At 39.4% G+C, this 72,089-nt stretch overlaps 1 protein-coding gene across 1 annotated transcript; it reads left to right on the top strand.

The window, feature by feature from the left end:
- Window positions 1-14,505: 14,505 nt before the first annotated feature.
- On the top strand, window positions 14,506-60,844 carry SCIN (scinderin). The gene is made up of 16 exons (XM_036429307.2): window positions 14,506-14,819; window positions 19,050-19,204; window positions 22,577-22,738; window positions 33,375-33,524; window positions 39,124-39,216; window positions 41,708-41,840; window positions 42,498-42,586; window positions 44,220-44,435; window positions 45,614-45,735; window positions 46,447-46,537; window positions 49,387-49,557; window positions 53,942-54,119; window positions 54,401-54,522; window positions 58,672-58,749; window positions 59,611-59,671; window positions 60,084-60,844. The coding sequence occupies exons 1-16, from the start codon at window positions 14,621-14,623 to the stop codon at window positions 60,209-60,211; spliced, it is 2,148 nt and encodes a 715-aa protein (XP_036285200.1). The 5' UTR covers window positions 14,506-14,620; the 3' UTR covers window positions 60,212-60,844.
- Window positions 60,845-72,089: the final 11,245 nt, after the last annotated feature.

Genomic DNA, 72,089 nt, shown 5'->3' with positions numbered 1-72,089 from the left:
ACTAAAACCATTCCCTCTAAGAAGAGGAACAAGACAGGGATGCCCACTCTCACCACTTCTTGTTTGACATAGTACTGGAAGTACTAGCTATTACAATTGGACAAGAAGAGGAAATAAAAGGCATCCAAATTGGAAAAGAAGAAGTAAAGTTATCCTTATTTGCAGATGACATGATATTGTACATAAAAAAACGCACAAAAGACTCCATCAAAAAACTAATTGACTTAATAAATGAATTTGGCAATGTAGCAGGATACAAAATTAATGCCAAGAAATCTATGATATTTCTATACACCAATAGTGAACTTACAGGAACAGAGATTAAAAAAGCAATCCCATTTACCATTGCACCAAAAAAATTAAGATACCTAGGAATAAACTTAACTAAGGAGGTAAAAGACCTATACGCAGAAAACTACATGACACAAAAAAGAGATAGAGGAAGATGTAAACAGATGGAAGAACATACCATGTTCATGGATTGGTAGAATCAACATCATCAAAATGTCCATCCTTCTCAAAGCAATTTACTCCCCATTAAAATACCAACGGCATATTTCACTGATCCAGAAAGAACTCTCCAAAAATTCATTTGGATCAATAAAAGACCTGGGATAGCCACAGCAATCCTGAGAAAGAAGAGTAAAATAGGAGGGATCTCAATACCAGATTTCAAGCTGTATTACAAAGCCACTGTTCTCAAAACTGCTTGGTACTGGCACAAGAACAGACATATAGATCAATGGAATAGAATAGAGAATCCAGATATCAACCCAAATCACTATGCTCAATTAATATTTGGCAAAGGAGGCATGAATATACAATGGAGTCAAGACAGTCTCTTCAATAAATGGTGTTGGGAAAATTGGACAGATACATGCAAAAGAATGAAACTAGATCACCAACTTACACCATACACAAAAATAAACTCAAAATGGATACAGGACTTAAACATAAGATGGGAAACCATAAAAATACTAGAAGCATCCACAGGCAGCAAAATCTCAGACATATGCCAAAAGAACTTCTTCACTGATACTGCCCTTAGGGCAATGGAAGCTAAAGAGAAAATAAACAAATGGGACTACATCAAAATTAAAAGCTTTTTTACAGCAAAAGAAACAATCAACAAAACAACAAGAAAGCCCACTGTATGGGAGAACATATTTGTAAATAATACCACTGATAAAGGTTTAATCTCCAACATCTACAGCTTATACAACTTAATAAAAGGAAGATAAATGAGCCAATTAAAAAATGGGCAATGGACCTAAATAGAATCTTCTCACAAGAAAGAAGGCCAAGACGCACATGAAAACATGCTCAAAGTCACTAATTATCCAAGAGATGCAAATCAAAACAACAATGCGGTACCATCTCACACCTGTCAGAAGGGCCAACATCAACAAATCAACAAACGACAAGTGTTGGTGAGGTTGGGGAGAAAAAGGAACCCTCGTGCACTGCTGGTGGGAATGCAGACTGGTCAACCATTGTGGAGAACAGTATGGAGTTTCCTCAAAAAACTGAAAATGGAACTCCCACTTGACCCAGTAATCCCACTCCTAGGAATATAACCCAAGAAACTAGAAATACCAATCAGAAAGGATATATGCACCCCTATGTTCATAGCAGCACAATTTACAATAGCTAAGATTTGGAAACAGCCTAGGTGCCCGTCAACAGATGATTGGATCCAAAAACTATGGTACATCTACACAATGGAATACTATGCTGCCATAAAAAAGAAGGAATTCTCATCATTTGCAGCAACCTGGATGGAACTGGAGAACATCATGCTGAGTGAAATAAGCCAGTCAATGAAAGAGAAACACCACATGACCTCACTCATTTATGGATAATAAAGAACATTATAAACTGATGAACCAAAAGATATAGAGACAGTAAAGCAACAAGCAGACTGTCAAATTACAGCAGGGAGGGTAGGGAGATCTGGGAGAGATAAGAGATCAACCGAAGGACTTGTATACATGCATATAAGTATAACCAATGGACACAAAACTCTGGGGAGGGAGGGCATGTATGAGAAGTGGGGGGGCAATGGTAAGAAATATACACAGATAATAATTTAATAAAAAAATAAAAAATAAAGGAATACTAGTTAGCAATAAAAAAAATGTCATAATTCAGGAAATAGCACAGAGGTGATAAAGACTGGAACTCCATGAAAAATTATGAGAATTAGAGAGAATAAGGTTTTATAAATTCAGTTTTCTATGTTATGATTTTTAACTTTTAAATTTAGGTTTGCATTTTTGGAGACACTAAGTTGTTGGGCTATGTTATACTAATTAATTTTAAAATAGCTAAGTCTATAGTTATATCCTTTTCAAAACAGTTTGCTTCCCCATTATGGTCTATTATAGGTTTTTCAATACCTAGTTTCACAAATGTGTAATGAAATGGCCATTTAAAATCATTAATGGATTTTGTTTTTGCTTTAAAAAAAAATATATATATATATATATATATATATATATATATATATGTATATATATATATATATCAAGTTTTCTAAGAAATTCCTGTGGTTCTGCCAGTATTCCTGAGTCTGTAACTTATGCAGTATGTATGAAACTTCTGTAATGATTTTAGTCATAAAAATACATAAAGAGCCGAAACCAGTTTGGCTCAGTGAATAGAGCATCAGCCTGTGGACTGAAAGGTCCCAGGTTCGATTCTGGTCAAGGGCATGTATTATACCTTGGTTGCGGGCACATCCCCAATGGGGGGTGTGCAGAGGCAGCTGATCGATGATTCTCTCTCATCGTTGTTTCTAACTCTCTATCCCTCTCTCTTCCTCTCTGTAAAAAAATCAATAAAATATATTTTTAAAAACACATAAAGGAAAGAATCAATAATGTGTTACCAGGTAAAACAACCTTCTCTCAACAAGTTTTAAAAAGTACCACCTCATTTTCTGCTGCCTCTTCTCTCATTGAAATGTAACTCTTGTGGTTTTATGGGCCTGAATTCATGTAAATAACTATGTTGGATTGTTTTGTTTTCATTTATCTCAAGCTTCAAATCATTCCTATTCATTTGGTTATTTTCACTTTGGCAATTGTTCCCTTTCATAAAAGAGATAAAATAGAAGTTAAAGTGTTTAGCTACATTATGGCATCTGCTAATATTACTCCTTCTGCCTAAGTAAAGAAACATCCTTATCCTTATTCTGGCATAACTTAGAACCAATTTTACTTCATGATTAATTTATAGAGTATTTCAAACTGCAGTTACCAGTTATATGATGAAATTATTACTACAATGAATTTTAAGTTAACTTGTTTGTATAAACATATGTTATTCAAGTAACTTTTTAAAGTATGAATATTCTTAAGTACCTGGAAACATAAAAGTCAGAGGGTTGAGGTTTTTATTTCCCACATCATGTTATCTTCCCAAATTTGTGGATACCGAGTGGCACAACTCTGCACATTCCCTAGATATTCATGTGCAATAAATTTTATTATGCACTCAAAATTATCTACCAGAGAGTAGAATTTGGATGGTTCTATATATAACTTGAACCACTTAACCATGAAATAGTATATTTCTATTATAAAATTCTGGAAAGACATTCATGAGAGCATTAAAGAGAATTCCGGTCTTTTTTATGCTGTTCACCCATTCAAATCATCTTTTTATTAAGAACACTGCTATTCTCAAGGATCAGAATTGAATTTAATTGCCCTGAGAATCTGCAGCAATCTTCTCTAACTTCAGGGATCTTTAATTTCCCATGGAAGTAACTGTTAGGACTGATCTTGGCATTTAGCACCATATTCTTATAGGCCGATATATTTCCTAGCCACGTATTTATTATTTTATGAAAATCCAGGGCTATATTATATGTATTTTGGCATCCAAAACAAGTAATATTAGTGAACTCAACATAAATGGATGCTTGAACATGAGGTTTTTAGAAAGAATCATGTATATCTTTTTGGAGAGAAAAAAGAGAAAGAGGGGGGTGGTATCAGGTAGGTTAATTTTATTTCCAAAATTGTAAGAAATTGAGTAAGCTAAACTCTACTGTCATTTCCATCAGGAAAAAAAAAAAACACGATAAAATTGAGCACTAGGGACACCAGTACCGACAAAATTCTTTGTGTCTGTTTATAAACTGGGATAAAAATCCCAAGTAATGCACTGCCACCCAGTGGCAAACCTTCGCTTTAAATGAAATAATAAAGTAGTCAAAAGACTACAGCCAATCCTAGCCAGTTTGGCTCAGTGGAGAGAGCTTCAGCCTGAAGACTGAAAGGTCCTGGGCTCAGTTCCGGTTAAGGGCACATGCTCAGGTTATAGGCTCAATCCCCTAGTAGGGGGCATGTAGGAGGCAGCCAATCAATGATTCTCATCATTCATGTTTCTATCTCTCCCTCTCCCTTTCTGAAATCAATAAAAATATATTTTAAAAAAACCAAAACACTATAGCCATTAGGAATCTTGCTTTAGGAACTGTTATATCCTATGAGGGGGAATAAAAGAAGTTACTACTTAGGTCTTAGGAAAGTTTGGACCAAAAGAAAAGAAATAGCCCAAATCAAACAAACAAACAAACAAACAAACAGTTAAGCAAAACAAAAATTATTTATGACTTTAGAAGATAACTAAAAACTTGAATTTTGCTTGGGTATTCAATATCAATGAATTAATATTCATTTTTTTATATGTCATAGTGGAGCTATGCTTATGCTTAAAAAATAAAAGCATTTTTATCTTTTAGGGGAAACCTCCTAAAAGATAATTACTGATAAAATTATGTGCTATATCAAAATATGAGGAATGGAAAGAGATATGTTGGAGGTGTATTTGAAGAATTTGGGCTAGAAATTGATCACTTTTATGCTAGGTGATGGTTACATGGGGATTCATAACATGATTCTGAAAGAAAAAATCCTATACTTAGATTCAACACATAAATATAACTCAATAAGAAAAAAAAAGCAATATTACTGATAACACACACACACACACACCCCTAGAAAAAATAAATTTATTTCAGTGGGAAAATATAGGAAAGCAGCTAAGAGTGTGGCCTCTGGAATCAGATTACCTCTGTTCTCTTACTCTCTAGTAATTTTGGACAAGTTATTAAGCCTCTTTCCTTCTTTACAACATGGGATAGAAATACTACATAAGTTATATGGTTGTTTTAAGTAATGAAAGAGACAATTACATTCAAAGTGCTTACAACAGAGTCTGGAATATCAAGGTGTTCAATGAATGTTAACCCATATGAACTATTAGGATAAAAATTACAAAATCCAGAAAGCCTCATTCATAACCCTGTTATTCAGGGAATTTAATCACTTTTACTCAAAATAAAGGAAAGTTTTACCTTTTGAAGGTGTGTTTAGTTAAATATTTCACTTGTTACAGTTAGAATTACAGACTCAGTTGAAATTAATTTTCTTGGAGGCAACATAATATAAACTATACAACCACCAGGGGTCAGTATTGTTACAAATGGAACTTCAACTGAAGAATTTTTTTTTTTTTAACATATATATTTTATTGATTTCAGACGGGAAGGGAGAGGGAAAGAGAGATAGGAACATCAATGATGATAGAGAATCATTGATAGGCTGCCTCCTGCACACCCCCGCCCCCCGGGGGGATCGAGCTCACAACCTGAGCATGTGTCCTTGACTGGAATTGAACCCGGGACCCTTATGTTCTCAGGCCAAGGCTCTACCCACTGAGCAAACCCAGTTAGGGCTGAAGAATTTTTTGAAACATAATTGACCTCACGCTTTAAAAAAGTTGATTCCAGAAATTCTGATCTCACACCTCTTTGCTCTTTTAGATAGCTGAGGGCTTCCAGAAATCTCTCTTGAATGTTTATCTTCCGTGCATTTCCTTATGAAAACATAGGTGGATTTGGGCATTGTCCTGGATTCTAGGGAAATATGCACTGTCCCAGAAGGAACAGAAAAGTTCCAAAACAACAAGTCACTTTTCAAACTAAAGTTGCCTACATTGAAATTCCCTTGCAGTAACAGTGATGAGAATACTGTCATCACGGCTTTTAGTTTGTGAAAGTTAGATCTCTCAACCATGCCTGGAAATGCTGAAAAAAAACACAAAACTTGTCCTTTCTGTTAACACCCAGAGTCAAAGTGATGTTCTAGCCTCAGGTTAAGCTAAGAAGCAGATAAGCGAGAATAATGCTTACTCATTACCAAGCTTTCCTAAAGCAGGCATTGCAAATTCTGTTGGTTTGCATCCTTCACTTAACAAGAAGAATTCCTTATACATAGCCACATATTCTCTTAGAGGATGAATATCATACTATTAGGGGAGGATATAAATGGTAAAAGATAAAAATATAGAGAACAATGTATATAACAACCCAAGTTGAAATATACAAGTAGGGCACTTTTCCAGGGGGATTTTCCAATGACAAAAAAAAAAGAGAGAGAGAGAGAAAAGTTTACTTTGTGGTACAGCACCATTTCTTAAGGTTTAAATTTTCCCCAGAAGTAGATTTCTTTTCAGAAATCTTAGAGTAGTAACTATTTCTCAAAAGAATTCAAGAGTTATACATATGAACTTTATGTTCATATGTATAAGGTGACATAAACTAAGACAATCAACATTTATTTTGTAGGTTTATGGCACATTAAATCACAGCCTGAATCTTTTTCTTTTTCCCCCCAATATATATTTTGAAGTTTTTGTTTTGTTTTGTTTTGTTTTGTTTTTCAAACATTCAAATATATTAAAAGAGAGATCTCTGAGACAAAAACTGTCCTTGGTCCTAACCAGTCTGGCTCAGTGGATAGTGTTGGCCTGAAGACTGTATGGGCCCCAGATTTGATTATGGTCAAGGGAAAGTACCTTATATCTCCATTGCAGGCTGATCACAGAGCCCCCAAGGGCCCCATGCAGGAGGCAACCAATCCATATGTCTCTCTCACATGGATGTTTCTCTCTCTCTCCCTCTCTCCTCCTCTCTCTCTCTCTCTTTCTCTCCACCCCCTCCCTTCCACTTTCTCTATTAATTTATGATTCCAGAGGGGGAAAAGTCTTTCCTTTAACATGTTAATTAAAATTATTTTCTAAAATTTTGTTTTATTTTAAAATCTTGAGGGAAAATAAAAAAATGACTTAAAATTTCTTTGTTTTTGATAAATATTTGCTAATTGTCATTTAAGTGAAGAAAAAAAGAGTAGATACTCATACCACTGACATTTTTATCATGTGAATATCCTATTTTTTTTTTCAATTTAACTATGAAAACTAAATGGAATAAAATCAAATCAGGATTTAATAGCTCTGTTTGCATAAGCAACATTAAGTGGAAAGATGAGGCAATGAGTGATATCATTTCCCAAAGGATGTTCTGCATAATAAAAATTCCTTGGAATTTTAACAGCTGAGCCAAGAACAAGAAATGCATTCTTTAGAAAAATAAATGTAGCAAATACTGGATTAAATACATTATACAAGTGAGTTTATTATTGTCCTTTTTACTTCACATTATACTATAACCCAACTACTTTTTATCACTTGTATTAATAGTAAATACACTGGTGCGAATCCCCTTCATCTCTCTCCTGCATTATTGCATAGCCTCCTATCTGGAGGTCCCCCCACCTCAGTCTATGCTCAACAAACAGCAGTGTTTGGCTTTTCTAAAAGGCAGTCCTCGCCCAGCAAGTGTGGCTCAGTGTTGAGCATGGACCTCTGAACTAGGAGATTCCTGGTCTGGACACATGCCTGGGCTGCAGGCTTTATCTCCAGTGTGGGACACACAGAGGCAGCCAGTCAATGATTCTTTCTCATCATTGATGTTTCTGTCTCTTTCTTCCTCTCCCTACCTCTCTGAAATTATAATATATATTTAAAATTAAAAATAAAAGTCAGTTCCCATCATGCCATTCCTCTGCTCAAAACTCCAATGTCTTTACATCTTAAGTCAAAATTTTTTCAATAGCCTACATGGTCCACTTTATTAGAGATACAGCTTGTAAAGAGGATCTGGAAATAATATCCAGGCTTCTTAACTGCAAAACCTGGCCCATGTGCAAAACCCTTCAATGCACAGCCAGACACTCTATTCACTGAGCCAAAACATTTTTAATATTTTAAAACAAATAAATAAAAGTATTTTCTAAAAAAAAAAAAAAAAAAAAAAAAAAAAAAAGTACTATAGTGCCAAACCATAGAAAACACTCAAATACTGTTTATGTAGTTCTTCCAATTAATAGTGAGGCTTAAATCAATGAGCACTCTCTATATATTTTAGTGGCCAGATTACTCCATATGTTCACATTACTTTTCCATAAAGTTCCTTGACTTTATTTTGGCTGCATCCTTTTTGTTTTTTATATTCCTAATATTCTTAGTTATTTACAGAAAGTGAAAATATTTTCACAGTCTACCACCCATCATTTAATTTTGTCTTTTTTGTCCTGTTTTGAGGCCACATCTTTAGTTGAATGTAATCAAAGTGATAAAATTTTTCTTTATATTTATATTTCATGATATTTTGGGTATTGTTTAAGAAATCATTTTTTTTTTTTACTCAGAAATCAAATACACATACAATTTTTAGTATTTAATTTTTTTAAATTTATATCTCACTTTATAACACATTCTAACCATTTAATAATTTTGTTTGACTTTCTTATTCTATTAGTTTGTTAGGAGATTTCTTAGCTTTTTATTCTCAGACTAGAAGCCCAGTGTACTGGGGACAGGGGTCCCTCAGCCCAGCCTGCACCCTTTCCAATCTGGGACCCCTCAGGGGATGTCCTAGGGATCAGTCCTAAACCAGCAGTCAGACATCCCTCTCACAATCCAGAACTGCTGGTTCCCAACCACTTGCTTGCCTGCCTGCCTGATTGCCCCTAACTGCTTTTGCCTGCCAGCCTGATCACCCCCTAACCACTCTCCTGCCAGCCTGATCAATGCCTAACTGCTCCCCTCCTGGCCTGATACCCCCAACTGCCCTTCCCTGCCAGCCATCTTGTGGGGGCCATCTTGTGACCAGATGGGCGCAGCCATCTTGTTTGAGGGCGTGACAATTTATTTTCATATTACCTATTTATTACATAAGATTACTATCTGCAATTAATAAGTTTTTATTTTTTTTCCTAGTAATTACTAATATCCTTTATTATTTTTTCTGATCTTATTGTATTGTTCAAGACTGTCAGTACCCTGTTGGACAGTAATGAGATATTGGGGCTCCTGTTATTTTTTTCCTGTATTTTTCCAATCAGATAAAATCTTTCTAAATTAAGCATGTCAAACTCAAAGGCTAACATGGGCCAAATAAACAAGGCATGTGGCTCATGGGTCGCAAGTTTGACATGCTTTTTCTAAGTGTTTTCCATTTGATATGTTATTGCTATAATTTATTATTGTGCCATTAGATAAAGAAGTGTTCTCTTTTTCTTAGTTTTGTCAGATGCAGAATATAGAGTTCTCTGAAATATATAAAGTAAAATATTTTCAACAATCCTTTCGATAAATTTGAATAGTCCATAGAAACCTATTATTTCAGGGAAGTCTCAAAATATCAAGGTAAGGGGAAGCTGAGAGTGAAAGGAATGCCAGTCAAGTTGCTTAATTTAAACTCACATTAAGAGATGTTGAATCAAGAAGAGAATTAGCTGAAGGAAGTGATTTCTGGTCAGTGGGAAGGAAATCTTGACTTTCTTAAACAATCTGCTATTTTTGGTTTATGTGAACTAATGAACTTTATTTTTGTAAGTACCTGCACAACAAAATGAAGATCTGATCATGTCTATGCTAAGTAATTGTTGAAATATTTCTTGAAACTATGAAGTTATTTCTCACAAGCTGGTAAATTTAGGGCTACAAACAAAACTGAATAACATGTTAATTGTAATTATTAATAAATAGACACATTTATAAAAACCAGAGCAACGAAAGTTGTTATAATCTCAAGCAGCTTTAGCTCAATTTTATATTTTAAAACCATAATTATTTTCAGATCTCTACTCACATAAATATAAGCTTAAAGCAAAAATTATCACTTTAAAACCATAAATCTCCACAAGACCTTGGATTCTCAACTTTTTTTTTAGGCATAAGCATTCTCTAATATATAATCTCCTAAACTGATGATGATGTCCTCTCTCAATAATCTTACAGGAGTAGGCTATTTCCTATATAATAATATAACAATAATAATAACATGATTTTATTTATAATAAAAATATAAGATGAAAGTGCTGATTTTACCTACTATAGTAAGCAGGCTTACAAAATATAGATTACTAATCAAAATGGAAGACATTGAAGGCTAATAAAACTTTCACCTTAGTGACTTACTGAGGCATTACTGTGCAATTTTTAAATAACTCATTAGTGAAAGGGAAAGTCCTAGATCCTGATTAATGCTTTCTTTTTCTTTAGAAGAAAGGTGAATTTTAAAATAAGTTTTAATTTGTCTATTATGAAGAGGGATGAAATACCCTTCCTTAGAGTATATTTTCACTTTAATCATAACATCTCTTTGATAAGTACTAGGGCTGAGATCCCTGCTGATTATTTATTAACCTCATGTATATTGACTGTGTTCCCAGGGCTTTGCCATACATGATCTCTTTTAATCCTCAAAGCACTCAAGTTTTTAACTGCAGTTTCTATGTTTAAACCCTCAAATAATTTGGTAAATCAAACATAAGTTACTAACAGCAGAATGTGTGAGCTAAAAAATAATAATGCTTTTCCTTGTACTTTCAAAGTTCTTTAGCTTGGCTAATAATCAAACTAATAGAGTCAGACTAAAAGGAGGAAATCAAATTTGTAATATGTATGCATGGAATATTCATATAAGCATGAAAATTCCAAATACAGGCAAAATTGGGTATATATGACATTTTGGATGTAGGAGAGAAGGGAGGGATATAGTCTTAGATTTTAGAAGTGAAAATGAGCAATTTGCAGGTAATTGAGGGAGAGCCTGTAAGTAAACTTTTGCTAGAAAAGCCCAAAACAATGAGATGTGTGTTGGGGGTGGGTAAGGTGGGGGGAACTTAGTAAACATACCCCTGGCTAGATGTCCCCCCACCCACCATACTCAATTCAAATTAGATTTATTTGCCAGTTTTTCTAACAAGTCTCTTGGGCAGAAAAGGAGGGGATGGTCAAACATTTTTTCTGAGACTTAACGTTCTTAATAACCAGCTTAAAATCAATATCCCAAAAAGCACAGATTTGGGGATGGCAAAACTTTGGTTCCCTTTAAGGACTGCCAGTAAAATAAATTTATTATCAGTTACATTATTTTGTTATTTGTAATGAAAGGAAAGCGAAGAAGTAGCACTCTGGAAGCATTTTTTTTTTTCCCCTTGGACAAAAGTCCACTTCCTGTCTTTGGCATATATTTAATTTTAACAACTCTGTGATCGCAGTGCAGTGATGAAAATAAAATAAGAGCTTTTCAACTTTAAGAGTCTGCAACTTGGGGAATGAATATTATTTGAAGCCAACTAGTTTGTGTGTGTGTGTGTGTGTGTGTGTGTGTGTGTTTAACAACTCAATGAATTGCATGCACAATGAATCAATTATACTATTTAAGTTAGTTATTTATTTCCAGGGTTAAGCTATGCAACATTTCTCCTTAGTCATTAACATTCTAGAAGATCACCTACCATGAATTCAACCACAAGCTGACACCTCAAACCTCCTGGCTCTTAGTAAAAAACTTACTCACCTTACCTGTTTCTAACTAGATTGAGAGAAGATTGATAACTTGATTTTTTAATGTAATTTAATCCAAAATCAACTATTCAATGACATCTTTTCAGCAGGTGTTACTGTTATTGTCGTAACTAGCGAGGTTATTAATATTAGTAATAGGAAGAGAGTAAAGGGGAGGCTAGACATTATAAGCATGGTCATCTGGGCAGTTTCACTTGGAGGCTACCACCTCACTCCCCAGGGACCCACACAGGTCCATCCTCTGCAGATCACTGAGGGATTGAATGAAGTGGGAGGTGGGCACTCTGGCAGTGAAGATGGGAATCAGAAGATGGAAGTCAGAGAGTGGGCAGCTGGGAAAAATTCTGGACACCTAGCTGATGAGCGTGGAGATAAAATGAGGGTGCCGAGTCAAAATGAAATCATGTTATTAATGAAATTAGGAATAATAGAAGAAGCATGTTTGGATGGAATGATGAGACTGAGCATGCTGAACTTGACCTTCACAAGGTCAATTAAGTAGCTGTTCAAGTTTGAATCCAGAGATTGCCTAGCCAGGTCAGAGTTAGTGTGATGGGAGTGAGCACTTAACTCAGGCACAAAATTTAAGGGAGATGGGGGAGGGGATCAGTAATTAAGGTCAATAATATTTTAATGCAATATGTTCTAAAATATCAAAATTAATGCCAAAATTATAAAATTAATGCCAAAATGATAAACCAAATACCGAAAGTTCAAGTAAAGGAAGATCAGTATTTCCCTTAAGGCCTCAGCTTTCAAAATGGTCCTGTGAAGCAGTGTTAGCAGTACTGCCTTTACTTAAAGTTTGGTATTTTTATTATGATTTTTGACATTAACTTAAAAATTTTTAAATACTACCTCAAAATAGTATTGATCTTGATTACTAAACTTTTTTTTGGTACATTCTAGGCATTTGCCTCAGACCTGGTCTAAGTGAAAGGGAATTTCACTTACCTATACCAAAGTTTTCTTTTTATTTCTTCATTAAAAGGAAAGGAATTATCATTAAAACTGAAATTGAACTAAACTAATAACTCTGTCTTAAATCCAGAGCTTCAGTTCTCATAAAATTTTTTTCCCTAGAGAAAGCAAGAAAAAAAAAATGATTCCCACTTTACAGATAAGGAAATCAAGTCATACGATGAATGACTCAGAACAAAATTTAAACTTCTTGGTGTTGCATTAGACACTCTAGATCAGAAGCCTCTCCAGGAACAAGCTGGAAGAAAGTAAAAATATCACGTATACTTACGTGAACAAACCTTGGCCAAATAATTTGGATCGAAAGAGTAAGTTTTTGCAAGCAGCATGTGCTTTTGCATTAGACACTGCTTGTCTTCCTCTTTGGCCACTCACCAGCTGAGTGACCTCTGACAAGTTCCAAAGCCTCAGTTTCCTCATCTGTAAAATGAGCCTGACACACCTACCTTTCATTGTCTGGATTAGGAGGGAAAATAATGTAGCTAGTGATATTTATCATCCGGGATCTCAACCTATAATAGATAGCACACACAACACAGGAAATTTTCAGATTTTTTTTTAAAGTGGCAGGGGAAATAGAGGTAAACATTATTATACATCTTGCACTTTTGATTTTTTTTTTTTTACTGTGGTCATATAATATCTATTAAAAACCACTAAGGAAATAAGTGAAGTATACATTGCTAGTGACTTTCAGAGTCTTGCAATTTGGGAAATAATGACAGGAAATGTACACGCATAAAAATCATCCTTCTTATTCTTTTACATGGCCAGCAATTTGCTTTTTTAATAACAGTAAGTGAACTCCTTTGCCATTTCAGTTAGATGATTGCAAAATACATAGTAAAGTTCCATCTGTATTTTGCGGTGCTTCGCCTGTGCTGAAGAAGCAAAAATCGGGGGAAAAGGAGAACATTTTTGAAGCCAGGTAACAGGTAACGGGCAAGTCAGACCAAGCACAATGCCACAGCCGCACACAGCCCGCCTGAGAGCACCCCAGGAGCGCAGTACCTCTTCTTTTCAGCAACTGTCTTGACCAAAGGAGGCAGAGAGCTTAACCGCAGCTCCTGAATCCCAGGGGGATTTACAGAGTCTGTCCCTGGGATAAGACCCCCAGCCTTCCAGGTTTTCATCCAGCCCAAAGCTGGTTTTCAAGGCACCTTCCAACTGGAAAGATCAGGACAGAGCAACTTCAGCCATCAAGAATGGAGCAAGTGGCCAAAACCTGTTTGGCTCAATGGATAGAGTGTAGGCCTGTCCCAGGTTCGATTCCGGGCAAGGGCATGTACCTTGGTTGTGGGCAGATCCCCAATAGGGGGTGTGCAAGAGGCAGCTAATCAATGATTCTCTCTCATCTTTGTTTCTAACTCTCTATCCCTCTCTCTTCATCTCTGTAAAAAAATAAATTAAAAAAATCGATAAAAATATATTAAAAAAAAAAAAAGAAGAAGAATGGAGCAAGTGGACAAGGAAAAGAGGGCGTCGATTATTAGGAGGATTGTTACCTGGACAGGCACTCTTTCCAAAACGATGCGCCATCTAGTTTTTATCGTTAATCTTCTCCATCTGTTGCCTGGCTCAGAGGAGGCATTTCTATAACTTCCCTTTGGATTTCAAAATTCCTGAGACTCCCCTTTCCCTCCTGCCTGAGACTTCCCTTTCCCTCCTGCCCTGGGAAGTCCTTGGAGCTGGAGAAGGCGCTGCGCTCCTCCTGGAGGAGATCCTCTCCTGGGGAGCCACCGCCGCCCGGACACTTGGCCCCTCCCGCTTCGGGCCCCGCCTCCCCGCAGGGCGAACCCTATAAAGTCGGGCTGACCTGGGTCCCTCCAGCCTCTCTGGGTTCAGCCCAACTTCAAGGTCAACAGGTCCCCCGGGGACACCCTCTCCGGAGAGCAGCGCGCCAGCCATGGCCCAGGAGCTGTACCACCCCGAGTTCGCCCGGGCGGGTAAGAAGGCGGGGCTGCAGGTCTGGAGGATCGAGAAGCTGGAGCTGGTGCCGGTGCCCCGGAGCGCCTACGGCGACTTCTACGTGGGGGACGCGTACCTGGTGCTGCACACGAGCAAGGCGTGCCGCGGCTTCACCTACCGCCTGCACTTCTGGCTGGGTAAGGGTCTCCGGCTCGGGAGGGGGCGAGGCGGCGCGGAGCTGAGGTTCCCCGCTGCGGGGAGGGAGGGTGCAAACGGCACGACCTGGGCACCTGGCTTCAGTGGCGTCCCCCGCGGGGCCGCGCCTTTGGGCTCAGCTGCAGACCCCGGGCTCAGCCAAGTGGGGAGCACCCTTATCCCACTGACTTTGACCTTTGCCGGGTCCATCTCCCGGGTCCGAGGCTGGTTGCTCTGGTTCCCGCCCTCTTCCACCTTCCAGCTAAGCCAGGGAGCCGCTGCTCGGCACACCCACCTGGGCGCTGGCCAAGCCCGCTCACCTGCGGACAAGTTCAGTCCTGGTTTCCCTCCTGGGAGGAGACTAAGTCAGACAACTCTGTGGGCATCCCCCGCAGCTGGAGAGGTCTTACGTTGTTTGTTTATTTGTTAATCCCCCCCCCCCCCCTCGTCCCCTTGCGTATTTCTCTACTAATTGCGGTGATTCATTCAAGTCTGGCTGCTTCAAGTCAGGATCCTCACCTCCACCGCGCGGCTGGCAGAGTGCTGCTGACATTCCTGTGTATGGTGCTGGCCAACTTGGATAGCAGCAGGAAACAAATAATGCAACAAGTAAAGCAGATATTGCCCTGCACATAAATCGCTATTTATGTATTTACAGGAGCTTCTTTATTATGATTATTTTAAAATGTATCATTTATCCACGTGAGCAAGGACGCTCTGGCACAAATCGGCTCCTTCGGCCGTAATTATTTTGGGCTGCACTCGGCCAGACGCTCAGGACACTGGGCCTTGTGTGTTCTACTTTTCCACCTTCTACTTTTACTCGTAAACATCCTGAATGTCCTGCCTCTCCCCGTGAGCCGCTTCGCCAGTGGGCACACCCATCTGCTAGTAACAACGTGCCGATTATCTGAGCCTCACTGGCTCCATTCAAAACTAGCTTGCCCCCCAGGGACTTGTGTTTCTTATTTTTAGTTTTATTCCTGAGCTTCTGGGAAAACCACACACACGTACACGTTCTGAAACTCTGAGAGCCATTATTTTTGCTTCTAACATTTGAAAGTTTTAAGAAAGACAATGGTAGAAAGCATTGAGAAGTGATGTTCCCAATGTTAGTCACCATGTGGAGCGGATACACAAATGTCTATGGGAGAAAGGACTGCTTCAATGATAGCAACTGATAGTAAAATGCAGTGCTTGCTTGAGGATGCTGACACTGGGTCCCAAACTCATTTTGATTCCCCATTGTAATGTTACTATTCCTCATAGCCAGTCGTCTATTTTATGTTTTGTACAAAAACAAACAAACAAACAAACAAAAAAACAGCAGCACTGAAACCCTAATATATAAATAACCATGTTCATGAGTGAATAATGCTGACAGAATAATAATGTCCTCACCTTGGTCTTTCTATCCAGAAGTTGTATTTGGAATGAATAAAAGTGAAATGTTACATTTGCCACATTGGTGAACTGAAATGTGAAAGAACTTCATTTCTTGCTATAAATAACAGTTAACTTTAACTTTGTTAGAAGGTTGCAAGAGCTCTTTGAATAGTTTTTTTTTTTATTCTATAGGTTCCTTCTTATCCATATAATGTTTTCAAGTACTGTATCTTCTAAGGTTTACACAGAATCACTATTAATTATTAACCATTAATTATCCACTTAGTGTTCACTAGAAACATTTTTATGATCTTAAATATCTGCTGAAACTGAAGTTAATAGTGTGTTAATTAATCAGTTAATTTTTTCAGTAATTATTTATTTATGGTGCCCAGCATTACATAAGACATTTTTGCATATGAATTATTTTTGAAACTTCCCTGAAAATTTATCATCTCAAAGGTGCAATAAGACAAAACATGATATAAGACAGGTAACATGTGGTAGGCACTATGAAAGACACACTCAGTGTCTGTGGTGAGGGGGAAGCAGAAAAGCCTTTGCAGAAAATGAGGGTAACTGGGAGGGATCTTGTGTCAAGAGAAGATCATGGGGAACATGGAAAAGTTTAGAGTAAAAGAGCCGTCAGGCCTTTAAATGGATTTGTTCATCAGCTCTTCCTGCTTCAGTTCTCTAAAGCAGGCTGGATTTCATCCGGAATATTTCCCTCTAAAACCTAAATTGGGATGAATTCAGAGGATTAATAAAACAGATTGAGAGTAAGTTCGGAAAGGAAGCACTGAAAGCTCAAGGAGAAAGCAAATTTGACTAAAGGAAATCAGTTGGAAGGCAGGTGAGAGTGAGATTAAAATCAGAATGGAGGGGGAAAAGGTGCACAGGGTAGAAATGAAGGAACAAGCCAGGTAAGAGGGAAACGGGGAGAAGGGAGAAGTGGGACATCCAATAGGAGAATGGAGTCATCTTGCCTGGTCTCTCCCACAGTGTCTTTCTGTAACACCCTTGCCTGTCTCAATTATTTCATTTTTTATTTTTGCTTAGAAAGTGTAAGAATCTGTGTGTGTGACTGAAAGTGTTGCATTGGTCCTTCCTACGCATTTCAGCGTTGTACCTAGTGGCTTAAATGCACCACCTTCTGCTTCTGGTCACTTACAGCATCATGTCCATGAATAGGGCTAGATGATCAAGCTCCTATCTGTCACATCCAGATCTATGCTACCAACACCCACCCTCACCATTTCTCCTTGCCAGTTTTAAACTTTACATACATATAGTTGGGAGCAATAAACATTTGTGGTATACTTAGTCTGTGCTAGGCTCTATGCCAAGCATGTCAAACTCAAAGGCTAACAGGGGCCAAATAAACAAGGTTTAAGTTTATGTGGGCCACCAAAAAACAAAAGCTTCAATTTTCATAGAAACATAGGTTTATTTCCATAGAGACATGCTGAATGCAAAAAGCTTAAATAATCGAGTAAATGTTAACATAAAATAATAGAACATGTTAATAGAAATTAATATTTTTTCTTGAACATTAACTTACCAGACACTGAATCACTGCACAAATTAATAAGCGTAATGCAAATAAACCTATTTTCCTTGTTCTTCAAAAGCGAAATATTTCCTGTATCACACACCAAACAAAGTCAGTACGAGACTAATGACATGGCATTCGGCTGCTAAAATATTCACTGCTGGTACTAATGGAGAGAAATTGTGTGTCTGCACATAAGCGAAATGAATGCAACACGATTATAGTAATCAGTCATTAGCGAATGTTGTAGTTCATTATTAATAATTATATATAACAGGATATTGTAAAAATTTAAGTAACAAAATTTTTATTAAAATGTTTCTTGCATACAGTTATATTGGCTGGGCCACAAAAATATTGGTTGTGGGCTGTGAGTTTGACATGCTTGCTCTATGCAAAACACTGAGGATCCAAAGAAGTGGATTGCAATATACAACTACAATACAAGTAACTTACTTATATAAGGGCCAGCAAGGATGTGAAATACTGGATTTTTGTCTATTGCTTGGGGGAAGGTAATAAGTGAGAGATACCATGCAACTACCATATGACCCAGCATTTGCTACATGAATATAACTTAAGTTTATATTCATGTAGAAACCTATATATGAATGTCCATAGCAACTTTATTTAACTAGTCAAAAAACTTGAATCAGCTCCAATATACTTCAACAGGTGCCTGGATAAAAAAAATTGTGGCACATCAATAATTAGAAATATTCCTCAGTGATAAAAAGGAACAAACTTTTGATTCACATAGCAACTCCGATAAAGCTCAGGCAATTATTCCTAGTAAGAGAAAAAAAGCCAAAATGTTACATACTAATATTGTATAATTTTATTTATATACCACTTCCTTTTCTGACACTGTTTAGCTCTGGCCTATGATGTGCATAATCCTTATAAATATTAACATATTGACATGTTAGATGCCTAAAGATGAATGCTAATAAAGGCTAAAATAATTGCAAAATATTTTAGGAGCCTGATTTTTTTTATCAAATGAATCTGAATCCTACTAGAATATATGGATATGTCTTCCTGAGCATATTCAGACTGTAGTGTTTTGTTTTTTAATTTAAAAAAGAATTGGAAAGCAGAAACAAAACATTCTTTTATTTATTAACAACATAATATTTTTAAAATATTGTTCTGTTGAAGATGATTTGTTGTATTGATATTTAATTCAAAGAAAATTTCCAAGTTGTTGTTTTTTGTTTTTTTTTTCATCAGAAACTCTGCCATAATCCTTTCCCTTGCTTGGTAAGTGAGGCGCTATCATTTCCCATTTCAGGAAGAGAGTGTTCTCAGGATGAAAGCACAGCAGCTGCCATCTTTACTGTGCAGATGGATGACTATTTGGGTGGCAAACCAGTGCAGAATAGAGAACTTCAAGGCTACGAGTCTACTGACTTTGTTGGCTATTTCAAAGGCGGTCTGAAATATAAGGTAAGCTGCTCTTCAAACAGTTTTTGTAAATGACGCCCTTTCTCTTCCTATTCATGCACACCTCTTGCCTTCATAGAATGAAAGTACACTGAAGGCAGACTTTTATGTTTTATTTTTGTTTTAATCTATTTTGTTCACTGATAGATCACCAGTACCTGATGAATACATAGTAAGTGCTCAATAAATGTTTTTGGGATGTATTGGGCAGTATGTTCACTACTCTGATTTGATTTTACTTAGTAGATTGATTTTTCATAAAGTTAAGAGTTTTCAGTTATATTATCACAAGGAATTATTGAAATGAAAATTACTTCAATACATAAGTATTGGTAAATTGGGTATTAACAGTTTTTGTTTTTGATATTCTGAAGCATCTTTGAATTTGCTGCAAATAACCTAGTGATCTGGGAATTTCAGTTGCTAGAATATCTTATAGTATAACAATTATAACTTAATACAAAAAAGTATACACACATTTCCTATATAGTGTGGTTTGACCTTGGAAATGAAATAAATGAAACCATTGAGTTGAACATGTATGGTTTCAATCCACAAATTCAAATGCATACACTGACACATACACACATGCACAGTTTATGCGTGTGGGCCTGAAAGTCATCAAATGGCTCTATTTTTTTTAAACAAACAATAAGACCTGTTAAGTTTGTCTGTCTCTATAAGGCCATTTTCAGTAAAAGATAGCTTTTGGGGGGAAATCTCCCAGTGACCTTTCTTTGTAGACTGGCCATCCTTCACCATCCCCCCAGCCCTAGGATTGTTCAAACAAAGTATGAGGTACCGTCCCTAGACAAACATTCTAGAAACAGCCCTTTTCAAAATCAAGCATGCTCCAACAGGGGTTCTGCAGATCCCTCAACTCCTCTCAAGCATATTAACTTCATGAAGACCTAGACCTCAGAGATAAACTAGGATCCTGAATATATACTAAACATACCGACTGCGATGCCAGGGTTTCTTTCTGCTCTTATCTAATCAGAGACTTTGTTAAATATTTTGTGATGTCAGTTAGATCAGGACAGACACAAGTTCCCATATCTCTCTTAAAATCATTTTTCTACCCTAGGGTATCAGCCACCCTAAACATGGAACTATTACCTCTTATTTTATTTAATTCGCATGAATTCCTAGCTTATGTCAAATGATCCTGAAACCCTTCCTTATGTGAGTGAACCCAACATTTTGAAAAAGCTGTTTCTTATATTTACTAAAAGCATGCTGTGCCATTAAACTGGTCATGAGCACATTTCTGCCATATATTACTGGTCTGTCTCAGGGCAAGTATGTAAGCTTTCTGGGCTCAGTTTTCTCATATGTGCAATGGGTATAACAACAGCTTTCACTGTAAGTGTTGTGAGGATTAAGGATTTAATTCATAATACAATACCTATATGGTATAATACATACACAATCAATAGGAACTTACCTTATTAGTAATTTTTTTCTGGCTATTTGTAGGACTTCTAAAATCAAACTTCTGGATACATATTTAAAAGTGGACATGATAAAAGTAACTTTACAGTTATTGGATACTTATATTCTAATTGCCAGCATTAACATCACTACAAATCAGCATTTTATTAGAAAGAGGGTATTTGCAAATGGAGGTCAAATGTATCAGCAAAAAGAAATTAGTTTACTGTCTTATCAGAAGTGACACTGAGCAGATGATGTGTTGCAGTTGTAACAATATCTGATAGGAAATGTAGAAGCAGAGATAATGTACTACACAGAATAGCAAAGACTGTTATGCTATACTTAATTTTCATGAATATTATCTCATTTAATTTAAATAACAGCCCTGTGGTACAGTTCTATCATTATCACACTATTACAATATGTAAATGGAAGCTTAGAGAGACTATGTACTTGCCAAGGTCTAATAGCTAGTATGTGAGTGGGTGACCATTTGACTCCATTGCCCAAGCTGGTAATCATACTGGGATGCTCTCAACATTCAGCTAGAAAATATGAAGACCATCTTCTCTTGTTATTTCATTGACTTGAGGTTATTCCTCTGTGAGGCGTTTTATGGGGTTGGAAGGGGTTATCAAAGACTATTACCACCACTCCCTCCTATTAAATCTTCCATAAATCACGCCTTTCCTAAGAAGACCCAGCCCTTAGCCATAATTGTGAATAGCAACCATCTGACATCTGTCAGCCAGGAAAAGTGTATTTATGGCACCACAGATATAGAGGACTTTGTTGAATGAAAACGTCCACTTTGTTTTCATTCTGTAGAATTGGTAGAAGGAGGCAGGGAGTTTATAGGGTTGATTTAAACAATATTCACAGAACTACTTGCTATTTGATACAGACATATGTAAAACTTAGTTTTTCTCTTGTGCATTTTTTAAATATATTTTATTGATTTTTTTACAGAGAGGAAGGGAGAGAGATAGAGAGCTAGAAATGTCGATGAGAGAGAAACATCGACCAGCTGCCTCTTGCACACCCCTCACCGGGGATGTGCCCGCAACCAATGTATTCCAATACATGCCCTTGACCAGAATCGAACCTGGGACCTTTCAGTCCGCAGACCGACGCTCTACCACTGAGCCAAACCGGCTTCGGCTCTTGTGCATTTTTGACATTAAATAATAGAGCTAAAAAGTTATTTTTAAAATACTGTTAAATGTTCATAGGCTATATATCATTCTGATGATTCATCATATGACATTAGCCTAAATGTTGTTATATGTATCCTCAGTCTAATCTATATATTTTTATGTTTATCTTTATTGTTGAAAATATTATAGATGTCTCCTTTCCCGCCCCCCTCCCCAGTACTCCCCCCCCCCATCCATCTGTACTTGTGACCTCTGACTCTCCTCCAACCTCCTGTTGCTTTTTTTCCTTGAAATCCTTATCTACCTTCTTCTTCTCCTTCTCCTTCTCCTTCTCCTTCTCCTTCTCCTTCTCCTTCTCCTTCTCCTTCTCCTTCTCCTTCTCCTTCTCCTCCTCCTCCTCCTCCTCCTCCTCCTCCTTCTCCTCCTCCTCCTCCTCCTCCTCCTCCTCCTCCTCCTCCTCCTCCTCCTCCTCCTTCTCCTTCTCCTTCTCCTTCTCCTTCTCCTTCCTGTAGCAGGTTTTATACTTTGAAATTTCTCATAAAATATTTGCAATGTTGATATAGGAAGGACAGAGCCTAACTTAAAAAAGAAAAAATTGTTGATTTGCTAAGGAATTCTCTTCTTCCTATTTAATTTTTCACATGCTCCGAGGTGGCTGTTTTCTCTTGGCGTGGTAGGCTGTTTTGGCACAAGCACCTGTGGTTTCACACATGACTGTGTCTAGTTCAAAGCCTCATCTGTTTTGTTTTGGTTTTTTTTTCTGCCCCCTCCCACTAATCAGGCTGGCGGTGTGGCATCTGGACTAAATCACGTTCTCACCAACGACCTGACCGCCCAGAGGCTCCTGCACGTGAAGGGTCGGAGAGTGGTCAGGGCCACGGAAGTTCCCCTGAGCTGGCACAGTTTCAACCAGGGTGACTGCTTCATCATTGACCTTGGCACTGTAAGTTTTATATTCACCTGTTGACATCAAAAGTAAAGTAAATTGCCTTCAGATCATAGCCGATGTACATGTCATGAAACATAATCACTTTTTCTGCATCCTGAAAAGAGGTCATGTTTCTGTGAGATGCAAGGGTATCGTGTGAGTAACTGGCTAGTATTTACATGACACAAAGTGGGACTTCAGAGTTTTTATTTTCTTTGATAGGTTTAGAATGACATAGTGATTTAGTTCTTCCTACCATAGAACAGAAATGAGTAATTTTTAAATATATTTTCCCTTCTCTCTGAACAGAACTTCCTCTGATTATTTTTGTCCTTAATTGTTTATAGGAAAACATTGCTTGAGGGGAAAAGTGATTCCCCCAGAGAGCAAAGGTAAAGTTTTAAATAGGCACAGCATGAGTCTAAGCAGTGTGCCTGAAGAGTTTTGGGCAGAGTCCCTTAAATACACACACATGCACCATACTACTTCACACTTAAAAAAAAAAAAAAATATATATATATATATATATATATATATATATATATATATATATATATATTTCAGAGAGAAAGGGAGAGGGATGAGAGAGAATCATTGATTGACTGCCTCCTGCATGCCCCACACTGGGGAATTTAGCCCAGGGCTTGTGCTCTCACTGGGAATCCAACCATGACCTCCTGGTTTATAGGTCAACCCTCAACTATTAAACCACACTGGCCAGGCTACTTCACACTTTTTAATTATCTTAGGATTATTAGAAGAACAGACATAGGTACAAATATCAAGTGTCATCTTATTTACTCTTTGACCTTGAGCAAGTCATTAATCTATCTGAGCCTTAACTTCCTTATTTATATTTTCATCTTGACTCCGATTTTCAATGTCATTTTTAACCTTAGTTGGCTATGATTCAGTCTCATCTGACACACAGTCACATCTGGAAATGGCAGTTATTATCCCAGTTTCACAAGAAGAAAATCAGCCTTGGAAGGTGTGACAAAGTCACTTGGAATGATATAGGATTGAGTGGTGACCTGGAATAGTATCTGTTTTTTTGTTTGTTTATTTTATTCCTAGTGCACATCCTTTTCACTACACCAAGTGAACTTGGTAGTATATAAAATGGTATGGCTCTATAAAGTAGTATCTTGTGCCTTGGCGGGTTTGAATCAGTGAATAGAGCATTGGTCCATGAACCAAAGAGTCCCAAATTTGATTTTGGACAAGGGCATATACCTCAGTGCAGGCCTGATCCCCAGGGTGCATGTGGGAGGCAACCAATTGGTGTGTCTCTCCCACATCAATGTTTCTCTCTCTCTCTCAGTCTCCTTCTGCCTTTCCTTCTCTTAAAAAAAAATCTTTTAACAGTTTCAGAATCTACTGAATTCAGAATTGAATATGTCTATTCTGGCTTAGAATTAACTGAAAATAGTACTATTGGTGAAATCATTCATTTTTTTAAACATGTATGAATTGACTTTCCACAATGGGCTAATAGATGGGTTTGGTTGTAGATTGGCATTCTGATAACATATACTCTCTTCCCCCAAGTCAGGCCTGCCCCTAGGAGTCTGACCCACAAATCCAGGCTCATAAAAAAGGGACAAAGTCTCTAGTATAAAGTTCAAGCCACTTCATCTGTTTAATAGTAAACCATCTTTATTTTATATAGTTAATTATCCTTAATAACTTTGGAGTTGCCACTTATCCTCATTCCTGGAATTAATTTGTTGCAGAGATACTTGAGTTTGATTATCCCTTCTGTATGGAAGAGATATTTATACTCTACCACACCCTAAAGGGATACCCCAGTAGGAATTGAGCTCTGGATCCCTAAGTACATTGGAAAAAATACCTACAAGATCTATGTTTATGTTAACTAACTTTCAATCAGTTGGTATGTGGCCAAAAATTACTAAATGGTAATAAGATCTTGGAGTTGCCTTAGTGACTTTATTTTTGGGTGTGTCAGAGTAAACAAAAAAAGTAGGGAGTCACATCTTTCTCTACCATAATGTTATAACTTGAGTTAATTATTTTGTGACCTCTTTCTGCATTGACAACATAAAAAGAAGCCAGTGTAGTTTCTTCACATTTGTTTGGTTACCCAGGTGTGAAAAGGTAGGCAAGACATCTAAGTCTGTCTTCCAACAAAAGTCAACTGGCCAACACTAAGGTTATGATATAACCTAAATCCTCTATCTTGACTCAGTTTGAGGGAATTCATTTTTTTAATAAATAATCACTATTATTAATATGATATGCCATATACCTTAAAGACATTTACTACGTTAGGATTTCAGACTATAGTAAATACCCTCTAGACATGACAATATAACCTATTCAACCTAAAGCATGATATTTAAAAATTATCCATTTAATCACTTTGAAAATTAATGTCGTGGCCGGTTTGGTTCAATGGATAGAGTGTTGGCCTGCAGACTGAAGGGTGCCAGGTTTGATTCTGGTCGAGGGCACATTACCTGGGTTGCGGGCTTGATCCCCAATAGGGGGAGTGCAGGAGGCAGCCAATTAATTCTCTCCATCCCCCTTTCTATTTCTCTCCCTCTCCCTTTCTCTATGAAATCAATAAAAATATATTAAAATGCATTATTTTTTTAAAAGGGAAATGTCAATATTTTAGAGGATGATTTTGATAAGTTGTTTTACATTTAGTGTGTTTTCAGAAAATAGTATGGGACATGGTTAGATCTCAGCAATTTGTAATTTACTGAATCTTCGGAAAATGCTTTTGAACCATATATTTTTATGTTGGTGAATGTGTATATCATTATTTTCTCACTATTGTTAAAGATATGGGGTATTGGTAGACATTAAATAATAAAATCATATGTAAGTATATTGCGACAAAACACCCATAACTATAGCATATAAGTGAATAATAATGAAAAAGCCCATATTCTCAAAGTTTGCCATCTGGAGTGAACTCCTAGCCATGAATGGAGAATTAGATTCCACAGAGCGATGAGTTCCGTTTCCTTGTTCACTTGTTTGGTCAGGTGTGTAACTTTGCCCTACTCCCCATGCTATTTATACTCTATCACCCCCTCATTGTTTTGTCATGCTGCTCTGGAAAAGCAGGCTATACTTCCTTATTCACCAGTAGGTCTTCAACCCACGTTTCCGGACTTTCCCTCCCACTCTTTCTTTGAAACTGTTCTTCCTCAGGGGTAATGCCTTCTGATAAATCCCGTGGGCATTTTGATCATTATCCACTTGCAGGAACTAACACACTTCATTACTCCCTTCTGCACCAACCTCACTCTTCCCACCTTCCCCTCCCTTTAAGCCACTCTTTTCTCATTCTTCTGGATGTGGTCTGCCTACCCCCTCAAGTTGTTTTGCTCTGGCTTAATCTCTATGTCAGTATTTCTAACTGCCTCCCCAATGTGTTAGCTTGTGTGCATTATGAGAACCTCAAACATGACTCATCTAACCATGGAACTCATCAACTTCACTCTCATTCCCAAACCACTTCTCCTTGTTGTCCTTGTCTTGTGAATAGTGCCACCTCTCGTTCACACCCTCAACCCCCAAATTCAGGAGTTATCCTGACAACTTCTCCCAAATGCTGCATGTGCAGTCAACCACTATGCCTGGTCCGTGCCGCCTCCTCACCGTTTCCTCTGTCCTTCTTGTCCACTTTCTCACCACGATACCTGCGCATGGCACTCTCCCTCGCATTGGCATGCTTTTGCTTTTGTGCACATTGTTCCTTTGCCTAGAATACTCTCCTCGTCAGCATCACCTTTCTCCAGCAAGCATTAAATATCCTCTCATCCTTAACTTTCCAATTCAGATATTGCCTTCTATATGTGTTCCCTGACCTCTGCCTCTTCTCCTTCCACTGTCCCTTGTCACACCCCCATAGAGTTCTTCGGCACACCTTATCTGAACTTTCCTATCCCTCAGGGCCTTGCCTGTAGTAGTTTCCACATTGCCTGTCCATTCACTTATTAACCTCATTTACTCACTTTGTTTCTAGTATTTGGCCTAGAACTTAAAACCACTCAACAAGTGTTTCAACAGATGGATAGCTGTCCGACATAAAGCATACAATTTCATGCAGTCCTCTGTACAAGGGTGTAATTGTTTTCATCTATAACTCAACCTGACTATATTGCCAAGCTTCAAATTCCAAGGGTAAAACAATCTTTTCTTATTAAGGTGAAGTTTGTTTACTATTAAAGCAATGCAGACTTATCCCACCCATCTCCTTTCTACCCCTAAGGCTGGAATGCACGTGCAGTAGGATGATTTGGGCATGGGGGTTGGGTTGAGAATGGAAGTGTGAGTCTGGTTTGTAGTCTTCAGACCTCACTCCTCTCTGGACTTTCACTGTGGCCTCCCCATCTCATTCATTCTCGAGCTCTGGGCTTTGGCCGCTGTCCCAAGACATTTGTTGGAAAATATCCGTGGCCTCACTTTGGTCTTCTCATCTGCCCACATATCTACCACAAGATCCCTTCTGATTCTGTCAGCAACCTCCCTCCTGCCTCCCACTCCAGCCCAGAAACCCTCCCTTGCTTTTCCCCTGCCACACTGGACTTGGGGGGACACTTGTACCACACTGCTTTCCCCACACCACACAGGAACTGTGGGGACACTGTAGCCACGTGGCCTTTCCCATGCCACACTGGGCTTTTGTGGGGACACTTGTAGCCACATTGCTCCAACTGCCTAGACACTGCCCACTGTCATTTCTGTGTGTGTGTGTGTGTGTGTGTGTGTGTGTGTGTGTGTTTAATATATTTTATTGATTTTACACAGAGAGGAATTGAGAGGGATAGAGAGTTAGAAACGTTGATGAGAGAGATACATCGACCTGCTGCCTCTTGCACACCCCCTACTGGGGATGTGCCCGCAACCAAGGTACGTGCCCTTGACCGGAATCGAACCCGGGACCTTTCAGTCTGCAGACAGACGCTCTATCCACTGAGCCAAACCAGTTTCGGAGTCATTTCTGTTTTTATGCTCAGGATCATGGATGACTATTTGATTAATATGCTGACGGGAAAGTATACCAAGCTCTTTTCAAAGATTCACTGCACCTGATCAGATTCTCCAATTATCTTTTAATCTCCTACTGTTCTATTCTTGGGCCTGACAAACTAGTTTTACAGCATTTCACAGTCACTTATTCCATGGTTTCTACAATACACTCTAGGCCCTAAGGCTAAGACTAGTTCTTGATTTACAAAACTAGCTATCTAGACTGAAAACTCACTCTTCCCCAAAAATCTTTAACAAAATCAAGGTTCTTTTCAATTAAAACAATGTTGGCTTTCAGGCTTTAGTCTCTGCTATGACTTAAAAATGCTAATTTTAAAACTAAAAAACATGAAGCAAAATCTTCTTTGTTCTGGATAAATTCATCCTTACCTCAAAGTAATGCATTCCACTAGATTTGTGAGGGGCGAGTCTTGAGGCAACAAGAAAAGATAAACCAAATATTAAATCTGTAAAATTTATGGTCAGTGAGAGTAGGGAACAATGGCATTTGCTGTGTGCTTAGTATATGCTGGGTGTGAGGATAAGGTTGAAGGCCCAGGTAGCCTTTGAGAGCCATAGGTGCTGTCAAATGGTGAGAGGTCACAGACACATACACAAGTTAGAGTATTAACATCATTTGGAAGAGGTTTTTTTAAAAAAAAATCTATCCCTATCATTTGATCTTTAGGATTCTGATTTTAAAGTTTTGGGGTGAGACTTTGGTATAAGTACTTATTAAGCCCCACTTCGATATGGGAAATATCTGAAGTTGCTGCAACATTAAGAGATTATATGATTGGCGAACCAATGAGTCAATTAAACATAGTTATGTCAACTTACGTGGCTGGCAGAATTGTTTTTTGATAAGCTGATGATAAACTTCTTTGGTGTGTTAAATACTTGGATTTGTAGAGAGAACATGATTTCATCTATTCTCACTGTCACTATAAAAAGAACCCTCCAAAGTTGTCCCTGGTCCCACTAGGTGCCATTGTTACAGAGAACCGGAATAATCAAACAATGCCAGAGAGTTTGGAGTCACAGTTTATTGCACGTGGGTCCAGATGAAAATGTCTCTCAAACTCTAGGCCCCAACATGGAGGAATTTTCCCTATTTATATGTTTTTACCTTCCTTGTCTCCCAAATATGGGGTGTTTCCGGCCCCCTTCGTAAGTTCTTAAAGAGCCCCTGTGTGCTGGGGCCTTGAGACCTCAACCAAAGGTTTGGCCTGGTGCCAACACTGATAATTTCATCTGGGGAAGGTTTAATGGCCTTTCTGAAGTGGGAGTAGTCTTATTTTCCTTATTATTTAAGCAAGCAAGCATTTACCAAAACCAAATAGCAGGGTTACATTTTCATACAGCAGTTTTTATATAAGATGGATGCTTCACCATCACTACCAGCAACTAAACTGGAGTTGTCCAAATCATTTCCCCCTTTCCCTGGCCTCCAGTACATGTCCAAACCGTCTGGTTGACCAGTTCTGCAAGGTTTAGCCTACTAAATATCCCTGGATTCTTCTCTTCTCTCCATCACCACTACTCTGCCCTGATTCACGTACAGTTCATTCCCTTCTAAGTCTTTTGGATCTTAGAAGGTAAGTAGTTGCCTCTGAAACCATGCTTGCATTACATTTTCTCAGGTCTAGTATGCTTAAATAAGGTTTATGAAAGAGGTATTTCTTCTAAATCCCAGCCAAGTCCTATAAATAAAACAATTGAGGTTATAATAAAAGCATTTTTGTAATAATACAGATCCACCTATCTCATCAATTTAGACAGTTTTTAGCTCTATGCAGATTTTTTTTTCTTTTTGCAGCCCACTCCTGGAATTATAAAAAGAAAATTCTTCAAGCACGGTGCCAGTTGAGTACAAAGCTTCCTTGTGCACAGTGGTGAAGTAGTCTTAACCAACCACCTCTAAATAGAGTAGTGTTGAGCAGTAGGGTTTATTAATAGTACTACACATGTGTTTCAGCACAGTGGAGCTCTGTTAAAATGAAATGTAATAAACACATTATCCACACATAGTGAAATATAAATTTCTGAGTTGCTAAAATTCTGTTTAAGATTTTAAAGCACATTTATAGGTGTAGCTGCCATGATCGAATGAACTATATTTGCATAAAAATTAATTAGCATTGTATGAAAAGGGTATTTTCATTAATATGACTGTTTAAACAGTTACAGCTTTTAGCAGTATATAATTAGAATCCATTGAAAATTAAGTCTAGTAAATAAGATGTCACAGCCGAGACCGGTTTGGCTCAATGGATAGAGCGTCGGTTTGGGGACTAAAGGGTCCCGGGTTCGATTCCGGTCAAGGGCATGTATTGTACCTTGGTTGCGGGCGCATCCCCGGTGGGGGGTGTGCAAGAGGCAGCTGATCAATGACTCTCTTTCGTCGATGTTTCTAACTCTCTATCTCTCTCCCTTCCTCTCTGTACAAAATCAATAAAAATATGTTAAAAAAAATAAGACGTCACATTTATAAAAATAGAAGCATAGAGTAAGGTGTGAGCATAATAGAAAACATTCATTTTTGTGCTCAATAGGAAATGTTCTATAACACTTTTTAAAATGAATCAGTCATCTTTGAGCTAAAGAGAAAACTTCACTTTTAAAGTTTTATTATTTTTAATGGGTATTTCATAGGTTTGTTTTTACTTTTTTAAAGGTCAAAACTGTAGTCTTGCCCTAACTGGTTTGGCTCAGTGGATAGAGCATCAGCCTGTGGACTAAAGGGTCCCAGGTTCCATTCAAGTTCGATTCCGGTCAAGGGCATGTACCTTGGTTGTTGGCACATCCCCAGTAGGGGGTGTACAGGAGGCAGCTGATTTATGTTTTTCTCTCATCGATGTTTCTAACTCTCTATTGCTCTCCCTTCTTCTCCATAAAAAATCAATAAAATATGTATTTTTAAAAACCACCAAAAAAAACTACCTGTAGTCTTAAGAAATGACTATTTACAATTCACTTTTAAACACATTTACCAAGCTTCCATAATGCTTTGCAATTGCTCATAAAATTTTGTATGATTTTATATAATCTCTTTGAAGTAGGGGAGTGGTCATTATATGACTAAGGTAGGGAGCACAGACATCTGTTAAATAATTGTATAAACACAAAGGAACTCAATAATGAAAGTTGCTAGTAAGTTTGAGAAATTAAAAAGCTAACTTCTGACCTACCTGCTGAACTACATTGTAGTGTGAGTATTAGAAGTTTGCTTCCTCAGGCCTACTGAGAAGAGAATCATTTGCAGAATCACACAGAATGAGGCAGTAAAAGAATCAGAGCTAAAAGCCTGTACTCAGGAGAGGAGCTGGCATGGCCATATTAGACAATTAGATGTTACAGGTTCCCTGTAATTTGTGCTCAGTGCAAGGTGCTCAGGACAACCAGCAGGAGCTCTCAGCCCTGGATGAATGCTGGAATCACTTGGGGAGGGCTCGATAAACACACTTGAGATTACCTAAGGGTAGGGTTCAGATATCTGTATTTTCAAAAATCATCTTCCTTCCTAGCCACAGCAATCAGACCAATAAATAAATAAAAGGCAGAAATAGCAAAGGAATACTCAAAACTGGCCTTATTTGCAAATGAAATAATACTATATAGAGAGAATTCCAAAGAGAATTTCTTGATGGGTCAAGAAAACTATTATAACTGATAAATGAATTCAGTAAATTAGCAGGATACAAAATAAACATTCAGGAATTGGACCCACTTTTATACACCCAGTTTTTATATATAATAAAAAACTAACAGAGGCTGTTGCAGTCTGGTGGCTCGATTGGAGCATCATGCTATACATCAAAAGGTTGCAGGTTTAATTCCTAGTCAGGGCACAGACCTTGGTGGAGGGTTCAATCCTCTCGTTGGGGGTACAGAGTTTCTCTCTCTGTCTCTCTCTCTTTCATTTCAGGCAAGCAGTAAACTTTTTTGAATAAAGAAATGACTCTGGACTAGAAATATCTTCTAGCCAGAGAAAAGAGCCAATGCCTTTGAATCTTGGGCACTCTGTTATTTTGCTGTTATTAATTTGTAGAGGCCCAGTGCACACAATTTCATGCTTAAGTAACTTTCTGTGCAGCAAGCCCCAGGAGCCCTGCAGTGCCACTGAGCTGTGAGTCACATCATGCCACGTGAGCCACAAGTGGCTCCCAAGCCGGGGGAGGGTCTGAGAGGTGCTCCCTGCACCTCCTGGTGACCAGTCATTTAGTCATTATGGCCACTGGGCTTATATATATATATATATATATATATATATATATATATATATATATATATATATATATGGATTTTCTCTTTTAAAAATTGCAAACATAAAGTCACATAGTCAATAAGTGGCCACTAAGGTCTGTCTCCTTCACACTTATGGCTATGCTAACCCCCTCTCCAAGACTGACTAGATGAAATATGTGTGGAAACTTTTGAAAATCAAATGTAGTGCAAATATATTATTAGCACTAATTGTCTACATGTCAATTTCTCCTGCTCATTTTCCTGCATTGATCTCTCTATCCCCAAAGTCTAGCTCATATTAGGCACCTATAAATGTGACAATTTTTTAAAAAGGAAAAAACACTGACTTTAGCTACTGTAAAAATTAAGGGCTTTCTTTCTGCATATATATGATTCTCCCTTTGTGTTAGAACTGTGTCTTTTATTTAAAAATCTTTTTTCTGTAAACACAGGAACAGAGATGATGTTTTTGTTTCTACTTGATTGGAACTATATTATTCTAGGGCTTATTTTTATCCTTGATGATATACCTTGAATAATTTTCTATGTCAGTACTGAAACATTTTCCTCAATGTTTGGTCACTGAAGTCTAGTCTCCAGCATCCATGTAACACATTTATATAGCTATCTTTTCAGGGATGGGAGATTTTGTTTTGTGTGTTTCTTTGTTTTTGAACCCCATGTTTGACTACTATAGAATAGATTCTTAGGAGTGAAATTTTCTGATCTAAAAGCAATTATTTTTTTATATGATGCCAAACTGCTCTCAAAAAAAGCCTGTGTCAGTTAATATCACCCACATAGTATGTGATAATGCCCATTCCCACAACCTGCCAGGATGAGAGATACTATTAAACTTCTCTTTCGTATTTTTCTTAAAACATATTCAATGTCAAGGGCACATGCCTAGGTTGTGGGCTCAATCCCCAGTGGGAGGCATGCAAGATGCAGCCAATAAGTGATTCCCTCTCATCATTTATGTTTCTATCTCTCTCTTTTCCTTTCTCTCTGAAATCAATAAATATATTAAAAAATAAAATAAATAAAAATGCTTAATTTATAATTCTGAGAGCAACAGAATACAGGATAAGATATAAATTAAATATATGAAATAATGTATACCTCAACAACAGATCATTTAAAAATATTTTTATTATTAAATTACTGAAATAACATTGGTTAATAACATTATATAAATTTCAGGTGCACAACTTTATAATAAAACACCTGTATATGCTCATTACCTGAGGTCTAGTCTCCTTCTGTGACCTAATATTTTTTAATTTTATTTTTTTTATACCTTTTGGTAGTTAATCACTATGTGTATTACAATATGTCTAAATGTTCTCCACATATTATTGAGGTGAAAAGATCTACCTCTTTCTTTTAGAAAATTTACCAGTGGTGTGGTTCCTCGTGCAACAAATATGAGCGCCTGAAGGCCAGCCAGGTGGCCATTGGCATTCGGGACAATGAAAGGAACGGAAGATCTCAACTAATTGTGGTGGATGAAGGGAATGAGCCACCGGAGCTGATAAAGGTATTGTGACTTAGGTTGTGTTTGCAAGGTTACTACTTTTAGGTCAAGCATACAGGGCAAGGTTGTGTGTGTATGTGTGTTAGTTTCAACAAATTTCTACTATTTAGGCTCAGATTAGGTAAAAGGAGATAGAGTTTGTCACGGTCATGGTAGTAGGAAAGCAGAGCATCAAGACTTTGCTCTCACCATTGATATGACTATCAAAGGAAGCCTTGACCCTATGTCAGTGGTTCTCAACCTTTCTAATGCTGCGACCCTTTAATACAGTTCCTCATGTTGTGGTGACCCCCAACCATAAAACTATTTTTGTTGCTAATTCATAACTGTAATTGAATCATAATGTAAATATCTGTGTTTTCCCATAGTCTTAGGCTCTACATCAGCAGTTCTATTAGCAGGGTCGCCTAAGACCATGGGAGAACACAGATATTTATATTACGATTCATAACAGTAGCAAAATTAATTTTATGTTTTTAATGTAAATATCTGTCTTTTCTGATGGTCTTAGGCAACCCTGCTAGAGGTTATGAAGTAGCAACGAAAATAATTTTATGGTTGGGAGTCACCACAACATGAGGAACTGCATTAAAGGGTCGAGGCATTAGAAAGGTTGAGAACCACTGCAGTCTAGCTGTTTCTGTCTACCATTTATTGATAGCTTACTATGTGCCAGGCACGGTTCAAGGCAGCATTCATTTGTTGTTTATTTTAATGAATCTTTTGTTTGGATTTCTAGTATTTATTCAGATACCCATTTCATTCCTCATCAATTCATCCAGTGAGGGAAGTTGAAATATTATGAAGAACCCTAAGAAATATATTAACTGTGTAATTAACCATATGCTGTAATAAAATGATAATATTTGAAATAGTCTTTCACTTTGTCACACCAAAGTTCAACATGAAGACTGTGACCTTACTGATAAGATGTCACTTTTATATTATCAGTCCAAATTGACACCCCTTAGCAATCATTTCTGAATGAGGTACATTTTTCCTTGGTTTGCAGGTGGAGTGAGATAATAGTGATAGGACCTATAAATAGAATAATCCATTTATAAGACAGATGGACTATATGGAAGGGTGGATCTTTGCCCCCACACAGTCTATATCTGACTTGATAAACTAACATAAATATTAAACCAGAATGCAGGTTTCTAATCTTTCTTAAACTAACATAAATATTAAACCAGAACCGGTTTGGCTCAGTAGATAGGGCATTGGCCTGCGGACTGAGAGGTCCCGGGTTCGATTCCAGACAAGGGCATGTGCCTTGGTTGCGGGCGCGTCCCCGGTAGGGGGTGTGCAAGCGGCAGCTGATCAATGATTCTCTCTCATTGATGTTTCTAACTCTCTATCCCTCTCTCTTCCACTCTGTAATCAATAAAAATAAATCAATAAAAAAAAGTCAACAACTCATAATCCCTTAGTGTTGGTTTTGTAATTAATATTTTTTTACTATCAGGAGGAAATGTATTCACATGTTGTAAAGAACTCTCTAAATCAAGGTCATCTGGATGGTGCTTCTAAGTCCTGTTTTGTGGTGTGTTTTGGGTGTTTTTTTGTGTGTGTCTTGTTTTTTTGTGTGTTTTTTTTCAGAGCAAAGAACCACACTGTTGCAGAACGGGGCTATATTGATAGTACTTGGGCAAATGAAAAAGTGGTATTATGTTTATAAGGGTATCGGGTACATCACAATTTTACAATTACATTGTTTTGAGATTTTGATATAGATAGGTATATAGATAATTGTGAGTGAAATTCATTGTTATACCATTTTAAATGTGGGAACAAGGTCAGAGAGTCTCTTAGTGGTGGGTCCACCCAGCTCAGATTGCCTGAGGCTACCAAAGGAAGGGATTGTCAGAAAGAGGAGGGGGGATGCTCATTGTAAAGCACAGAAATTAGGAATCCCAAAGGCACACGGTGGAAGTGTCCATTCCAACACTGAGCAGGTAGAAATGTTCAAATGGGTCTGAGGTCTTACAGAAAAAGGTCTAATGAGCCCAGAAAAGGCAAATGGCCTACAGTCATTACCTGACCACCCAAGCCCATGGAAATCGTCCAGGTGAGACATTCCTCGAGAAGCTACGTGGATGTCAGAAATGCTTGGCAGACCTGTCCTGGTGGTTAAGATGAGCCAGGTTAAAACAAAGCTGATACCACCAAACACCTGAATTTATCACTGAACCAGGGCCAGAGGGCTTTTTAAAAACACAATGCTGAGTTTCTGTCTGAATCTCGGGCTCAGCTCCAGACTTTTGTAGTCTTTACTTCCCAGATGGGCGCCAGAGAGAACAATTCTAGCTAAATTTGTTGGCATTCTGGCTTATGTGTTTTAATAAGTTGTGAGCTAGCTATCAATGTTATAATAACTTGTAAGTTATATTTCCATGTGAGAGTAACTTGTGAATTAGCTTCCCATATAATAATAATTCATGAATTAACTTTCTTGTGAATTGTACCCTCTAAATCTAATCTCAAATATGTTGATGTTACTCTACCACTTAGCTGGCTAATGAGGTACAGCTTTCCTAAGCATCACCTGTGCTTTTATTTCCCTGTTAGTTTAGCAAACATGTTATCTTCCCTATTAGCAAATATTTACTTGTCTTAAAGCAAGTAAAAACACCATAACAACAAGACTATTATTCTCTTTTACAATTTATTTCTATTTACCATATGCTTGCAAAATCCTGATTTTTTTTTTTCATTTAGGGAAAGAAAATAAGACATAAGAATTACTGAGTAATTAAAATGTTAGTTCACAGAACCTGAGAACTGACTTTGTTTTTAGTGAAAAACAGAAGCACAAGGCACACTGAAATGATGAAGATAAGAAGAAGGTGATGTCTCATTTTCCATAGAGAGCAGTGGAGGCTGGGGGCTCTTAGGGGATGAAATGACATGTGACTGAAGCTCTTGCTACAATGTGTGACTCAGTACACATTCAGTAAGTGGTAACCATGACTGTGCAGCTTGTAATTAGCTGAACCAACCAAGGAATTTATTGCTCAGTCATGCTTCAGCCACACCCAGTCAGCCCAGGCAGAAGTTACACAGTGTTAGGTAAGACCCTGGGGGGGGGGGGGGGGGGGGGGGTTCAAGGCTCCCTTAAAGGAACACCCAGAACATCAGCCTGGTTGGAGACAGTGGTTGGTAGAGACACTGAGAAGCAATGCAGGGTGGGTAACATCCAGCTCTGGGAGGGCTAAGGAAGCCAGACGGAGGAGTTAAGCTCTGTCAGGAAGCATTCGATTCAGAATGATCCGGAGTGCAGATTCCTGGCTTCAGCCTTGCCTGTTACTTAGTTGCTGGCTTTTTGACAATCTTTATTTTGTCAAGTTACCCAGATGTTGCTTGAACACTGAACTTAAAGACCACTGTTCCAGATATAAATCTTTATTTAGAAGTTGTAGTCTTGAAATAGAGGAGTAAAGTGAAATAAAGGGCCAAGGTCCAGAATAGATGAAAGGATGAGGGGAGACCAAGGCAGGAGGGAGTTGACAGCAGTAGGTAAAACCCATGACATGGGCGATGAGGGACTTCAGTAGGGTGGGAATTAAGGAATCAGTGACTCTAAACATTACCATAAAAAAGTGGAATTTAATGACAAGTGGGTAGGAGATTGAAAGTGGGAGGAAGCAAGCAGTCATAACTAACCACGTGGTTTTCCGTTTGGGTGGGTGGGAGACTGGAGAGTCACTGGAATCACTGGGGAGTGAGAATGGTGTCTTGTGGAAGGATAGTTCCATTCATGTTAGAAGGTGGTGATACTTTTAAGTAGAAACTTACAGAATATCCTTAACTGAAAGGAGGGCTCAAGCACACAACCCAGGCATGTACTCTGACCAGGAATTGAACTGTAAACTCCTGGTTTCTGGGTTGATGCTCAACTACTGAGACACACTGTTTGGGTTAAAGTATTTTATTGTCCAACTATAATAATGAAAGCATAATATGCTAATTAGACCTTCAGGACAAAGCCAGGGCTGTAAGGGAAGCCCTGGTCCCAGATGCCAGAGGAAAGCCGGTGCTTGCAGCTGGAAGAAGGAAGGCCCACTCTTGCACAAATTTTGTGCATCAAGCCTCTAGTAGTATAAATAAAAAGATGGGCTTGTTCCCAGAGGAAATAAGTTCTTTATTGCATTCCTAAACTTAAGGCTGTGCCTGTACTCTTGCAAGGATTAGGATTTGTATACATTTTTATTGTTGTTTGCCATTCAGCAGTTTGAATTTCACACAATATGTTGTAAGGAATGTTGAATATAAAATACAATGGATTTCATTATATATATTTTATATATTTCTTTATTGACTTTTTACAGAGAGGAAGAGAGAGGGATAGAGAGTTAGAAACAACGATGAGAGAGAATCATTGATCAGCTGCCTCTTGCACACCCCCTATGGGGATGTGCCCACAACCAAGGTACATGCCCTTGACCGGAATCGAACCTGGGACCTTTCAGTCTGCAGGCCAACACTCTATCCATTGAGCCAAGCGGGTTTCGGCGGATTTCATTGTATACTAAGTATCTGTTAAATCTAAATGAATACCTTTTGTGCATGTTCAAAATTTAAATTTATATCAATGTTTTATATCAAATTTTATTAAAAAATCACATAGTTTAGAATAAATTTACATTTTATTCTTGTCCTTAACATTCTGTATTTGTATACGTTAATTAAGGATTTCTTACAGAGATTTTTTTGTGTGTGTGATTTGAGTGTACAGAAATTCAAAGCATATTAAAGTATACTTTCTATGAAATAGGTTGCTTGAATTTTTGGAGTGAGTTATATATGCAACAAAAATAAAATTATTCATTTGACAACGAAATTATTGAACATCCACTATACCCCAGACAATATTTTAAGTGCCGAGGATAGATTAGAAAATGAAGCATGATATGGTCATCAAGAACTTGCACTTTATGTAGCCAATAATATGTCAATAATGGTAATAATACCTTATCCTCAAATAGTAATTTTGAACCAAATATTTGTAATAATAAATTAATTAAACCTATAGATTGCTTTTTTCAAGAAGCAGAGGTCACAGAAGTGATTCTGTTGCAGAACTGAATTTAGAACTCATATTTTAATTAATTTTTTAAAAAATCTTCATTTCCCCCCCCCCCCCCCATTGACTTCTTCTAGCCTACACCTACCTCCCACCCCAGGCCTTCACCATACTACTGGCTGTGTCCATGGGTTATGCACATATGCATACATGTTCTTTGGTTAATCTCTTCCCACCTGTCCTTCACTCTGAGATTCAACAGTCTGTTCCATGCTTCTATTCCTACTAATTTTTAATAATATGGACACCTCAGCTTATAAACTTGGAATTTTATTTTCTTGGAAGTTCCCATCACTAGCAAACTCAGTATTTGTTTGTTTACTTAATACAATTGATTGGTTTGACCCATAGGAAAAGGCCAGTGTAGTATGATTGCTGAGAAATGTTTGAGTCTGTTCATTTTAATTGCACATATTTTGTAATCGATGTCTTTAGAAATGCTACATGATTTTCTTTTTTTAATTCTGCATTCTTTAATGAGAGGTCTTTATCTTTAATTTGTGTGCTTTTTTCTAGGTTTTAGGAAAAAAGCCAGTGCTTCGCTATGGAGATGATGACGATGACATCATAGCAGACATAACTAACAGGAAAATGGCTAAACTCTATATGGTGGGTTCACTGTTAGAGTTCTGGGTTTTTTTGTTTTGTTTTGTTTTGTTTTTTCTTGTTAATCTGCACCCCAGGATATTGATTTTCTAGAGAGAGTGGAAGAGAAGGGAAAGGCAAAGAGAGAATCATCAACATGAGAAGGGCTGGTATTGAGGCTACAACTAAGATTCCTGCCCTTGGCTGGAATTGAACCCAAGACCCTTCAGTTTGCAGGCCGATGCTCTAACCACTGAGCAATCTGCCAGGGCAAGTTCTGTTGTTTTTACTGGACTAGATGTAGAGGGGGAGGGACACTTTGCCAAACTGATATTCAAAGAGGAGAAATGTGTAGATAAAATCCATTGTTTTCGCTATTTAGTATATTCATTAAAATTTCTCTTTTCATTACTTATTTTATTAAAAATAAATTAGAGAACTCATTGCTCTAAAAAATAAAAACTTAGTTACTGTTGTAGTTTGCAGCAATGTGTTTTGATAAATAACATTTAATAACATGTATCCTTCATGGAGTAAAAATATTTTGTAAGCTTTTTTCTTATAAACTCTTGATAACCTATAAAATCTTCACTTTATTTCAAATATCCTGTTTAGCCACAGGGAAGGCTTTCCTTCTTACAGGAGAGCAAAGCTATCAAATCAAGCCGCTGGAAGGAAGCAGGGCAGAAACCAGCCCTGTCCTGGGGACTGGCAGAGTCAGTTCTAGGTCACGTCTGTGGAGAATGATGGGCTGAGTGACCTCGAGCAAGACATGGCCATTCTGGGTCTTCGTTTTCTTATCTGGAAAAAGGAGAGAGAGAAAGAGAGAGATTAGATTAGAAGATTACCCAGTTCCTTCGAACTCTATACCTTTATGATTTTATTGCTGATGTAGTAAAGAAAGCCACAAGATAGGAGACTGCTCACATGGGATCGCTTATGTGTTCCCTCCCCTTATAGCTCCCTAAGCACATGGTTGGGAGCAGATTGCCATCTCCTTACAGAATTAAAGTTTTCTCGTCTGTTATAGGAAGGAGTTACATTTGCTCTTTAAGTGACTTTCCAGCCCAGAACCACTGATTTTAAGTGAAGGTCAAATTACTAACTTGTGCAACACCACTTCCTTTTTGTAAAGGGGAAATAGATGGCTCAAAGGAAAATGTGGTTACTCTTCTAAGTACACTGATAATTTTAATAGAAGTCATACTGAAATATCTAAAGACTTCGTGGCTGATTTTTTTTTTTAGAAATTACTATTTCTAAAACTTATTCTCAACAGCTGAACAAGTATCTTTTATATCGCTTCATTAACTAAAATGATTCTCCCTCTTGGACAGCCTTAGGGACTAAAGAAATATTTTGCAATGTGAGCATGTTCATCCTGCATCATGGCTCCCTCTTGTGGGACTATCGTGTATTGCATACATCTAAGCTCTGAAGTCCACTTGAAAATGCAATACTTTAATTTGGGATTGCTGAGTAAAGCAAGCGGGGAAGTAGAATCAGCCAAGGGCGGTTTTTAAACATGCAGAATTTAAGCCCCATCATGGTGCTGTAAAACTCTTCCTCTGAGCCAGGGGGGAATCTGCATGTTTATCAAGTACCCAAGTGATTACATTGTAGCCTACAAGCTGACCTTTGTAAACCAGTGACTTCTAACCTGAGCATGAATATCACTTTCAATTTTTTAAGTCCGCCTTCAACTTAAAAAAATGATCTGTAGTCATTTCCAAACTTCAGAAATCTAGATTAATCATTAATCTGTGGCTGAGGAAGTTTACTTTGATAATTTATACAAAAGTATACTTAAATTATAGTGCCAATATTGGTGGGGAAATATCTATAAGGATAAATGGTAATGTAGCAATGTCTTCCTTAAAACAATGGCCTAGCATTTGGTAGGCACTCAGAAAATGTTAGCTGATTAAATATTTAAGCTTCAGTTTTTTGTGTGTGCGCAATGACTGTGCGATTATTATCTATCTGAAAACATTGGTGTAAAAATAAAGAAATAATCATGTAAAGTTCATACCATGGTGCCTAGTATATGAAAATCTCAACAAGCCGTGACCATTATTATGATCACCATTATTTTTTGATGTTTCAGATAAAGAGTCAAAACTTCACATTTTATGAATAGTTCTTTTATCCCAAAGAACTTTTAGAAAGCTTTTGAGGGTATAATTGGCCTCACAGATCTTATTCATTTGCTTTCTTTAAAACAATTTCTTTCATCAAAGTCTTATAGCTTTCACTGCATAATTTTCTCATTTCCTTGGTCAAATCTATCTCTAGCTATTTCATTGTTTTTAATATTATAGTGAACAGAATGATTTTCTTTAGATTAAAAAAAAACATCTTGGTTGAGGTATAATTTACATATGGTAAAAGCTCACCCATTTAAACTGTACCATTCGGTGATTTTGTTACATTTGCAGAGTTGTGCAATTATCGCCATAATCTAACGTTAGAACATTTTTATCATCCCCAAATGAGATCATGGCTTTTCTCTTAGGTTTCAGATGCCAGCGGGTCCATGAGGGTGACGCTGGTGGCAGAGGAAAACCCCTTCTCCATGGCCATGCTCCTCTCTGAGGAGTGCTTTATCTTGGACCACGGTGCTGCAAAACAGATTTTCGTATGGAAAGGTGAGAGAGGCCATTGACTTTGGTGCCGCACTTCTGATGTATAGCTATTTCTTTAGTAGTGTAAAGAAAACTTCTTTTCTGGTTTAAAAAAAACACACACAACAACCTACCTTTCTGATGTATAAATAGCTCATGTAAATTGCAGACATCAGAGCCACATTTTCTTCTACCATCATTCGTCAGGGATGATGGTGGTAAAAAGGCACTTGGACAATACAAACAGAATCTTTTTTTTATGTGCAGTGTTCATTACTACATTGTTAAATATATTTAATGTACTAAAAATTTTTGCCATTTCTCAATGTCATATTTAAATTAAATAATTATGTTTAAAACATTACTTGATCAGCCGAAACCGGTTTGGCTCAGTGGTAGAGCATCAATCTGCGGACTGAAAGGTCCCAGGTTCAATTCCGGTCAAGGGCATGTACCTTGGTTGCGGACACATCCCCGGTAGGGGGTGTGCAAGAGGCAGCTGGTCGATGTTTCTCTCTCATCGACATTTCTAGCTCTCTATCCCTCTCTCCTCCTCTCTGAAAATATCAATAAAATATATTTTAAAAATAAAATAAAATAAAACATTATTTGATCATATAATATCCCCCCTCACTAAAATTCTGTCTTTTTTTTTTTTTTTTCATTTATCTTGTACTTTAGGTAAAGATGCTAATCCCCGGGAGAGAAAGGCTGCAATGAAGACAGCTGAACTGTTCCTAGACCAAATGAACTATTCCTCCAAAACCCAAGTATGTGTGGAAATGAACTGGCTAGAAAAAAATTAAAACATGGGAGCTCATGACTTCTCCACAAAACTCATGGAAGAATGAGATTTACAGTAATATGTAGGTGTGAAGCCATTCTTCCCTTGAGTGTGTGCAGTGGTGTGTCATATATCCTCGAACCCTATCTGTGTGGAGGATGGGATTTTGCAGAAACTGGAGAAAACACTCCCATGGGGCTATGTAGTGAAAATAATAGTTCATCTGTTTCCTCTAAAGTCTTCAAGTCAAAACAGTCAACCACAGGTGAATTAGCTAAGAGTGCTTATCAGTTTTCCCTAGAACAGGCTGTGCTGATGTAGACTAATATGTGGTTTCATCAAGGTCAGTTTAGATACCGGCTACTCATTCTTCCTTTTTGAATCTCTCAGACCCGTCTTTTATCTTCTTCTTTTTTTTAAATCCTTGTCTGAGGACATGTTTATTAGTTGCTTTTAGAAAGAGAGAAAGGACCATTGAGGTGAGAGAGAAACATCGATTGCTAGCCTCATATACACACTCTGACTGGGGATCGAACCCACAACCTAGGCATGTGCCCTGGCCAGGAATCAAACCCACAACCTTTTGGAGTGTGGGACAATGCTCTAACTAACTGAGTTCTGGCACTAGTATCATCATGAGATCATTTCTTTTGGGTCACAGACCTCTTATGAACCTAATGTAGGGGGGAAAAAACTTACTTGACTGCCATGATAACATAGGAAAGAACTTTATTCTTACTGTAGACATCCAGACTCAGTGGCAATAACTTCAATTAGAGGGGAAAAAAAGGTTGGATTGTTTTAGCTTTATATTTAACTAGAGGCCCAGTATTTGGATTCGTGCACTGGTGAGTCCCTTGGCCTGGCCTGTGGACATCCCCCAAGGGGCCCCAGATTGTGAGAGGGCACAGGCCAGGCCAAGGGACCCTACGGGTGTACTATTTGGGCCAGGGAGGGACCGTGGGAGGGCTCCAGGGTGTGCCCAGCCCATATCACCCAGTCCCAACCAGCTGGACCCCAGCATCAAGCAATCTAACCCTGGTGGTCAGTGCGCATCATATCGGCTGGTCGAATGGTTGAATGAACGGTCAGACACTTAGCATATTAGGTGTTTTTATATAGGATTAGAGGCCCAATGTATGAAGATTCATGCAAGAATGGGCCTTCCTTCCGCTGATGCCAATATCACCTTCATTCAAGCCCAGAGTTGCCTTTCCGCCTTCCCATGCTGCCCAAGGCCGGGAGCAGGTGGGGCAGTGAGGAACGCCCGCATCGTCACCATAGTGATGACTCAAGCATCCTGCCCCATCCCCGGTCGCTTGGCATCTGCATATGCAAGTTAACCCACCATCTTTGTTGGGTTAATTTGCACACTCACTCCTGATTGGCTGGTGGGCATCACAAATGTACAGTCAATTTGCATCTTACTCTTTTATTAGTATAGATTATATAGGATAACCTCCCCTTTTGCAGTCATTTAAGGGTCCCAGCTCCTGCGTTTGCTTCTGTCATCACTGAAAACAGGACAATCTTTTCATTTTCTTACTTTCTTTTTCACTACTAGATTAATGTTTTCTTTCAGTCTCTTATTTTGTTGTTGTTATTATTTTAAATTTCAGATTCAAGTTCTTCCAGAAGGAGGTGAAACACCAATCTTCAAACAGTTCTTTAAGGACTGGAGAGATAAAGATCAGAGTGATGGCTTTGGGAAAGTGTATGTCACAGAGAAAGTGGCCCAAGTAAAACAAATTCCATTTGATGCCTCAAAGTTACACAGCTCTCCACAAATGGCAGCCCAGCACAACATGGTGGATGATGGCTCTGGCAAAGTGCAGGTATGTACCCTCTGTTTGTGGGCTTGTTTATATCATCAAGCCCATTTACGCCACTTTATGTGGAAATAGAACTTCAGGGAAATACAAACTTGGTAAAATGTGAATTTTACTTACGAATAAAGATGGTCCCAAGACTGTAAATTAAACTGAGAACTGTAAGCTAGAAGAGACGTTATCTGACCTTCAGTTCCATTTTATAAAGCAGATGTTGGGATTCCAAGAAGTGGGGTGATTTGTGCAAGATCACATAATTGTCATCTTAGATTCCACATGGAGCCCCATCTTGTTTCTTGAATCAGAACTGCCCCAGCTCTCAGAACTAGGGTGTCTGCAGAGGGGGTGTTGCAACGATTGTCAGTTTGTCCTTCCCTCACACATTCAAGGCATTCACAAGAACCAACGATTGTCAGTTTGTCCTTCCCTCACACATTCAAGGCATTCACAAGAACAAATTGGACATGTGTTATGTGTTGAAATCAGATCTTTTTAGAGCATTCGAATTAGTTCATTAATTATTCCTTGATTCTTTTTACAAAAATGCTTTAAAAAAAATCTAATAATTTTCCTAACTGAAATCTCTTCACACTCAGTCTACTATATAGTCATCTAACTTCATGACAGCTGGGGAATGTCTTACCTCCTGAGGGCATGCATTGAATATTTTCTCTCTATATCCCCAGGGCTTACCACAGTGCTTGAACCAAAGTAGATATTAAAGAGATTTAGGAAGTTGTTTTTCTTCCGTTCAAAGACGTGAAGTCAGAATCTAAGCCGCTGTACAGCGTTGAGGGAACTGCTAACGGAGCAGTGCCCCTTGTGGCCATTGGCAGAGGGCTCACAGCTCCTGGGTCTGGCTCCATCTCCTGCTCAGATGCCCTTTTCTGGAGCTGAGTGCAGCCATGTCACCCTGTGGCAGGTGTGTCCTGGCTACCGCCCATGTCAGGACACAGCATCTCTGAGATGTCCTGCCCAGCCACCCAGAGCCTCTGAAGCCCAGCTCCCTCTGGGCACTTGGGTTAGCCAGGCCTTGCTGCCATTTGTCAGCTCACCGGAGGGCGTGGGAAGGCTTCTGTTGAAAGCACATCTCTCCACCTGCTCGTCTCCAAGTTCCTGTCCTCCCCCTTTATAATACAGTGACTTTTAAAATAAAAATACTAATTTGGGCACACATATTTCAGATTTGGCGTGTGGAAAGCAATGGTAGGATCGAAATTAACCAAAACTCATATGGTGAATTCTATGGCGGTGACTGCTACATTATACTCTACACGTATCCCAGAGGACAGATTATCTACACATGGTAAGTTTCCCTCTGGTATAAAAACCTCAAGTTTCATTGGGCTAGATATTGCTTCCAAGTCAAATTGCATGAAATTCTATGCAACATAGGATATAATTGTCCTATAGTTATCCTAGTGAGATTTGTATAGGTTGTAGTGTTTCCTTTCACTATGATTTTGACTATATTTTGTAGCTTCTGCCCACAAGCAGGAGGCATTTGATTAGAATCATTCTCTTTAGTCTAGGAAAAAGGTTTTGCTATGCACAGGGGAGTGTTCTCCTAGCTGAATAGCTTATCTCCTGTGCTCAGACATTTGGTGTTATGCTCACGGAATGTTCATGAAACAATGAAGTGCCTCTGATATCCAGCCTAGTAGGATTGGCTCATGTTCTCCTACTCAGGTGGAGAATTTTCATTATGGATATGGTTTCCCAAAATAGGTAGCTCCAACTTAAAGCCAAACAGACCCGATTACTCACCTAACTTATAAGGAGCTAAGCCCCATTTCTTTACCTACTACACAATGGAGATAAGGATACCTACCACATGCAGTTCTAGAACAGTACACAGGACAAGTCGTGGCTCCACATTAGTACTTACAGAAAAATGGTGGCTTCTACAGCCACATCATGTGAAACCACAATAACGCAAGCCTCTACTCGAAATGCTTGTGTTAGAAGGTTTTAAAACTTAAATACAAGCTAATTTACTTTGCTTGGGTCCCTCCAGGCAAGGAGCCAATGCCACGAGAGATGAGCTGACGACCTCTGCCTTCCTGACTGTTCAGCTGGACAGATCCCTGGGAGGACGTGCTGTGCAGGTTGGGATACTTTTATGAAGTTCAAATTCTACTAGCCCAATGTCTAGTTTTAGCCCCCAACCCAACTTTGAATGGGAACTTGACCTTTTCTAAATATTACCTTTTTTTTTTCATTTTGGAATTCAAATACCTCTACTCTGGTGCCATAGCAATTTTCTCAGACTTGAGAAGAGAGGAAGGAAACAAAATAAAAGACAACAAAATCCAAACATTCTGTCAATAGACTGTATGTATCTCTATATAGTTCATGTATGTACCTATATCTAGATATCCAGATATATCTATCTACCTATTTATCTAGAGAGAAGTAGACTGAGACAGAGAAAGAGGGAGAGAGAGAGATATTGTACTGGCCAATCATAAAAGTTTGAACGTCATGTAATGGGACTCTAGTATCCGTGTCTAGTTCTAACTGTTCTCATTGTGTCAAAGGGACCATTTCCATCCTGGTTTGGCCTTCTTTCCTCTTCTCTCTAGTTCCTCTTCTCATGGTTATGGTGGAATATTTGCTACTTGTTTCAGGACCCTTAGAAGTAATCACAGGAAATTCTTGGTCTCGGCTTATTTAATTCCTCGATGTGTAATTCAAATGCAGACTTCCAGGAGGCTTTGTAACTCTTTCATGTGCTCCAATCTGTCTACTGTTCTTACCTCAGGAGTGGCACTGGCTTATTCCTTGCCTATCCAGCTCTCTTCAGTGTGTATGTTTCTCTTCTCTTCCCTCACTTTCTAGCTGAATCAGCTCACACTGCCTGGGTATTTTCTCTGACTGGCTTTGGGAAAGGAGTCTGTTCCCATCAGTGGGGAAAAGCATCTTCCAGATGGGGGTTCACACTGAGGGCAGGCACTGGTTTGGCTAGCACAGTAACATTCCTGATACAGTAGCATGAGGCATTCCCTTCCCAGGTATGTGTCTTAACTAACTTCCTCATGTCTAATGTCAAGTGAGCAAGAGTCTATGTGGTATATAAGTGTTTTGTGTTTTTTCTTTTTTTTACTCTGTTTGCAAAGCTTTATAAATGTGTAACTGCTTCTTAGTAATTAAATAGGTGAGTCAGATCCTTGAGTACATACAATCTAAGAGGTGGAGGCACAATTTGATCTTCCAGCTAGTTTCCCTTTTGCCTTGGTAGTTGTTGATAGATATACTGTAAAACAAGTTAGTCTATAGGTAAAGGTGCATATTAACTTCTTAAACAATGAAATTTGTTCATTTTTAATTAAATTAATAAGGTGATTGAATTTTTAAATGTACTGGACTCTATTTCACCATGAAGTATATTCTTTCCTTGAATTAAACATTTCTAGCTAAATACTGGCATCTTCTATGCCATTTATCTTTAACATATTTTTTACAAAATTATGTAAAAACTTTGAAGATGTTTATTATGCATTATATGTTTCACACTTCATAGTAAAATATTTGAGATACCCAATATAGGTACGTATTTATTTCCCTTGTTAGCCAGTTGAATCCTAAGTTGACAAAGTGGTAATGTGTAGTTTAGTCACTAGATGGCAGTAGTTTACAAAAATGCATAGACTCAAGTTCTTACCTATAATTGCTGTTTTAAACATTCTGTAGAGTACATTAACAGTATTGAAAATTCTTCAACTTACTTTTTCCCTCTCATTTCACAGGTAGAATGAGTCTTAACCAGGGGTCTTCTTCTTTTAGGTTGGCAAATAAGGTTTTCTCAATGTTGTGGCAAGTGCTAAGCTAGCAACAGTGTCAGGTACTCCTAGCTAAGTGCCCCCCATGCTTTGGGGTTATGACTCAACAGACATTTTCATAATTTGCTACTCACTTATTTGAATATCTACTCATTGAAGGATATCGGTGAAATTAATTATTGTCAGTGCTCCCTAGGCCTCCCATCAGCATTCCTACTACCTGGCTTCTAGAAAAGGATGCAACAGAGGAGGTGAGAGAGCAATTAATTTTAGCACAGGGCAGAATAATTCACAAAAATTAGGGAAAAGCACAAAATTTGAACAGTTTATACTTAAAAAATGCATCCATAGTTTATGCAAGAAATAGAAAGTGCATTCCTAATGCAATATCTAGTGTTAAGCTAATAGGTGAAATGAAATAATTTTCCATTTATTTTCTTAAAATTTCTTATCCTGAAAAGTCTTTATAATGTATTTTAAAGTGTTTGTGTTAAACAAATTATTATCGTTTCTGAAGTTAAGTTTAAAAATAGAAAGCATATTCTGTTTATTTTTACCTGTTTTTGGTGTTTGGATAGAAATCATATTTCTGTCCCCAGATGGCTTTACAGTTATTATTTTCCACATCTGCGTTATAGGGATGTGGAAACTATTAGTATGTTTTAGTGTTGTCTTACTTGTAGAGGCATTTGAGTGCACATCTCTTAACCTGAACAATATCCAAATGATGTGAGAAACAAGTATATCCCCAAACATCTGCAAAAGTGTTGGTACTCTTAAAAAAAAAAAGAGTCATTTTCATGAAAGATGGCATAATGCGTCAGCACTTGTTTTTTTCCCTTCTGGAGGTGGATGGACACCTGACATCGTTGTGCTTTCTGGGAGCAGAAAGTGGGTGCCGGATGGCGATGTGTCCCCGGAGAAGTGCTGGCCAGGAGCGTGGGGTCTGGAGTAACCAATGTTTCTTAAGTCAGTGAGGAAACTGGGCTTCGTGATTATGAATTAACATCTTCTGTCCATCACTGTTCCTTCTGTTCTTGACTTCTGGTTTCTTATTGTTTGCTTGTTTATTTTGTTTTATTTTTAAAAAGAATAGTAGGAGCACACTTGGAAATACGACCTTCTCTCATGGAAACCCTTTATTTATTTATTTTATTTTATCTCCCCTCCCCCAGATTCGAGTCTCCCAGGGCAAAGAACCTGCTCACCTGCTGAGTTTGTTCAAAGACAAACCACTCATTATTTACAAGAATGGGACATCAAAGAGCGGAGGGCAGGCACCTGCTGCCCCCACGCGCCTCTTTCAAGTCCGGAGAAACCTGGCATCGATCACCAGGATTGTGGAGGTAAGTCACGCATTCAGTAAAACCATCTGAGCCCCCAGCAACGTATTAGCCTTGAAAAGATGACAAGAACACTCCCTTCACTTTTATAACGAAGCTGGTGTTCACAGTAAAAAACAGTAAAGGCAAGAGAATTGAATAAATAGCTAACTCCACACACTAGGCCGTTCACATTTGTTAACTGCATTATACCAAAGCAAATGGATTTTAAGAATAACGTAACAAATCAAGCTGTCAAAGGCATGAGGCAGCTTACGCTCCAGCTTAGAAGGCCTGGGGGAAGATGGATGGCGGGTGGTGATCAACTGATCACCCTGGGGAATTTGAGAGGGAAGCCCCTTGTCCGTACACCTGTAACGAATGTGGGAAACAGGCTTTGACACATTGGGCCAGACCATTACTCAATGTGACAGCAGCTGTGAAAGAAATCAAGCCCCACGTCACAGTGTCATAGGACAAGAAGGCCTCCAGGTAGGGCAGGGCCGGCAGGTGCAGGCTTTCAGATGGCCTAGTGCTTTGACCTCTAGGATGATCACTCATATCCCGCTCTCCGTCACTCTTGAAGCCCACATCTCCCAAATCCTAAACTGCCCTTCTCACCCTCCTCCCCAAACATGGACCCTCTGCATAAGCCGTTAAGCTGAGGCCTTAAACCCAGGTAGGTCAGAGGATCTCTCCACCTGCAACCTCTTCTCTAAGCCACCCTCTCCCTTCATGCTCTACTGTCCTCAGAGGATGCAGACTCCCATGCAGGCCACTCAAATAGAAATGGTGTTTTTTTTCTCTCATGCCAGGCGCAGTGATGGAGGAGGTACCGTCCCCGCTTATCCTATAACTTCTCTTTGTACCAGTCTCTCCCTCCCCCAGCCCCTTATGCTGCCATCGACTGAACAACCAGTCCTTCCTCTCTTAGTCTTGGATGGCTTCAGCCTGGCCTCACTGTCCCCATCACTCTGTCTTCTCTCATCCTCGCTTGCCCTTGAGCCCATTTCATCTCACACTCACTTTGCCATTGGTGACAAGTGTAGCGCCTCGGGTCATTGTTTCAGACTAATCTCTGGCAAGCATGCCCTGTCCTTCAGCTCCTTGACTCCAGAATGCATTTTCAGCAATTCTTCAGTCTCATGCCTGAATGCTCAAACCTTTTCTGTCCACCACACCCTTCAGTCCCCCTCTCTTCCCAAATCTCTAACATCCTGCTCTCTACAGATAACAGAATCAGAGTTCACAGGGAATGTGAATGTGATCACACAAAAATCTCCTCTACAACCTCCAATTTCACCAAGTTGTCTGCATCTGGATATTTTTCACAGCTGTCTTATGAAATAAATTTGAGTAGTTAATTTATTTACATTTAATAATAGTTTATAATAGTTATTTACATATAAATACAAAATCATTTTGTAAATTAATACCAATCTATTCTTACCCATAAATTAAAAATAAATAGTAATGTTTGTATAAAGGATATATTGGCAAATAATTTAATGCATATTTATTACATAAAGAAATAAAAGATGTCCTGGCCAGTTTGGCTCAGTGGGTAGAGCATTGGCCTGCAGACTGAAGGGTCCCAAGTTCGATTCCAGTCAAGGGCACATGCCTCTGTTGCAGGCTAGATCCCCGGTAGGGGTGTGCAGGAGGCAGCCAATCAATGATTCTCTCTCGTTATTGATGTTTCTATCTCTCCCTTTCCCTTCCTCTCTGAAATCAATAAAAATACGTTTGTTTTTTTAAAAAGAAATAAAACATGACTCCTATTAAAATGTGACATCTGGGCTTCCTAGGGACTTCTCTGGATTTTTCTGTCCTGTGTTATTGTCCCTCCTCCAGTTCACCATTATGGCAGTCAACACACTTCTCCCTCTTCTGTATTATCAATGTATCCTTCTGTCCTGGATCAGTTATTTCAGGATACAAACATGCCTCTCAGAGACTCTCATCCTCCCTTTAAAGACTGTCTCTTGACCTGGCCCATCTCAGTGACATCCTTTCTCCTTAAGCCACAAATCCTCAAAACCCATGTCTTCACTTATTCACCTTCTCTGCTCTCTTAAGCCTATTATTCTCTCTCAGCCACTCCCCTCAGACATCCATTCCCGCCTCCCACCTGCCTTATACCTTCTCCAATCTCACTTGTCTTAACCTCCCACAAATATTTCCACAGTCTCTCTTTCCTTTGTTTGTTTTGAGTCATTCCTTCCCCCCACGAGGCCTCTGAACACCACAATCACTGGGATTTCTTCCAAACCCCAGGAGGGCTGCTCTTCGCTGGGCAGTCCTGCTGGATTCTCGTCCTCCACTTGTCCCATGAGCATTTGTGTACCCCCCCCCCCCCCCCCGAGGCCCAGCCTTGGCTCTCTTCAGAGTGGTTTCATTCAGTTATGCAGTTAAAGGCCATCATGTGTATTGATCTCTTCCAAAATAGTCTGTGCATGCTTTCTCCTATTCAATTATGACTAATTTTTAAGGAACCTATCAAACTAAAAGATGGGTAGGCTCTCATCTATATGCCCCTCAGCTGATTCTGATGGAAGAGTCGGCGAGAATCGTTGCCTTCCTGGTTTCTTTGTTGCCTTCCTGGTTTCTTCCCAGTGGACACTTTTCTCTGAGACACAGTGGACTGCTTGGGTTACAGCTTGTGCTTCCCCTGGGCCTCCCAAACTGGCCACCACATTCTACCTCTGAAATGCGCTAATTGAAATCATTGTTTCGTCTCCTGGGAGACAAACACTTTGTAACACTATTTTGTGGTGTGTTTTTTCTCTTTTTCGTATTTTATTGATTTTTTACAGAGAGGAAAAGAGAGGGATAGTTAGAAATATCAATGAGAAACACCGATCAGCTGCTTCCTTCACTCCCTCCCCCCTCCCACTGGCGATGTGCCCGCAACCAAGGTACATGCCCTTGACCAAAATCGAACCTGGGACCCTTCAGTCTGCAGGCCGATGCTCTATCCACTGAACCAAACCAGTTAGAGCTGTAACATTCTATTTTGGAATGGCTTCCCTGACCCTTCACCATTCTGGGCCTGGGTCTCTTGCCACGTGTCTCTTCATCAGCCAAGTTCTTCCTTCTGTACTGTAGAGGAGATGCTTGGAGTAGAAATCAGAAGTCATGATTTCTGAGATTCTGTCATCATAGCAGACAGATTCCTTTGAACTTGGTCCACGAGCGCTCATTCCTACTGAAAGAGGACAGTAACCGCATCTCTGAATGTCCCCTACCCTGAGACACATCTTTATTATTCCCAACAGCCATTCCTTCCTCCTTAACTGCTCTCTGGGGACAGGGTCCTGACAAACCGGGTGAAATCCTACTCTGCACAGAGTCCATGCCTTGGCCTGGTATCTCAGTGTGGTTGGCCAAACAGCGCCATTTGGCACAGCTGGTAACCAGCTCCCTCCTGAACCACTTCCTTCCTCTTCCTCATCGCTCCATCTCACTCTTGCTCACTCATTCTTCATCTCCCTGTTACCACACATCACATGGAGTCCCACAGTCATGCAAAAAATGATGCACACTCTCACAGTCACACCGTCACAGCCAGAGGTCCTCACAGTCACTCACACCGAGTCCCAATATCACCAGTTCCTGGCTGCAGAGACACAAGCCCACCTAGACACTCAGGCCCCCTCTCTGAGACTCTGCACAGCCAGTTCCTGCCCAGAGGCACCCCCGTCAGCCTCAGTCTCCAGCCAGAGTCTGGGCCCACTGGGGTCCCTTCACTCTCCTGTGGCCACATAGAGCAGACTGTTCACCAGGCCGATCCAACACAGTGGCCACAGCGTCTTGGCTGAAAGGAAGGGGCATGTCAGTGCTGTGTTTTTAATCCTCTCTAAATAGTCCTTTATAATTTGAGCGATAATTTATCTGAGCCTGGAGCACATTTTAGTGAATCTATGGTATTCTCTCTTTGCCTAATTTGGACTCCAGTCCCTGTTTTGTGATTTTAAGGTGTCCCTTTGGTTATCTGATAAACTTCCTGTTTATCAGGGGAGAGAAAACTGAATGGCTTTGCTTTATCTATATCATTTGTAAAGATTATGCCCTCCTTCCCTCTCTCCTCCCCATTATAGCCTATCCTTGTTCTAATGGTCCCTTTGAATGTTATCTTTGTCATTTATCACTGAAGGTTGGCTCATTTTGTCCTCAGAGCCCTGTGCCCCTGGCTGTGGGCAGTTGAGTTGAGTTAAACGTACACAGACTGCAGTGCTCCTGCCCTGATGTGTGTGAGCCGCGGTGGTGTCCCTGTGCTGCCTGAACAAGCTTTGGGGAGTCAGGGCAGAAGGCGGGATGGTTTGTGCCTGTCACCATTTCTCTGCAATGTTCATTGAGGGGGCAGCAATGCATCTGGCCCATTGTATTGTTTTTCTCCACACTGTAGGTAGATGTGGATGCCAATTCATTGAATTCCAATGATGTGTTTGTCCTGAAACTGCCACACAATGTTGGCTACACGTGGATAGGAAAAGGCGCCAGCCCGGCAGAGGAGAGGGGAGCGGAGCACGTGGCCGGTGTGCTCCGATGCAGAACCACGAGGATTCGGGAGGGAGAGGAGCCAGGTGTGTGCTATGGGGCCGGGGCCACCCACCCAAACTTACACTTGGTAGGATTGCTAGCCATGTAACTTACTTTTTCCATAACTAGTGACTTGGTAAAGGTTACTGGTGGAGGAGGGCCTGTAAGAACCCATTAGTTGCCAAAGTGGGTGATGATACCTGATGTATTTAAATAAATTTCTTAACATGAAAGTCGAGGTAAGCTAGTATTTGTTAACGGAACGCAGCAGCAGCAGCCAGATGCTCCTGGCAGTGCGCTGGGTAACGCCTAGTGTCTTTCACAGAGGACTTTTGGAATTCCCTCGGAGGAAGGAAGCGCTACCAGACCTCCCCGCTGCTGGAGACCCAGGCGGAAGACCACCCGCCGCGGCTGTACGCCTGCTCCAACAAAACCGGACGGTTCATCGTAAGTGTTCGGGGCGGGGCGGGGTGGCGGGGGGAGACTTTCCCGTGTTGGCTGTACCACTCGCCGATGCTCTGGTTCTGTTTTCACGTCCCTGCAAACCACAGGTGGTCCTCTGCACTCCACACAAGGTAGCTTTCAGAGTCAGTGATATAATGGATGTGAAAGCACAGGGATATTGGAATGTGCCCTATACACCAAGCAGCTCTGAAATATACCAGCTACCACGCACTGGTGCCAGCACGCATGTGGATGGATTTGCTAATTGAATAATTTGACACTTCTTGTAGGCAAAAAGAGTCGTTTCTGATCCAACTATGTAAATGTTACCTTTCAATTTCCAAGGCTCACCAGGTTGACCAAATAATATATATTATGGAAATATAATCATTGGGCAAAAATCACAGAATGCTACATACCCACTTGCAAAGTAACAGAAATCAGGAGGAATGTTTCATTTCAGTTACTCACAGGCTATGAATTCCAGGAATTTGGAAGTAAAAGTATTGATGTGCTAGTACAAGAGAGGTTTTGTACTGGGCTCTGGAATATCCTGGTAGCCCATTATCTCAGTTTAACTATAGAAATTCTGCAGTTTAAAAAGTTGCATCCAAACAACTTTTCAGCACATGCTTCTATGATTTCTTATTAGTAATATTTGCTAATATTGCTAATAACTTTGCCAGGCTAGGCTCCTGTATAAATACTAGCGGCCCAGTGCATGAAATTTGTGCACTGGGTGTGTTCATGTGTGTATGTGTGTGTGTGTGTGTGTGTGTGTGTGTGTGTCTCTCAGCCTAGCCTGCACCCTCTCCAATCTGGGACCCCTCTCACAATCTAGGACTGCTGGCTCCCAACTGCTCGCCTGCCTGCCTGATTGCCTCTACCTGCTTCTGTCTGCCAGCCTGATCACCCCCTAACCACTCCCCTGCCAGCCTGATCAACGCCTAACTGCTCCCCTGTCAACCTGATTGCCCCAACTGCCCTCCCCTGCTGACCTGATTGCCCCAACTGCCCTCCCCTACTGGCCTGGTCACCCCCAACTGCCCTCCCCTGCAGGCCTGATTCTCCCCCAACTGCCCTCCCCTACTGGCTTGGTCACTCCCAACTGCCCTCCCCTGTAGGCCTGGTCCCTCGAAACTGTCCTCCCCTGTTGGCCATCTTGTGGCAGCCATCTTATGTCCACATGGGGGTGGCCATCTTGTGTGTTGGAGTGATGGTCAATTTGCTTATTACCTCTTTATTATATAGGAGTTTGCTTAAAGAACAAATTCCTTTACTATATAAAATTTGATCTAAAGATTTTGTTGCCACACCCTGGTGAATACAAGCTTCATTTTTAAGCATACACACTTGAAAATTTCCCAAGTATTTTCCCAGCTACATGCTTGCTAGAAATAAAATGCTTTGAAGAAGAAACTGCTCAGGTACAAACACCGCTTAATGTTTATAGGTGATTTGACCTAAAAATTAAAGACTTAAATAGTGGACTGTGATAAATATTTATTTGTTGGGCTCTGCAATTGATCACCTACTTTTTAGAAATCTCTGTATTTTATAAACTTGTCATCAGAAAATCTGTTGTTTTTTATTCTTTTGATTGTAAACTTGAAGTTGCATACGAATAACTTTTTAGCACATGCTTCTATAATTTCTTATTAGTATTATTTGCTTTGTTTTAAATGGAGATATATTTAAAAATAAATCTAGGCTTTGTTCTTAGATGTAAAAAATCTAATAAAATTTTATTTTATTTTCATATGCATATTTAAAAAAAAAACTTTTCCTGTGCAACTACTCATTTTCTTGTTTATTATTTGGAGCTCCTACTTCACAATTTAAAGAAAAGGAGTGCTACTAAGAAGTGTTTCATCTTATCAGCCTCAGAAAGCAGGCTTTGGGCATGCAGATTCATGTTGAAAGGCAGCAGAGCCACTGGTTAAAAGCACAGCTTTCAGAGCCAATCTGCCTGTGTGACATTACTTTCTTGGTGATATTATTTCTGGCTCTGTGACCTTATGCTGCTTACTTACCGTCTTTGTGCTGTAGTTTTCACATCTGTTCAATGGGGCTAATCCTAGTATCTTCTTTTTTTATTATTGTTATATTTTATTGATTTTTTACAGAGAGGAAGGGAGAGAGATAGAGAGCTAGAAACGTCGATGAGAGAGAAACATCGACCGGCTGCCTCCTGCACAACCCCCACCAGGGATGTGCCCGCAACCAACATACATGCCCTTGACGGGAATCGAACCCGGGACCTTTCAGTCCGCAGACCGACGCTCCACCACCGAGCCAAACCGGTTTCGGCGAATCCTAGTACCTTCTTCATAGGGTTGTTGTGAATATTAAATTAGTTCTTGCATATAAAGGATTAGAACAGTGCATAGCACAAAGTACATAATATTTAAAGGTTTTTTTGTGTTTTATTTTTACCTTTATGTGATTAGCAAATATTCTGTTAAAAGATAATATTAAAAAATTCCTTGTCCTTTGTAAATGGATAGCTTTTCGTTTGCTTGCTTATTTATTTATTTATTTATTTTGTATAACAAACTCAATATATCATCAGTTACAGCATACAGTATATGTATTGTCTTGCTAAGAGGACTACAGATCACTTAGGACAGTGGTCGGCAAACTCATTAGTCAAACAGAGCCAAAAATCAACAGTACAATGATTGAAATTTCTTTTGAGAGCCAAATTTTTTAAACTTAAACTTCTTCTAACACCACTTCTTCAAAATAGACTCACCCAGGCCATGTTATTTTGTGGAAGAGCCACACTCAAGGGGCCAAAGAGCTGCATGTGGCTCGAGAGCCGCAGTTTGCTGACCACGGACCTACGATCAGGTTGCTGTGGGCTGGGCACAGCTGGGAGGTTCTCCTTTGGCTGCAGGTTAGGTTTATGCCTGTGTTTCCCATGATAGACTCCAGGGGCACAAGAGGGCCCTGCTGAGTCACACCGGCTAATATGACACAGCCAAGGCCACAGTCCACTCTGCCTACTGGACTGGACTGCGAAGTCACATGGCAGATGGAAGGAGTGAAGAGTTGGGAACTATAATCCAATCTACCACACTTTCCTAAGAATCAAGGGGGCTTTATCCAGAATTCTTTAAACACATTGAACTTTTCACTAACAAGTGTGGCTCATTTGTTTATTGGAATATCATTCCATATACCAAGAGATCTTGGGTTTGATTCCCAGTCGGGACACATACCCAGGTTGCAGGTTCCATGCCAGTCAGGGTGCAGTCCCTGTGCATAAAGAGGCAACTGATCAATGTTTCTCATATCAATGTTTTTCTTTATCTCTCCCTTCCTCCTCTCTCTAAAATCAATAAAAACATATTCGCTGGTACTGGATGTGTTAAACTAACCTTCTCAAACCCTTTAATGTTAGCTATAGAGAATACAGTTTAACCCACTCAGAAATAATGAAACTTTGCATATGGAATATTATGTTATAATTTCATCTTATTGAGAATTTGGTGATATATAAAAATGACCAAACCTATTGATTTTATTAAAATAACCTTGACCTACAAAGAGAAAGAAGTTTAATACCCAGACCATAAACTCAAATGTGTCGACATGAGAAATGTCCAAACCTGTAGAGAATTTTTACAAGAGTTTGAGCCAAAACTGACAACATGTGCCAGGAGCAGATCTCAAACGCTCCTGCGAATAGCAGTTGTGCGGCAGCTTTTGTGCATTGGAAGCTAAGGAGGGAACGCAAGGAAGGTTACATGGAGGTGAGAAAAAGCAAGGTGGTGACTACATTACAGGATCGGTAACAAAGCTATGTTACCTATAGTCAAGACCTCCTTTGAGGAGAATTGCTCCTGGCGTTTCCAAGCCGTGTTAACACAGATGCACAAGAATAACGGACAGCGCTGGCTTAGACTTTTCCCTAAAGAAGTTACAGGTCTGGAGTATGGCTGTCCACCGTGATCTGCCCAGTCAGAAATGTGTGATCTGATCACCCTGTGTGGTTACTACCCACAGGGCATTTTTCTTTTGCCCACAAATGCAAAAAAAAAAGTATTTATTTTAGGAAAGCAGCATGAATCTGTGAAGCAATTTGTCTATATATTAGAAAAATTACTTCTTGATGGGTTGGTCATAAAGTGTTTTTATACATTTCAGATTGAAGAGGTCCCAGGAGAGTTCACCCAGGATGATTTAGCAGAAGATGACGTCATGTTGTTAGATACATGGGAACAGGTAAAACTGAGGCATTCAGTTATGTTACCCCTTAGGTTCTTGTTTAACTAGACTTACTGTTGTGGTGTTCATTTCACAATAGATACAAATACCGAATCATTCTGTTACACATCTGAAACTAATATAATGTTATGTTCAATTATACCTCATACTTTTCATGTACACTACCAGGCTGTTGTAGCTTATTCTCCACCCTGCAAGCAAATATCCCAACCCTTTCAGTATAAACTAGAACACAATCAGAACTAATCTGACCAAAGTTTTCCTGCCAACAAGTGGCTTTAAAATGATTTCCATATAAGGTAATTAAAGAGAACCTACATATTTAAGAAGGAGAAGGACACATACAGAATGTATTATTACATCAGCTTAAATAAAACACCAGTATTTAATTATTCAAGCACTTTTACCAAATTGTTAGAGAATACAGTACTATAGGAGAACACGAAGCTTCAATCAGAAGTTCCTCAAGGGAGTCTGGAGTGCCATAGACAAGCTGAGTGTGGTCCCCCAGGATAACATGGGGATGATTGTCTTTCACACCCCAGGGGAGAGGGCAAAAGAAAATTAATCAATTCCTAAGTTGTTTTTGAGAATGTTCATCTTATTAACTGGGAAACACTATGTAAACACAAAATATCAGACTGTGAAATCTGGACTGAAACTTGTCCGGACAGAAGTTGTAGGCGGCTCCTAAGAAGTGCAGACATGGGAAAGTGGTTGAACGTCTGGGCAATTGTGTCCACATTTCTCACCTGTGAGGCTGTGAAGGTTTAAAGAGCAATGTGTGACGAGGACTTTGCATGGAGCCGAGCACTAAGTCAACACTCCTCCAATAGGATATATGGTTTCATTTTTCAGATTTTTGTTTGGATCGGCAAAGATGCCAATGAAGTTGAGAAGTCAGAATCTGTGAAGTCTGGTAAGCTAGATATCAATAATCCTGAAATGTTTTAATTCACTTGTTTTTTAATTATAGTTATAGTAAAATCTACATAATTGTTATAACCTAGGTTTTATTTTTTTTAATTCCTTTTGAACGATCCTGGGTGGGTTTTTTTTCTGGCACAATTTTTGTTATTGAAAACATAAGACTATGCCATAAGTATAAATTCCATAAAGTTTGGATTTTTTTTTCAGGCAATAATGAAACTCGCATGGTACATTTTATAGTAGATGAGAGAAATCTATAAGTAATTGTTTATATGGAACAATATTTGACTACTTGGGGGCAAGGAAGATTTAATTTGTTACATTTATTGAAAAACGTTTCACTCTGTAGCTACTTTAATGGAGACTAATTAAACTTTATTTGTCTTTGTGCTTCTTTTTAGCCAAAATGTACCTTGAGACAGACCCTTCTGGCAGAGACCGGAGGACGCCAATTATCATAATAAAACAGGGCTATGAGCCACCCACATTCACAGGCTGGTTTCTGGGCTGGGATTCCAGCAGGTGGTAAACTGGTTTTTGGAGGAGTAAACAAACATTATGGCTGTCTCATTCCAGTTTGGGGTGGTGGTGGGGGAGCAGAAGGAGGTTGTTTATTTGACTAGAAAATTAACCTCAGCTCTATGGCTATTTTTTAATGCCTAGGATTGGTTTGAAATTCTTTTTAAGCTGGAATTTTCTGATGTCAATAGATAACCAAAATTAAACTTTTGTTATGGACTGTTACTGGCTGTGTTTGACGCTGATTTCTGTCTTTTTATATGATCTAAAAAGGTGAAAAACTAGGCACAAGCTAAGGGAGTTTGTTGGAAAATCTTAGTATTCAGGATCCATTAGCCAAACCTGTTCTTTAACGTGCCAGAGAAAACAGCCATAATGTTTCTTCGGCTCTTCTCCTTTTTATTTCTAAATAAAAAGAATCCAATTCTGCAGTACAGTTTGTTATTATGTCTTCAAAAGTTTGTTTTCCTTTTTTAGCCAATGTGATTTTGATGCCATTAATTCTTAAGTGTCATTTTCCAGGAGAAACTTCACCTTTTGTGCCTTTTTAAAAGCCTTTGAAAGCATAGCTCTTTCATGACAAAACAATTTGTATTCTGTTCCACATATATATATATTTGAAAGTACATGTTTATCATTCCCATACAGTCTCCCATCATTAAAATACATCTTTTTGAAAAAGTATGTTTGTTGTGACATTTTATTCAAATTTGATATGTGAGTTAATTACATTAATTTTAATGTTAAATCCTTTTATGCATAAATAAATGAATTTAGCATTTCTTTTTTTTTTAATTTGTGTTGATTTCAGAGAGGAAGGGACAGGGAGAGAGAGATAGAAACATCATGAGAGAGAATCATTGATTGGCTGCCTCCTTCTATGCCCCAGTATAGGTGGGGATCGAACCCACAACCTGGTGTGTGCCCTGACCGGGAATTGAACCAAAACCTCCTGGTCATAGGTTGACGCTCAACCACTGAGCCACTCTAGCCAGGCAATTTAGCATTTCTTAATCATCCTCATTCAGTAAATAGTCAAAATTAGACAACCTTTCCATGCTTACATAATTATGAAAGATTTTAGTTATTTTTTAAATCAAGCCATTTTATATATTATTATTATTATTATTGTTGTTGTTGTTAAAAAATAAAACATATATATTGCATCCTCAGCTATGAGTGCTTTATAGACCTTGCCATGCTTCAAATAATATAGTTACTTATTTTTGAGTAAATATTTTTTTGAAATTTTGAAATTTTGCGAGACCATTAAAAAATTGACTTCAAAATAGCATATACTGGAAAGGGCATTCAGGGGGATAAAATAAACATATAGATTTGTTTTCTAACGGCACTTAAAATATGCACAAAGAGAAAATTTTGGGGCCAAAAAAACAAATTTCAGCACATGTAAAGTATTGAAGTTATACAAACCATGTTCTCCAACCACAATGTAGTAAACTAGAAATCAATAACAGAGATATCTGGCTAATCCTCAAATATTTAGATGAAAACAGAAATCACAAGGGAAATTTAAAGATATTTTCATCTCAATGAAAATTAAAAGCAGCCCTCCAAAATATGTGGGAAACTACAAGCACAGTGCTTAACAGGAAATTTATAGCATAAATCCTAACACAGATAAATAGAAAGACCTCACGTCGGTGATCTAAATTTCCACCTCAAGAAACTGTAAGAAGAGCAAATTAAACACAAAGAAAATAGAGACAGGGGAATGGCTAATACACAAAAGAGGGGGGGAAACAAATGGCTGATATTAGAAATAAAAAAAGGGTATCACCACAGAACCTATGGACCCTAAAAAGAAAATATGAAACAGAATATTGTACCTATAAATTTGGCATTGGTGAAACGGGTAAATTTCTTGGGAGATAAACTACTGAACATCTTCAGAAGGAAACAGATAAACCTAAATAGCAATGTACACTCATATTAGAGAAATTGAGTTCACAGTAAAACACCTTCTGAAAGAAAAGTCTAGGCCTAATTGAGCTTTAGGGGTGACTTCTAGCACACATTTAAGCGATGAAACCAATTCTAGACAAACTTTTCCTGATAATACAAGATGATGATAGACGACAAGAGAACATTTAAAATGAAACAAAAAGATTGTAAGAACAGAAAATTACATACCAGTACTCCTCAAAACATTGCTATGAAAATCTTAACATTCTATCAAATTGAATCCAACAATACAAAAATTAAAGGGGTTCTATCCCAGGCCCCAGCCAGGTAACTCATCTGGTTAGAATAGTGGTCGGCAAACTGTAGCTCTCAAGCCACATGCGACTCTTTGGCCCCTTGGGTGTGGCTCTTCCACAAAATACCACAGCCGGGGCAAGTCTATTTTGAAGAAGTGACATTAGAAGAAGTTTAAGTTTTAAAAATGTGGCTCTCAAAAGAAATTTCAATCGTTGTACTGTTGGTATTTGGCTCTGCTGACTAATGAGTTTGCTGACCACTGGGTTAGAGCATCATTCCAATATGCCAAGGTTTTAGATTTGATCTGAGGTCAGGGCATATACAAGAAGCAACCAATGAATGCATAAATAAGTGGAACAACAAATTCTCTCTCTCTCTCTCTCTCTCTCTCAAAAAAAAACAAAAACCCAATAAATTAAAAATTGTAAAAAGGTGTTTTATCCCAGGAATTCATTTTAACATTTAAAAATTGATCAAGAATTCTCCATATTAACAGCCTAAAAGAGAAAACCAGGTGACCATCTGTATAGATGCAGAAAAGTGTTTGATAAAATTCAGCAACATTCATTTTTTTAAAAACACACAAAAAAACAGAAACTTGGGAATAGAATGGAATTTTCTTGATCTTAAAAGGGTATCTACAAAAAATGTATAGGTGACATATTTAAGAGTGGAAGAACAAATTTTCCCGACTAAAAAACTGAAACAAGATAAGATGTTTATTCTCATCTCTTCCCTATTCTCTTGGAGGTCCTAGCCAGTCTGTGGAGTCAGGGTTTCTCAGCCTTGACACCATTGGCCTTTGGACAGTTCTTTGCCCTGTGCAATAAGGATGGTTAATAATATTTCTGGCCTCTGCTCACAAGATACCAGTACCATCATTTTCTCACTACCCTCACTAGTAGCATCTTTCTCTCCTTAACCCCCACATCCAGTTGTAACCATCAAACATTCATATATTTCTGAATGTCCCTGAGGCAGAGGGAAGCAAAATTGCCCCGATGGAGAACACTTCAGTAAAGTAAGAGAAAGAACTGAAAGCCTAAGAGTTGGAAAGGAAGAAAGAGGTACTTTTGGTGAAAGGGATTTATCTGGTCGCTAATGGTCTTTAAATGCTCTCCGGTGGTTGACTATAATATGCAGCAGGCTAGAGGCCTTCTCCGGCCTGTTGAGAAACAAATACAGCTCTCTCCGGCTCTAGATCCTGTTGTTGTTTTTGACCAAATGATTTATTGATATTGCATTACAGTGAGTGACAAAATAGTGTTATCTGTATTTTTAGACGTTATGGCCACCCTATAGAATCTTTCGACTAGAAGAAAAATGAAGATTTTGTTTTCTCATCATCATAAAGCTGTCATCCTCAGTCTAGGCACAGCTAGTACACATGTTTCTGCAACCCCACAGGCTCCATTCCCTTTACCAACGATTTATTCCCAGAAGAAAAACAGCATCAACATTTAGCAGCATTTCCAAAATATTTTTTTTTTAATTGGACAATTCTTTCAGTCCAACAACTCCCTGAGGTCTTGTTACATCTAATACATAAGTTAGAATCTTTTGACATTTATGTAGGTGAATATTTATTTTGAAGATTTACAAAAGACAATGAGGATTTTATTTTTACACACACACACACACACACACACACACACACACACACAAAGGAGCAGTAACTACCAAGGAGAGTGAGACCAGCAGTTTAAGCAGCTCTGTTCCTGGTGCATGAAGTGATCTGACATCCTCTTGCTCTCATCGCTTAGGAAGGAAGTTCAGAGGGAGAAAGGCAGGAGGGAGCAGGGGAGAGGAGGAAACAGATGTGGAAAAACAAAACAGAAAAAAACAAACATACAAAAACCACCATCTAGTAAAAACAGCAGAAGTCAAATCCCTTCGTTCCAGGGTGTCTGAAGAGGAGAGCTTCTATGGAGCATGGATGAGGAAAGGGAGATGTCTCTCTTAACAACAAATAAATTGCGGGTACGGTCACTCCAAGTCAGAGAAATGACCGCTGCGAGCAGCTGGCTTCCACCTCACTGTCTCCAGGGGAGGACACACCAGAGAACGTGGGACAGAGCCCGGCCACCGCCCTGGGCCTTCGCAGGCCTCCAGGTGCTGTGGCTCCGCAGCCTTAGGGGTGGGGAGAACCAGTGAGCACCGCCGTCATGGGTACACGGGCTACCACATGGCAGCAGCATGACAGGAGTCAATCGTCAGTGATGCACCATTGAAATCCGACCTGTCCTCGCTTCCTGGGAAGGGCTGGAGGCCCGTGCAGAGCATCTTCAGGGGCAGGTGCCCCTTCGTTCTCTTCATGAACTCCCTTTGCTCACTAGTTTCCATATCCGCTCATCCTTTAATCTAGAAAAGACGCTGCAAGCTTTCCCAAGCTGGCTTCTGATTGGCACCACGCCGCACACACAATTCAGAGAAGGACCCTGGCGTCTTGGTTCCTCTCGGGGCGCGCTCACCTGGCTTCTCTGCACCGAACAGGCGTGATCTTGTTTGAAAAACCGGGCAAACGCAGGGCAGACTTTGTCTCGGTTCCAGAAAGCTCCGCACTCCTTGGGTCTTGCATCGGGTCTTGCAGAGTTTAACCACCGGGTTGGCCATCTCCGAGCACTGGCTTCGTCTGACCTTGACCGCTTCCGGTGGAGCGTCCTCCTGCGGGACCCACCGCTCACCTGTGACGTCATTGCCCCGAGGGAGAGGAGGACTGACGTCCAGGTTATTCACCCTCCAACTAGGAGGGGCCTTGGACCTCGGCCGGACCACCTCCGGGTGTTTAAAAAAATGCAGTTTCAGAGTAATCACGGAGCCAGGGCACAGAACCTGTCCGGGGCGGCAGCCTGCACCGAGGTCCTGGGAAACCTGCTAGTCCCGGAGCTCATCCCCCCTCGGAGCTGATCCCGCCGGTTCTCCAGCTCCCGCAGCACCAGGCGGGTGATCACAGGGTCCAGGATGCTCTGCAAACCGCTCTGCGGCCTCCCCAGCTTCCGTGTTGGCTCTGAGGCTTTCCCCGCAGGAAAAGGTCGCTGGAGAGGTGCTAGGGGCCCAGGTCCTGGGCGCCCGCCCCTCTGGCCTCGGCGCCCTTGCCGAGCCGGGCCCAGGAGAAGGTGCAGGAGTGGGGAGCCCCCTGGCCGGTGCGGCCTCGGCCTCGAGAGGCACCTGCAGCGTGGACTCTTCTGCTCCCAAGGCCTCCGCGCAGGTGGGCACCTGACGGCCGCCCCTGGTCGGCTGGGACCGGGCGCTCTGACAGCTGGGGGGGAGGAGGGGTCTTATCCAGAGGCCCTTGTTTATTGCACTCCGCTTTATTGAACTTCACAGGTGTTTCATTTTCTGCAAATAAAAGAAAGACCTTCACCAGCAAAGTGACGACAGCTGGCCTTGTTCGCTTTACTGCGCTGGAACCCAAGCTGTAAGGGCTCTGAGGTATGTCTGCGTTGAGGGGACCCTCGAGTAAAGCGAGGATTAGGGGTGCCGAAGCCACCACTACGCACATCCTTTACTCCTCCCCCACCTCTCCCTGTGCGCCCCCCCCTTCCCCAACCCACACACACACACACACACACACACACACACACACACACACACACACATTTAATACAAGATTGGGAATCCACGGTTGGGAATGTGAAAATACTGTTTTCGGATTGCAGTTGGTTGAATCTGCAGATGGGAAACCAATGGACACTAAGACCTGAATGTATTTATGGGAAAGAATCATGCATAGGGTCAACTGTATTTTCACGTGCAGAAGTAGCAAAAACTCTCTTTCAGACACAGCAGTTGATAACTGGCCAAACATCCCTTTGACTTAAAAGCCCTGAAATGTCTTACCTGGCCTCAACATTGGAGGCAGTGAATCCTTGGTTTAAAAAATAATAATAATAAAATCTACAGGTCAAAAGCATAAGATTTACTTTCTGTTTTTCTAGAAATAGATTTTTTTAAAGCATTAAGGATGTAAGTTATCTGTTGTATATCTCTTTTAAGTTCTTCAAAACCGTGTTCTCCCTGATGAAAATAAAAATCGAAACAAGCAAAATAGAGATAGGCTCAGTGCTAACCACTGTGGGGTGTGGGGCGGGGAAGAGTGGGAGATGGAAGAATTGAACAAAAAAGAAAAAACTCATGGACAGGGACAACAGTGTGGTGATTGTGGGGCTGAGGGAGGTGGAGGAGGACATGGGGGGTAAATGGTAATGGATGGACACGTGAGTTGGGGGTGTGTGTGAGCACACAATACCGTGTACAGAATTGTGCACCTGTATAATTTTATTAACCAGTGTCACTCCAATAAATTCAACAAAAGAAAAAAAAGTAGTTTATGATATTCTATGTTGGTCCAATAAACCACAAAATGCTTTTGGACTTGGGGAGATGTATCCATGTATTTAGCCATTAAAAAAAAAGAAAGAGAAAATACCTTCAGAGATGTGCACATCCAAACAGTAGAGGGCACTCTGTGTCCATGTTCATGAATATGGCTTTGCTAGTTCCTGCAAACACTGAGAAATAGCCATTTGTACGTTTATTTTGGACTGGAAAAGTGTTGTGTTTCTAGGGAGGTTAATGTGGCTCTGATCCTCCCCTATGAGCATTTTATACTGTGTTCCATTCCATGAGGATTTTACCCTGTCTTCAAATTCTGAGGTTCAATGGCATGCAATCGTCTTCATTTTATTATGTACTTGCTACATGACAGGCTACCCTGACATCCTGGTATCCTGATATATATATGTTTGTATATTTATTTCCTAGTGCTGGTGAAACAGCAGAGAGCAGATAGTTAAAGGAATCCTGCCTTCATGGAGCTACTATAGTCTAGGCAGTAGTAGCCAGACTCATTAGTCAACAGAGCCAAATATCAACAGTCCAACGATTGAAATTTCTTTTGAGAGCCAAATTTTTAAAACTTAAACTTCCTCTAACGCCACTTCTTCAAAATAGACTCACCCAGGCCGTGATATTTTGTGGAAGAGCCACACTCAAGGGGCCAAAGAGCTGCTTGTGGATCGTGAGCCTCAGTTTGCTGACCATGGGTAGAGAACTGCTAGCAGGGTCGCCTAAGACTATCAGAAAACACAGATATTTACGTTACGATTCATAACAGTAGCAAAATTACAGTTATGAAGTAGCAACAAAAATAATTTTATGGTTGGGGATCACCACAACATGAGGAACTGTATTAAAGGGTCAAGGCATTAGAAAGGTTGAGAAACACTGGTAGTGGGTGGAGACAGAAAGGAAGCAAATATTCATATACAAATTCTGCCATATGAAGAAAAACAAAGCTAGAGAGGGCTAGGGATTGTGAGATGAGGGATTATATTTTAGATAGAGAAGGCCCCTCCAACGTGACATTTGGACAGAGACCTGAAATAAATGAGGGAGGGAGTCTGTGATAGTTAACTTTGTGTGTAACCTTGACCAGGCCAAAGGATGCCCAGATACCTGGTTAAACATTATTTCTCCATAATCATGTGAGCCAACTTCTTGTAAGAAATGTCATTTTATATATACCATAGCCTATTCATGTCTTTCTCTGGAAAACCATGACTAATGACTAATATTGAGCTCTAGGTGTATCTCTGGGTGGGGTCTTGCAGAGCCTTCCATGCAGAGGGGCAAGAAGCCACTTGGCTTGTTCAAGAAATTGTGTGGAAGGGGTGTGGGTAGAGTGGCTGAGAGAGATGGAGAAGGGTGAGAGATGAGGTCAGAAAGGCAGTAGAAGCATAGATCAGTGCGGTTTCCATTTTCCCTCTGGGTGAGATGGAGTGACATGACTTGTCTCACTTTTTTTTTTTTTTTAATAAATATTTATTGTTCAGATTATTACACTTGTTCCTCTTTTTCCCCTCCATTGCTCCCTTTCACCAGGTTCCTATCCCACCCTTTGCCCTTTCTCCATCCCCCATTGTCCTCATCCATAGGTGCACAGTTTTTGTTCAGTCTCTTCCCGCACCCCGCATTCCCCTTTCCCCCGAGAATTGTCAGTTCATTCCCCTTCCATACTTCTGATTCTATTATATTCACCAGTTAATATTGTTCATCAGATTTCTTAATTCCCTTGGTTTTTAGATTCACTTGTTGATAGTTACGTATTGGTTGTTCATAATTTTTATCTTCTTCCTCTTCTTAAAGAATACTTTTCAGCATTTCATATAATTCTGGTTTGGCGGTGAAGGCCAATAAAGAGCTTCACAAATAAAAAAAAGCTAAAGGAGTTCATCGTTGTCTCATATTTTGAAAGGCTCCATCTCCCTGCAGTGTGGAGGAGACCCTGCAGGATGGCCATCCTGGAAGGAGAGGCCAATGAAGAGGCTGTGGTTATAATCCAGGTAGAGCTGGTGGTGATGGTGGTGAAGAGGGACTGAAGCCAATAGGAGGAGGATGGATTTGATATAGGACCTGAGAAAAATTAGATAAACTGAGTTTCACAGGAGTTGCCATTTACTGATCTTGGAGACACTGTGTGAGGAAAAGGTGTGACTGGGGAAACAGGAATTGGTGATATCCATTTTTCGACTTGCTTATTCTACTGGACAGTCAATTGAAGTTATTGAGTAGGCTGTTCAAGTTCAATAGAGAATTCATGGCCAGGAAAATATATTTGCTGTGAATCAGTGTATACGGTAGATACATTTAAAGACATAGAATGGATGTGATGACCTAGAGTGTGAGTATAGATGAACCGAGTCCTGGGATGTTCCGTCATCTAGAGGTGCAAGAGGAGAGGAGGAGCTGGAGGAGATGATGAGGAAAAGATCCCAATGAGGCAAGAAGAAAATGGAGGGGGTCCATGAGCGAATGCTTTGCTGAGATGAATTATAAGGAAACAACTACCCATGCCTTTCTGATGATTTCCTAATAATATAGCTAAATATTTCTGTGAATGTTCTAATAGACACTTACAGGATATTTACCATCACATTGTGCATTGCCTAAAGCAGTGATTTCAACCAGGACTGATTTTGCTCCACAGGGACATTTGGCAACAATGTCCGGTTACATGTTTGGTTGTGAGGACTGAGGGACATCTAGTGTTACTAGTGTCTATGGAGTAGAACCCAGGGATGATGCTGAGTGTCCTACAGGGCACAGGAGAGCCCCTCACAGCAGTGGTCATCTATCCAAAGTGTCAGTGGGGCCAAGGCTGAGAATCGCTAACCTAGAATAGCTACCTTTCAATATGGAAATAAAGCCGTGTATTACTACAGAAAAATTAAAAAACAAACAAAAATAATAAAATACCACATGACAGGGCAGCTGCTTCTTTTTCATATAGTGTTTTACAAAAAGAACCAAATAAGATACCTGGATAAATAAACTAAATTTGCCATATTCTTCTCTTTTTTTAATATATTTTATTGATTTTACACAGAGAGGAATTGAGAGGGACAGAGTTAGAAATGTCGATGAGAGAGAAACATCGACCAGCTGCCTCCTGCACACCCCCCACTGGGGATGTGCTTGCAACCAAGGTACATACCCTTGACCCGAATCGAACCCGGGACTTTTCAGTCCGCAGGCCGACGCTCTATCCACTGAGCCAAACCGGTCCTGGCTGCCATATTCTTATCATCATAAAGTAAGAACTTTATATATAAGACCTAATTATTTAACAGTACTAAAATATATAGACACGGCTTTGTGTGTAAGGTAATAATTCTTTGAAAATTCTAAACACTGTAATTTGGATATTCGGTATTTAAAATTGATGTTGTTGAATCTTAGTGTATTCATTTCCTGTTGCTACTATAACAAATTATCCTAAATGTAGAAGCTTAAAACAAGACAAATAGATGGCCTTTTAGTTCTGGAGCTCAGAATTCTAAAGTGGGCCAACAGAGTTGCTTGAATTTCTTAGGAGGCTCTAGGGCCAGAATCTCTTGCCTTGCATTTTCCAGCTTCTAGGGGTTTCCAGCATTCCTTGGTTTGTAGCCATTTCTCCCATCTTCAAAGCTAGCAGTATAGCAGCTTCAAAGATCTCTTTTTTAAGTCTAAACTGCTGTGTGACCATCAGTAATATCTCTTCTGACTCTGATAACCTTCCTCCATTCCTCCCTCCATCCCTCCCTCCCTTCCTTCTTTCCTTTCCTCTCCTCCTTCCCTTATAAGGACTCTTGTTATTATATTGGGCCCAGCTGGGTTATCTCCATTTCTCAATATCCTCAATTTAATCACATCTGCAAAGTCCCATTGCCCTGTAAGGTACTATACTCCCAGGGTCCAAACAGGATATGGTCAAAAAGGCTATTATCCTATCTACCACTCTGTGAAAATGTATACAATAAAATCAGTATTCTACAATAGTTGGTTGGCATATTGGGTAAAAGCTGATAACCTGAGAAACAAGTAGATACTTCCACTCCCTTTCATTAATTTCACCTTCAGCCTACACCCTCATTTCTAAAATAAAAAAAATAAATGTAATTGTAATGGGGAGAAAGTCCAGTCAGCACTTCATCTCTTTCCTAATCTTTGCAAAGTTGCTGGTCTTGTTCCAACCTGACACATATACAGAAGCAGGAAGAATGCCCTCATACTGAGCTCACACAAGGCAGCTGCCTCTGCACAATTGCAATGACACTACTTGGAAGACAAAAGTATAGGTGGGACAGTTAAGGAGATAAGGAAGCGGGTAGGCCCATGGTGGGCAAACTGCAGCTCGAGAGCCACATGCGGCTCTTTGGCCCCTTGAGTGTGGCTCTTCCACAAAATGCCACGGCCTGGGCAAGTCTGTTTTGAAGAAGTGGCGTTAGAAGAAGTTTGTTTTCAAAATTTGGTTCTCAAAGAAATTTCAATGGTTGTACTGTTGATATTTGGCTTTGTTGACTAATGAGTTTGCCGACCACTGGGGTAGGCTATCTCATTTGAGTTTAACCAAAACCAAAATATTTTGAACTAGAGTTCTAATTTAATAAGTTTATTTGGTGTTGGAGAGTGGCATTTTTCTGTTCTCAGTCACAGGATATCTGTAAATTTATGTATCTGAAGATCCAGTAAGGACATTGCTAGAATGATAATATTCTCAGCAGGTCCTCAATGAGGTTAAACAACAGGCCTCTAATGGTGTATAATATTTAACCCAGGTTTGAATGAAAAGAAGCATTATTTGAGATTTGACTTCTGAATATAAAAGTGCTTTTAAAAAAGGTCATGTTTTTATAAGATCAAGTATTATTTGACATGAACTTCCATTGAGGGCACCAGAGATAATGTCTTTTTTTGGAATCCTTGAATCTTCTGCTCATTTTAGTCTGCATTTTATTCTTTTTCATAATGTTTCTGGCCCCAAGAGGTCATCAGAGCCTGAAAGCAGAGAGTTTTTATACTGCCTAACAGTCTTCGTGGGATTCACAGCCCCTTTGTTATGATTCCATGAGGATATTCCTTAAGAAGAGAGGTCACTGCTAAACATGGTATATTTCTCAAGAAATTGTATAGATGACCCATAAGAGAAAATTATTTCATATTCCAACACCCAACCTGCCACAAAGCTCAGAAGAACGTGTAGGCAAAAATAGTCACAGAATAATGAATACCCAATTTTTAATGTAAAAAAAGAGCTAACAAAAAGAATGGAAATTATGTTCTATTTTCTTATAAGGATTACAGGTACCCTGTAGTGCACAAAAATATTCTATGATTCTAAAATT

This window comes from Pipistrellus kuhlii, unplaced genomic scaffold (assembly GCF_014108245.1).
Source record: "Pipistrellus kuhlii isolate mPipKuh1 unplaced genomic scaffold, mPipKuh1.p scaffold_m20_p_10, whole genome shotgun sequence".
NCBI classification, from domain to species: domain Eukaryota; kingdom Metazoa; phylum Chordata; class Mammalia; order Chiroptera; family Vespertilionidae; genus Pipistrellus; species Pipistrellus kuhlii.
Note: the sequence above shows the minus strand (reverse complement) of the source record. Positions and strands in the feature narration are given on the sequence as shown.

What these genes read in the sequence shown, in the direction of transcription:
- SCIN (XM_036429307.2), top strand. Translation starts at nt 14,621, where the DNA reads ATGGCCCAGGAGCTGTACCACCCCGAGTTCGCCCGGGCGGGTAAGAAG. An exon ending in GGACAGATTATCTACACATG is followed by an intron (nt 45,736 to 46,446) that starts GTAAGTTTCCCT and finishes GGGTCCCTCCAG; the next exon opens with GCAAGGAGCCAATGCCACGA. An exon ending in TCGGGAGGGAGAGGAGCCAG is followed by an intron (nt 54,120 to 54,400) that starts GTGTGTGCTATG and finishes TGTCTTTCACAG; the next exon opens with AGGACTTTTGGAATTCCCTC.